The 63409-nt window shown below is 55.1% G+C and overlaps 3 protein-coding genes, 1 non-coding gene and 1 pseudogene across 13 annotated transcripts in view; all 5 read right to left on the bottom strand.

Annotated features, from left to right (window-relative positions):
* Positions 1-4738: 4738 nt before the first annotated feature.
* LOC114884129 lies at positions 4739-5459 on the bottom strand (annotated as a pseudogene).
* Positions 5460-7126: 1667 nt separating this feature from the next.
* CERCAM (cerebral endothelial cell adhesion molecule) lies at positions 7127-27354 on the bottom strand. Of its 8 annotated transcripts, none has more exons than XM_029203664.1 (14): positions 25799-27354; positions 20155-20291; positions 18206-18296; positions 15853-15963; positions 15562-15679; positions 14869-15003; positions 14510-14714; positions 12188-12307; positions 11653-11929; positions 10658-10790; positions 9016-9143; positions 8694-8897; positions 8049-8301; positions 7127-7740 (listed from the first exon to the last, which is right to left on the bottom strand). In XM_029203664.1, the coding sequence occupies exons 4-13, from the start codon at positions 15924-15926 to the stop codon at positions 8049-8051; spliced, it is 1647 nt and encodes a 548-aa protein (XP_029059497.1). In that variant the 5' UTR covers positions 15927-15963; positions 18206-18296; positions 20155-20291; positions 25799-27354; the 3' UTR covers positions 7127-7740. The 8 variants fall into 8 exon arrangements, with proteins under 8 accessions (XP_029059497.1, XP_029059498.1, XP_029059499.1 ...); XM_029203665.1 differs by lacking the exon at positions 25799-27354 and adding an exon at positions 22473-22532; XM_029203666.1 differs by lacking the exon at positions 20155-20291.
* On the bottom strand, positions 26283-26491 carry LOC114884858. The gene has a single exon (XR_003790924.1). It is a non-coding gene; the product is annotated as a small nucleolar RNA U3 (small nucleolar RNA).
* A 7742-nt stretch (positions 27355-35096) lies between the features above and the next one.
* On the bottom strand, positions 35097-52871 carry URM1 (ubiquitin related modifier 1). 2 transcript variants are annotated; one of them, XM_029203850.1, is made up of 5 exons: positions 52816-52871; positions 48689-48759; positions 40445-40526; positions 38883-38931; positions 35097-36480 (listed from the first exon to the last, which is right to left on the bottom strand). In XM_029203850.1, exons 1-5 carry the CDS (start codon positions 52848-52850, stop codon positions 36469-36471), a joined length of 249 nt encoding a protein of 82 aa, XP_029059683.1. In that variant the 5' UTR covers positions 52851-52871; the 3' UTR covers positions 35097-36468. The 2 variants fall into 2 exon arrangements, with proteins under 2 accessions (XP_029059683.1, XP_029059682.1); XM_029203849.1 differs by lacking the exon at positions 35097-36480 and adding an exon at positions 37028-38516.
* Positions 52872-59179: 6308 nt separating this feature from the next.
* SLC27A4 (solute carrier family 27 member 4) overlaps positions 59180-63409 on the bottom strand; it is a 13176-nt gene continuing 8946 nt past the window's right edge. For both annotated transcript variants that reach the window (XM_029202948.1, XM_029202949.1), the window contains exons 10-13: positions 63203-63340; positions 62919-63083; positions 62682-62828; positions 59180-60471 (exon numbers count right to left, since the gene is read on the bottom strand). In XM_029202948.1, the coding sequence (XP_029058781.1) occupies positions 60314-60471; positions 62682-62828; positions 62919-63083; positions 63203-63340 (608 nt within the window). In that variant the 3' untranslated portion in view covers positions 59180-60313. The remainder of the gene's footprint in view (positions 60472-62681; positions 62829-62918; positions 63084-63202; positions 63341-63409) is intronic.

The following is a 63409-nucleotide window of genomic DNA, read 5'->3' as shown; positions in this document are numbered from 1 at the left end:
TTTTGGCTGCATCAAGCGGCTTGCAGGAAGGACGTGCGATTGGAAAGAGAACAGGAATTTTTAAAAATATATTATTTATTTGGCTGCGCCGAGCCTTAGTTGAGGCTTGCGGGATCTTCTTTGCAGCATGCAGGATCTTTTAGTTGTGAGATCTAGTTCCCTGACCAGGGATCAAACCCGTGCCCCCTGCAGTGGAAACATGGAGTCCTAACCACTGTACCGCCAGGGAATTCCCTGATATCACTTTGGATTGCTGGACCGTGTTTTCTGAATTCAAGCCACTCCAAGCCTGGCCAGCACTGGCCACTTTTTTTTTTAAGAGCACTACCTAGCACTGATGAGGACATTGGGAAATAAGCAGCCTCACACATTGCTGGTAGGTTTAAAAATTGATGTAACCGGACTTCCCTGGTGGCGCAGTGGTTCAGAATCCGCCTGCCAATGCAGGGGACACGGGTTCGAGCCCTGGTCCAGGAAGATCCCACATGCCGCGGAGCAACTAAGCCCGTGCACCACAACTGCTGAGCCTACACTCTAGAGCCTGCGGGCCACAACTAGTGAGGCTGCGTGCTGCAACTACTGAAGCCTACGCGTCTAGAGCCCGTGCTCCGTAACAAGAGAAGCCACCACAGTAAGAAGTCCGCGCACCGCAATGAAGACCCAATGCAGCCAAAAAATAATAATAAAATAGATAATAATACAGATCAATTGTTGAATGTGGAAAGGTTTCCAAAACATATAGCTGAGAAAAGTAAAAGGCAAGGTGCAAAGCTGTAAGTCGACCATGATGATGTAGATATATATTCACAGAGAAAAAAACTACAAATTTAGGGTGGAGGATACATGGGTGTTTCTTGTATTACACTTATATATCCTCTTTTTAAAACTGTGAACAGGGACTTCCCCGGTGGTCCAGTGGTTAAGACTCTGCGCTTCCACTGCACAGGGTATGGGTTCGATCCCTGGTTGGGTAACTAAGATCCCTCATATCGTGAGAGGCGGCCAAAAATTTAAAAATAAATAAATGAAATAAAAAATAAAACTGTGAACAAAAGAGGGTATGTAATGTGTATTAGTTTCCTAGGGCTGCCTTGACAAAGTACCACAAACTGGGTGAATGAAACAACAGAAACTAAACAGAACTAAACAGTTCTGGAGGCCAGGACTCTGAGATCAAGGTGTTGGCAGGGTCATGCTCCCTCTGAAGGTGCTTGGGAAGGATCTGGTCCAGGCCTTGGTCCTAGCTTTTGGTAGTTCCTTGGTAGCGGAACTCCAGTTTACCAATGGCCTTCTCCACGTGTGTGTGTCTGCATCCAAATTTCCCCTTTTTATAAGGATAACAGCTGTAGTGGATATTAGGGACCCATACTTCTCCAGTATGACCTCATCCTAACTAATTACAACTATAACAAATCTATTTCCAAATAAAGTTGCATTCTGAGGTACTGGTGTTAGGACTTCAACATATTAACTTTTGGGGGACACAATTCAACCGAAACATAATGCATATGTTCCATTTAAAGACGTATAATAAAATCGGGACTTCCCTGGCGGTCCAGTGGTTAGGACTCTGTGCTTCTACTGCACGGGACATGGGTTCCATCCCTGGTCAGGGAAGTAGGATTCCTGCATGCTGCACGGTGCGGCCAAAAATAATAATAATATTAATAACAATAAAATAAACACTAATGGAGCACTACCCAGCCACCCAGCTTAAGTAATAAAAGATTTTTTTTAAAATTTTTAACCGGAAGACACTATCTCAGAATGTTAACACTAACGATTTTAGTTTCCTCATTCTGTTTCTCTAAATTTCAACAATGAACCTGGGCTTTTCTTGTTCGTTGGAAATAAACACAGGTGAAGGAGGAGTTGTTAGCTCCAGCGCTGGACCCCAGCCCTGCGTGCAGCTCCTGGCAGGGGGATGGCCCGAGTCCTTAGGCTCTGGAGCAGCCTCTCCATTTGCCCTAGGGCCTGATTACCAGTTGTTTCCATCTTAGAGCACTTCCTCCAGGGCCCTGATGCAATGGCCACAGCATAACCCTGGGGAGAAGGAATCCGTGCTCCAAACAGGGTCTAGCTTTTTCTTTCAGGTGACTTGAGAGATTTCAAGTCCTGGGTGGAGTAGGGAGAGAAAATTCTCCCAGGCCCTATCAAGGATTGGCTCCTCTTGAACCTTTAACCAGCCCCTCACTGACCCTGGGCCTCTGAGATTGGATGGACGCTGGACTCAGTGGAGAAGAGAGTCCAGGTTCTACGGTGGCCCAAAGCAGCGGTTCTCAAAGTGGGGTCCCTGTACCAGCAACATCAGCATCACCAGGGAACTTGTTAGAAATACACATTGTTTAGGCTCCACCCCAGACTTACTGAATCAGAAACTGGGGGGCGGGGGGAGCAGCAATCTGTGTTTTAACAAGTTCTCCAGGTGATTCGGATGCACTGTAAAGTTTGGACTCTAAAGTTTGAGAACCACTTCCCGGACCATCTGGGAGTGATCTTGGAGGGCAAATCTGGTCATGCCCCTTCATTTTAATGAAGGAAACACATTTTACAGAGAGGAGAAGGACCTGGCTCAAGGGGTACAGATAATTAAGTGGCAGAGGTGAAATTGGAAATTAGATTACCTGTTTACAGAGACACCCTCCTTCTCCCTGCCCCACTTTTTCCTCTGACTCAGGCAGACCACCCAAGTCCATCCTGATTCACGGTCATCGTCTGGAGGGTCACTGTGATACCAGTGACCCTCAGTGCAGCACTCCCTCTGTGCCAGGCACCGCGCTCACCTGCATTAGCTCAATGGATCCTCACAACATCCGGTGAGGTCGGCTTGAGTGTAATCCCATTTTACAGAGCAGAAAACTGAGTCTCGAGAGAGGTCAGGACACTTGCCCATGGTCATAGAGCTAGAAGGGGCTGAGACAACTCAAGCCAGTTTTCTCTGCCCGCAGGGCCTACGCTGTTACTAGTAGGTTTGCAGGGAGGGCTCTTCTCCAGTATCCCTTCATTTTTTTTTTTTTTTTTTTGGCCGCCCTGCTGTTTAAGGGATCTTAGTTCCCCCACCAGGGATTGAGCAAGGGCCCTCAGCAATGAAAGTGCGGAGTCCTAACCACTGGACCGCCAGGGAATTCTCCAGCATTTACAATTCGGCTAAGAAACCGGAAGGAAAAAAAGAGCTCCCCAAGCAGGCGAAACAGTTGGCAAACAGCCAATGCCCAAAAGCTGCCATTTACTCATAGCAAAGCCCCTTGTCTCTTGGTTTGCACACTGTTGTGGCAGTAGCGGGGTGGGGGGAAGAGCAGATTAGAAGTGGTCCAGCAGGAGTGAGAAGGAGACCTGGTTCTTGCCCCGACCCATCCCCACTCTCACTTTCTCACAGTTCCCCGTGCCTTCCCCAAGCAGTGGGTATGCCTTGGAGAAAGACTTCCCAGCCTTTTTTCAGAGCAGGGCACCCACAGAAAACCAAAATATTTACACAGCATCTAAGTAGTCTGGTGGGTATTGGGGGACGTTTGGAAGTCTTGATGAAAATTTCATACTTCATTCTTCATAATATATATTAGGATTAGAAACTGTGGTATAAAATATTAGGGAAGACTTTAAAGCTCAGTTTTGTATAAAACTTCCAAATAAAACATACTGGATAAAAGAAGACAGACACAAAAGGCCAGGTACTACATGACTCCATACAGGTGACAGTTTGGAAAAGGCAAACAGATCAGTGGTTTCCAGGGACTGGGGTGGGAAAAGGGAATCGACTGCAGAGAGGCAGAGGAGAACTTTTGGGGGGGATGTATATATTCCATATCTTCACTGTAGTACTGGTGGCATGACTTTACATCTGTCAAAAATCATCAAAGTACAGAGAAAGACAAATACTGTATGATATCACTTATATACGGGATCTAAAAAAAAAAAAATACAACAAACTGGTGAATAAAACAAAAAAGAATGAAGAGTGGCCCCCGCTCGCCGCAACTAGAGAAAGCCCTCACACAGAAACGAAGACACAACACAGCAAAAATAAATAAGTAAATTAATAAACTCCTACCCCCAACATAAAAAAATAAAATAAAATAAATGTCCATAATTAAAAAAAAAAAAAGAAACAGACTCCTAGATACAGAGAACAAACTAGGTGTTACCAGTGGGGACAGGGAAGGGGGAGGTGCAGTAGAGGGTTAGGGGAAAAACAGGGTTATTATGGAATTATATGAAATCATGTGTGTGAAACTTTTGAAAATTGTAAAGCACTATAGAATTTAAAGAATCATTCATTCCAAAAAAAAATCAAAGTAAATTTTACCGTATGTAGATTTAGCTACAGTTCCCAAACCTGTCAGCTCCTCAGGATCACCTGCGATAGTTTTGTTCAAAAACAGTCAGGCCTCACCCACAACCTACTGAATCAGAACCCTGGGCAGGAGAATTAGGAGGGGGCAGGAATCTGCATTTCAACCAGCTCCCCAGGTAACAGGTGGTGGAGTGTGTGGTTTGGGGCCAGGACTTCTGGGTCAGGACAGGGGATGCCAAGCTTCTATCTCCAGCCCAGACCCGACCCCTGAATCCCAGGCTCGTGTATCTAACTCATTGACACCTGCACCTGAATCTCAAATGTAGCACATCTGAAAATGATCTCCTGACCCACCCCAAGCCAGCCCCCTGCCCCACACTCTGTAGTTTTCTCCATTTCTGTTGATGGCAGTTCCATTCTTCTAGTAATTTGGGTCCAAAACTTTGACATTATCCTCAATCTGTCTAGGTCTCTCTCTCTGTTGTTGTTTAGCTTTTATTTCATAATCATAAACTTAACTCTGCAATTCAGCTAGACTTGGAGCGGGGAATGGAAAATGTGAAACCCAAAGCACTGCAGCAAAAGCACAAAGATTATAGGATGTCACGAGCAGATGAGGGTGAGGGATGCTCTACTGAGCTACGGAAGGAATGGGCTGTTTAAGATAAGGCACGAGTCAGATTTACTAGATTTGTCCACAGACAGCAATGGTGAGCTTCTTGCTGGTCTTGCCGTTGCTGGATCCAGAGTGGTCCACGGCTGCCACACCGTTCGTGACCTTTTCTACCTTGCCAAAGACCACACACCTGCCATCCGGCCACTCAGTCTTGACAGTGCAGATGAGAAACTGGGAACCACTTGTATTGGGTCCAGCATTTGCCACGGACAAGGTGCCAGGACCTGTGTGTTTCAGGGTGAAATTCTCATCATCAAATTTCTCATTGTAGCTGGATGCCACCAGTGCCATGATGGCACCACCCTGGCACATAAATCCCGGAATACTTCTGTGAAAGGAGGACCCTCATAACCAAATCCTTTCTCCCCAGTGCTCAGAGCACGCAAGTTTTCTGCTGTCTTTGGAACTTTGTCTGCAAACAGCCTGAAGGAGATGCAGCCCAAGGGCTCGCTGACAATGTGGAAGAACACAGAGGGGTTGACCATTGCTAGGCAGCGCAGGGAGCAGCTCCCAACGGTGGTGTATCAGTGTCTCCTCCTGAAATTCTGCTGCTGCCTCTCACCGACCCCACTGTTAACATCCTGGTCTGGGGCACCATCATGTCTCACCTGGATTATTACAATGGGTTCCTAACCCATCTACCTACTGCTACCCTGGATCCAACTACAGTTCATTACAGCAGCCAGGGCAATCATGTTAAAATAAAAATTAAATTGTGTCATTTGTCTGCCTCAAACCCTCCAGGGGCTCCCTGTCTCAGAGTAAAAGCCAAAATGACCTCCAAGGCCCTCCGTGCTCTGGCCCTGACCTTGGCTCCCTCACCTCCAGAACTTGGCTCCTCCTTGCTTGTTCTGCTCCAGCCACAGTGGCATCTTCCCTGTCTTTTGAACCTGCCAGTCCTGTTCCTGCCTCAGGACCTTTGCATATGCTGCCCCCTTGGCCTAGAATGGTCTTCTTTCCCATATCCCCATAGCTTGTCCCCTCACTTCCTTAAAGTCTTTGTTCATGTGTTAACTTCTCAGCTCATACTTGATATTTCCTCCCTCATTTTGTTCTGTAGGACTTAACAACCTCCAATATTTGCTTCTCTGTTTTTGTCTGTCTCCCTCACTAGAATATCAGCTCTATGAGGTCAGGGATTTTTGAGGGACAGTTTTATTCACCGCTGTATCCCTAGTATCTAAACATGGCCCATAGAGGGTGCTCAATAAATGTTCATTTTAATGAATGAAAGGGACACCTGGAGCCTGGAAGGGAGAAGTGACTTACTCAAGGTCATAGCCATCCAGAATCAATGGCTTTTGGTCTTGGAATGAACAAAGCACCAATTCCACAGCTCTGGCCCAAAGTCCTTCTCAGAGCCATGCCAAGCTCTGGAACCAAAGCCAGGCCAGCAGGACCTCATCCCTGGTACGGAAGGAGGGAAAGCCCAGCCCCAGGGGGTGCCTGACTGACTCTGCCAGGACCCAGGGGCTTACAAGACCAAGTCAAGGGGCTGCATGGGGGAGGGGCTCCTCTGAAGGAGGAAACCTGGAGATGGCAGGTCCTGCGCAGGTGGAACCACAGCAGCTACGGGCAAGATAAGGAGTCGCCTCCCCATCCCCTCCGGCTGCCTGAGCGCAGGCAGTGGAGACAGTTGCTGGGCCTTCCAGGGGTGGGGAGAGAGGAAGGCCGGCAGTTCCCAAGCAGGAGAGCATTAGAAGGTGAAGCTGCTGCAAGTAGCCCAGAGCACAGGGGGCAGATTCCAAATACCCCAGGCTCCCTTCCCATTGCTGGCCCCAAACCAGCAGAGGGCGCCCTGGCCCACAAGGTCCAGGTTCTGCCACCTTGCGCCCTCTGGCTGCCACACTAGTTAGGGCAGGAGGGGAGCCCTGGATCTCCCCAGCCACTTCCAGGGGAGGGGTTCCAACCGTACAAGTGAAGATCCAAAGGCAAGGAGGCCTCAGCAGCCCTCGGTCTGGCCTGGGCCCACCCTGGCCAGCAAGGTGAGGCCAGTGATGACCACGACAGCCGCAGTGGGTAAGCACTCACTGTGGGCTGGGCTCCAGGCCTGGCTACTTTATACCCACCTGGCCCGTGAGATACTTCTCCTCCCACCTCCACTTTACCAATGAGCAGACTGAGGACGTGATGCCAGATCGATCGCCTGACTCCTTCTCTAGGCTGCCCTCCCCCTCTGTCTCTCCACCTGCTCATTCACAGATCAGGAACGCCTCCCTCCCAGCCCTCAGGACACACAAAGAGGCTCAACCATGAGTTAAAAAGTATAAAGTGCAATACCAGCCAGCTTTTATTGAGGGCCTACTGTGTGCTGGGTCCTCCTCCCACCTCCCTGCACTTCCCACTGGCCAGGGAAGAGGGTGGCAGGTGAGACCCATGTGTCAAGCTGGATAGGGAACTGAGGTGGAGGTAGAAGGTGGCAGAGGGGCCCCAGCAGCTGGGTCCTCAGCTGGGGGCAGGGCTCCTGTGTCCGCCCAGCTTGAAACTGAAGGCTGGGGGCCCTCCCTTCTTCCCTCCACCCCAGGCCCGGAATCAGGCTGGCAAAGTAAGAGGGCCTGCGAGCCCTGCCCTTGTGCTACGTGACCTTTGGGGAAGGGGACCCGTCTCTGAGTGGTTTCTCCCAATGGAAGACGAGTCCAGAGGGCAGAGTGGCCATGCCCAAGGTGGCAGCCAGGTCTCTACTGGGTCTATGGTTCCTGGTGGCGGCTCTTGCTCTGCTCCCTGGACAGCTATGGCCTATTCCCTGGTACTTCTCTGGAGTCACCACCCTGACCTGGTGGGACAAGAGAGGTAAGAGGAGAGAAGTAGAAAGAACTAGAGTTGGACAGTGAGAGACAGAGACAGAAACATACAGAGATAGTGAGAGACACAAAGAGATAGAGATGGGCAGAGAGAAAGAGAGCGAGAGAGAGGGAGTTAGAGGTGGACAGAGAAATGCAGACACAGTCAAAGATACAAACAGAGACAGAGAGAGAGAAAGCCCGAGACAGAGAGAGGGAGAGAGAGAAGACAGCTGAGAAGAGGAAAGGGAGACCCAAACACAGAGTCAGTCGTTGAAGGCGAGAGAAAACCAAGGCCCACCTAGAGCTCATCCTGGGGGTGGGGATGGAGGCTGTGCCCACTGCTGCCGGCCAGGTCCAGGCGGGGGTCCCGCAGGGTCTTATAAGAGCCACTCCAGCTGACGAGGCGGCCGCTGTCATCGTCCCAGGGCGAGGACGTCTCTGTGTCGCTGAGCCACTCAGCGTCCCCCGCGTAGTGGGTGGGAGCAGCAAGCAGGGGCCGGGCTGAGAAGGCCCGCAGGTCCCGCGGCCAGAAGTGTGCCTTGTACTGCTCACTGAGAGGTGGGAGGCTGGCTCAGGGGGGCTGGGGTAGGCCCCTCCACCCAGACCCATGTCAGCCCGGAGCCAGGCACCTCACCCCCAGAGCACCTGACCGCCCTCCCCATCTAATCCTGAGGCAGGATTTCTCTTATCCCCATTTTCCAGATGGGGAAACTGAGGCACAGAACAGGAAAATCGCTTGACTGAAAACCACAGGGCATCACAGAATTCACACATAGATTGATCTGACTCCAAGGCTAAGTTGGGCTATTCCTTGGTGACCAGAAGGAAGTGACTCAGCCCTGCCAGCCTCAGTCTCTCCACCTGCCCAGTGAGGGGACTTACTACTTGCTGAGGTGGGCTCTCGAGACAGGCTGACCCTGCCCTGCCCCCATCTGAGGCTCACTTGGGGTGCTGGTCAAACATGATGGGCAGGAACTCATCCACGGGCAGCATTCGGCGCAGGGGCTGGGAGGCCAGCAGCTTGCGGGCGCCAGCCAGGCTCAGGACGTACGCCAGTGTCCAGTACGAGTAGCCAGCTACCACCAGGTGCGGCAGCCCCTCCACGGCTGCCTCCTCCTCAGGGTTCACCTGCTTCCGGCCGAGGTAGCTGCAGGTGACACCAGGGGTCCCAGGAGTCACTGTAGATGTCCCAGGACCCCTCAGGAGGAGGCAGACCCCTGGAGGCCCACCCCTCTCCCTGGCCCCTGGGGGCACAGGCTGCCTACATCAGGTCCCAAGGAAGTTTCTCCGCCTCCACCTCCTTCATCAGCAGCTCCAGCCGCATCTTGAAATTGCTTTCAAAACGCACGTCGTCCTCAAACACCACGACCTGGGCCAGGCCCCGGGCAACCACCTGTGGTACACGGTGGGGGAGGCTCTTTAGACCCCTCCCACCTGGCTGACTCTGACAGACACTCCTGGCCTCAGTTTCAGGCCAAATGCTCAGCCCTGGCTGCGTCGCTCAGCTGCTAAAGGCTGGGCGGGGCGGGGGGGGGGGGGCCTCCCTTCTTCCCTCCACCCCTGGCCCTGAATCAGGCCGGCAAAGTAAGGGGGCCTGTGAGCCCTGCCCTCGCGCTACGTGACCTTCGGGGAAGGGGACCCGTCTCTGAGTGGTTTCTCCCGATGGAAGATGGGTCCAGAGGGTAGTCTTGCTCTCCAAGCAGATCACAATGGCAATCAGAACCCTTGCTGCAGTCACTGAGCACTGGGGCCACAGTGCTCATCTCCAGGGACCCTCAGGAGGCACGATGTCCCCGTACTGCGGCAAGGAGATGGAGACACAGGGAGATGAACCCACTCGTCCAAGGACACACAGCCAGGAAGTGGCAGAACTGGGATCTGAACCACATCTGCTGGACTCCAGGGCCTGGCTCCTCACTTCCGCCTCTTGGGCTTTCCTCGAGGAAGCTAGGCTGGGGGGTGGGGGGCTGGGGGGGTGGAGGAAGGCCCTAGCCCCACACATCCCTGAGAAAAAATACTTTTTGTAACTGTTGGAAATGTGAAAAGAGCATGAGATCAGCTCAGTCAGTGGTGAAACGTACATCATCCTTCAATCTGTTCAGAGGTAGCAGAAAAGCAGAAATATAAGCTCACATGCCCATATTCTGGCTACAGTAGAAAATAAAAACAAGGAGTGAGTCTGTGCTCCACCTCCTGGAGGGGGCGCCCCTTGGAGGGCCAGGCCCGGGTCCTCTCCTGCCGTGTCCAGGCAGTGACCTCTCCCAGGCACTCACACCCCAGCCCTGGGCTAAGGCTGCTTGGCCAAGCCCTAGGCCTTTCTTCTTCCCACACAGAACACACCCAACTCCTTCAGCCCCAGGGCCTGTGCACGCACTGCCTTCCTCTGCTGCGAAGCCTCCTCTCCCTGCCCCTCAATGGCGAGGCCCACCCTGACCCCACAGGAGGCCAGGAGGCCGCTCCGGACGCACAGGCTCAGCGGCCATGACTCACGGGCCCAGCCGCTTCGCGGCATGTGGGATCTTCCCGGACCGGGGCACGAACCTGTGTCCCCTGCATCGGCAGGCGGACTCTCAACCACTGCGCCACCAGGGAAGCCCAAGTCCGCACTCTTGAACAGCCTGTATATCCCCGCTCCGTGGCAAGCTTAGTTCTTTCTTGATTTCTGCGCCTTGCTCTGGTCCCTTTGCCCCAGGAGGGACCGGCTGCATTCTTCTTGTTCACCTCTGTGTTCTCAGAGCAGAAGCTCTCCTAGCACACAGCAGGTGCTCAGTGGAGACCGCAGGGTGAATAAGGTATAGGGTTGGGCCCTTAGGAGGCTGAAAGCTGCTGGCCGGGTCATTGTTAGTGTGCACGGTCAACCCCCGGTCACACGAGTGCTGGTACAGAGCAGTGGATGGGGGTCCTCACCTCCTCCCAGATGGAGTAGTGGCTGAGGAAGCAGCCCACCTCGCCCTTGGTCAGTGTGCGGCCCGAGTAGGGGTCCTGGTAGCCGGGAAGCAGGTCCACGCCGAGGCTCCTCATGACACTGCTGTTGAGTGTCCTGAGGCAGATGGTATAAGGGGGTCAGGGGTGCCCGCCAGGGACCTGTCCAGGGGGAACTGGCCTGTGCAAGTTGGGGACAGTCACACTGGAGTCTGGTTGGAAGGAGGCTTCAGTCTTGTTACTGCTTTGTGTGGCCTGAAGCCATCAGTGACTGGACCTGGAAAGCCACTGCCACCTCGGGCGGGGGGGATCCTAAGGGGAGGGGGCAGCAGTCTGAGGGGGACACACCCCAGGATGAATGCGGGGAGCGCGGCAGATACTTCTTAGGCAGCGGCCCAAGCGAAGGATGGACATCCTGCAGTCCACAGGGCCGGGGCGTATGCAGCAAACAGCAGTGGGCACATGGGGCCGTGGGACCCCTGGTTGCCGGGGGAACACGACTGGCCTGCTCCCACCCCCGCCCCGCCCATCAGGGACCTAAGTTCAGGATGGAAAAGAATAACCCTGATAATCGTAATGAAGACATTATTAACCTTTGGGATACTTACTACATTTCAGGCCCTGGCTAAACCTTCACTGAACCCTTACAAGCCCCTAAGAGGAAGGCAGTTACTCGCCGTTTACACAGTAGGGCTGAGAGATGGAGGTCACGCAGCTGGTGACCACGCCCAGAAGCTCCAGACCCTGGGCCTTAACCACTGTACTCTCCTCCCTCAGGTGGGCTGAGGGAGGGCACCCTGTCCTGTTCTGTCTGCCCTGGGACTCCCCGAGACAGAATTACTCAGGCCCTGTTTGAATACCTCCTAGAACGGCAAACTCATTCAGCTCACTGTCTGCTTTTCCCATCCCCATGGAGCTGTGATGGACCACCCGGTCCCCACCGGCTGCCCAGGGTCCTGTCCCCACCCAGGAAGCCTCACCGGCCATCCACGGCATCCACCAAACGCCCAGAGATCTCCATCTCCCAGAGCGAACTCAGCATGCGCTCTCGGCGGTTGGGCCGGCGGGCCAGGCTGATGACAAACACCTGGAAGAGGAGGGGAGGCAGGGGAGTGGGTGCAGGGGGAGGGGAGAGCCCACCCACCTCCTGGCCCCAATCCTGCAGGCCCGGAGGACTTACCTCATCAAACCCCATCTTGCTGGGCCTCTTTGGGGGCCGGGACACATGAGCTGAGGCCCACATGGGGGGCCCATCCACTGCAGAGGAAAGCACCCCCCCATCATGAGTCCCTACTGGCTCTAGTCAGCGGCAGCCCTGGAGTCCTAGCCCCCCTCGTTCCTGCCCCCTGGCAGAATACCCAGCAGGAGATCACAGAATCCACCTGCCTCCATTGTACGGATGGGCAGACTGAGGCCCAGCGGGAAAAGGGACTTGCCCAGAGTCAGGGAATGAGTTGGGGAGAGGCTTCAACCCCAGCGGTGGGGAGGGGGGACACACCGGCTCACAGCCCTCACCCAGCGCTTCCAAGATCAGGTGGATGAAGTTGACTCTCTCATCCTCCAGCCCCTGGTGGGATTTCACAGGTACGTTCATGTACCCATAACGGTGCTCGTTGCACACGTGGGCCGAGACCCCTGCGGAGAGAGGCCGAGTGAGCACTGGAGTGCAGGGTGGGGCTCTCAGAACCCAGATGGCAGGTCCTAGGCCCAGTCCTGCCAGTGACCCACCACGTGAGTCCTGTCTGGAACCCGGCGTCCCCACCTGGGCTTGGAGGGAGAAACGGCTTGGCTCAAACAATATCTAAGGGATCTTCCTGCCGAAATGGTTTATTCACGCGATAGACGCATCTAGAGCACCAGCTGGCTGCTGGTGGTGAGAAAGACAGACAGTCCCTGCCCTCGGGGGATCAAGGTGAGGAAGGAGCAGGCAAACTCACACCTGGCTACAGCCAACTGATGCCACCGGGCGTTGCTCCACCCCCTAAATCTTTCCCACCTCTGCCCAACCCCCCTCGCCAATCCAGCACCATCACCTCTTGCCCCGAACCCTACACTTAACCCCACCCCCTCGCCTGCCCCCACCATGCTGTCCTCCACCTGGCAACCAGAGTGGCCTTTTTTATTCCTTCAATGTTTATCATCTTTATTATAATTATATATTTAGCCTTTGTCTTCTATAGACTGTGAGTCCTCCAGGGCAGGCACATGGTATCTATTAAAAAGTTAACCCCAGGCCCAGCATTGAGCACAGAGCCTGGCCCAGTGCAGGTGGTGGAAGCATGAATGATGGAGACAGAACCCCTGTTCACGAAATTCCTACAAACCGCTGACCAATAAAGAGCAGCTGATACTCAAAGTAGAGGTAAGAATGAAAAAATAAGGAAATAGGGAATTCCCTGGTGGCCTGGTGGTTAGGATTCTGAGCCTGGGTTCAATCCCTGGTTGAGGAACTGAGATCCCACAAGCCGCCCGGTGTGGCCAAAAAAAAAAAGGAAATACCTTTGCTTCTTCTCATTTTTTTCTCCATGTATTTGTTTCACCTTCACTCTCTTTCTGCACTTGATTTTTTTTCTTCCTGCATCTCTGCACTGCAGACGTTGCTAGTACCTCATGCACACACACAAAAAAGATGACACTCAAAAAAAAAGATGACACTCTTCTCCCTGGACACTTCTCACACACTGCTTGCCCAAGTGCAACACTTCTTGATTAAATCATCACTTCTAATTCACCTTGACCATGAGCAGAGTTCTCCACCCACCAGACAGCCTTCACGTCCTTGCCACCCGTGAGTGCACGTGAAATACATTCTCTGTAGCCTTCTCAAGATCTTTATTCCAACAGCAGTATCTCTGTCTCACTCTCAACTTCGACTCTTCCTCAGAACTGGGTTTATCCCATCCAAACCCAAACACTTTTTTTTTCTTTTTGGTTTTTTTTTGGCTGCGCTACACAGCTTGCGGGAGCTTCGTTCCCTGACCAGGGATCAAACCTGAGTCCTCAGCAGAGAAAGCACAGAGTCCTAACCACTGGACCGCCAGGGAATTCCCCAAACCCAAACACTTTCTAGTAACCTTCATCTTAAAAATAACCACCGACAACAGAATGATATTTTCCAGTGTTCAGATCCAATCACGTGATCCTCTGATGGCTGCCCGACACCCACAGGCTAAAGACCAGATGCTTGCCCATCAGGTCCACACAAGCTGGCCCCTGCCTACCTTTCCTGACTCAGCCTGCACCATGCCCCCTTTGCTTACTGTGCTCCAGCTGCCTGCCTTCTTGCATCCCCTGCCACCACAGGACCTTTGCACCTGCTGGTCCCATTGCTTAAAATGCTCTGTCCTGCTCTGTCTACCTTGTTAATGTCTGCCCATACTTTAGATCTCAGCCCCAAAGTTTACATCCTCCAAGAAGCCTTCCCTGACAGGTTAACTCTAGTCTAAGCTCCCAAAACACCTATAATCAAAAAGCTCTTCTTCCGGTCATTGTGATTGGACATTGATTTGTGTGATCCTTTGAGTGACTGGACTGGAGGATCCAGGAGGTCAGAGACTGCCTGATTTTACTCACCACTGTCTCCCCAGTGCCTGGCACCTGGTAGGTGTCCCAAAAATATTTGCCTAATGAAGGAATACGTGAAAGGGCCATGGTGGGGACGGCCAGAAGGACATCTAACCTACCGGGGCAGTGGGCCCAAGAAAGCCTACGACCTGGAGGACACACAGGAATTAAAAAGATGAATTGCAGAGTGGGGAAGAGCACGCCAAGCAGAGGGAATAGCATGTGCAAAGGCCTAGAGGCCTGGGAGAAAGGCTCAAGGAGAGCTGTCCTCACCAGCAGCCTGACAGGCGTAGGCGAAGATGATGATGTCGTCGAAGGGCCAGGTATAGTTGGGGTGAGGGGGGTAGAAGCCCAGCTGTTCTGTCCCCTCCGCCCGCAGGGATACCAGGAAGGTGGAGTGGACCATGGGGACACGGAAGCAGCCCCGGCGCTGGCGGTTCTTGGTAGGGAAGTAGTCGGCTGTGCGGCGGTAGTAGCCCTGGGGAAGGGGTGGCTCCGGGCTGTGAGAGGGCGCCCCTCCATCCCCAGCACACTGCTCCCCTGCCAGGGCCCACAGACCCTAAGGCCTTCAGTCTCTCCACGTCCCTCCTCTCAGACCTCAAGCCTCCTGAGGCCCCCGAACGCGGCCTTACCTGGGGGGTGATCCCACACCAGAAATTGGAGTAGTAGGTCTGAGAGTCCAGCATCGGGGCCACCACGGGCAGCCGCTGCTCGATCAGAAGCCGCAGTGTCTGGTTGTTGGTCAGAATGTTGTCCGTGTCTGCAAACTGTGGGGAGGGGGATGTCACAGGCCCCAGCCTTGTCTGGGCTGCAGTCCCCCAAGGATTCACTGAGTGGGATCCCTCCAGATTTCCAGAAACCCAGAAAGTCTCCCAGGATCCAATGGGGTTCCCTCAGAGAGGTCTAACCTATAAACCAGTAGATCCGTTTCTGGACCAAGAATCTAGTCTGGGGCACTGGCTCGGGGATTGGGTCCAGAGATTATACCCGAGTTGCTGATCTAAGAACTTTATCTGAAGTTTTAGGAAGTAAATCCAAAGACCTACTCTGAGCTCTAGTCCAGGGAACTAGGCTCAGTTTATACTCTGGGCTCTAGCCCAGGGATCGAGTCTCAGTATATACCCTGAGCTCTGACTCAGGGATCCAGGTTTAGTACCAAGTCTGAGCTCAAGCATAGGGATCCAAGCTCAATATCTGATCTGGGTTCTGACCCACGTTGCTAGCTGAAGGAGCCAGCCTACAGGTGGTTAAGTCACACCAAGATTTCTGTCAAGGGCAGGTGCCACCACCTGTGGGAAGCCCAATTGTAGGCCAGGCTTTCTTACCAGGATATAGTCGGCCCCCCAGTCCCTGGCAAAGGTCAGGGCTTCCTGTTTCAGCTCCATCAGAAACTGGTGCCGTTCTTTGGTCCAGTGCTTAGGGCCCTCCTCGTCTGGGTAGGACCTGAGGGGGTAAAACGATGAGACGTTCCCATGCGGTAGGGGCATGTGGTGTCCCTCTCTGCAGGGCAGTGGACAGAGCCCTGGCCTGGAGGCTGTGGCTCGGGGTTGTCCCTTTCCTTCTCTGGGCTGCAGCTGTTGTCCATCTTCCCCAGAACGTTCCCCTCAGGTCACCACCTGGGCTCCCCCTCAGGCCTCCAGACCACAGCGGCATAGTCATCGCCCACAGCAGCCAGCCACTCCTGCAGCATCTCTGTGGTGTTGTCCACGTTGTGGTCTGTGGCACACCTGAGGACACAGGAGGAAGAAGGGTGAGGAGGCACAGCCACCGAAGGACCAAACCCCGAGGCAGCCTTGACCCCCGGAGCACCAACACTTGCAGGGCTGGCCTCTCCTGGGAGCAGAGGAGGCAGGTGTGCTCCAGAGGAAGGCAGGAAGCCAGGTCCCAATCATAGGTCTGTGATCCACTGTGTGACCTCAGGCAGGTTCTGACCCTCTCTGGGCTTCACTTTCTCCCTGTAACTTTAAGCTGTCCTGGCATGCTCAGGGGCTGAGATGACAGAACTTGAATGCATTTTGAAGGATGAAAAGTACCTCAACTTTGAGGAACATACCTGCCACATTCTCTGGTTACCTTCCTTCCCTGCTGTTTGACCACAGGTCAGCCCCCTCCCCTCTCTGAGTCAGGACTGGACAGAGGAGCTGCTGCTTCCCTCCACCAGATAGTTGTAATAACGACCAAACCACACTCTGAGCGTCCCTGAGAAATGCTGATGGGCCCGAGCTCCGTTGCCACCACGAGTAGCCTCTCTGAAGGGGCTCTCATGACAGAGGGGGGTGCAGGGGGCTTAGCCAAGAGCCCAGGTTTTAGGTGATACTGCCCCTTTAAGTCAATTCCCCAGAAGTGAACATTAACTACGTGTCAAGTCTTCTATGGGTGGGAACTAACTAACTCCCAAACTGGTAATTGTGGGCAGCCTCCCCAGGCCACTGGCTCCAACCCCAGCCCAACTTTGGTGTGTTGGGGAGGGAGGGTAGTTTGGTCATTTCTCTCAGTTTATCCCCAACCTCAGCTTGGGACTCCTCCCTGCTCTGGCTTCTACAGACTGTGGCCTCTGATTCCAGTGCCCTGCAGGGACGCCTAGGGGGAGAGACTGCAGGAAGGGGGCTTTGCCCTTGGCCGCAGGACCCAGCCCCTCTCCTGAGAGAGGCTGGAACCAGCCCAGGGGAAGGGGGAACGGGTGTGAATCCCCCATAGGGCAGCATGGAGCCCAGGGCTGACAGCACCCTAACGGGCTCCCCAGGAACCCGGAGGCCTGCTGGGCTGTGCCACATCGGGCCCCAGGGGACGCCAGCTACTCCTGTCTGCTCCGCTCCAAATCAGGCCAACCACAGGTCCCACGGGTTCAGTTTCAGCTCTGAGGGCTAGGGCAAGAGGGACTGGGCCCAACTTACACCCAGAGGAGGTCCCAAGAGGAGGAATAGGGGCCAGAATTAGGGAATGGTGTCCCTCTGTCAACCTAAGGCCTCAGAGGTCAGTCTGCAGGGCCAGGGGGATAAGGGGTCCTGTCCGGGGACACAGGTTGCGGAGGGCCTATCTGCGAGGGAGGGGCCTGTCTGGGTAGTGTCTGGGCAGCGAGCAGATGGGGCCATCTGGAGCCCGGACTGTCCGTGGGGTTGGGGGATAGATGCCCGGTGGATGCCGATGCCCGGGTCTCTCTCACCAGAGGGCCAGCCTGGCCCGGGGGTAGTCCAGCCGCTCCAGAGCGCCCAGGTAGTGGGGCAGAGAGTGCTCGGCATTGCGGGCCAGGATGGCAAGGACCACGGCGGGCAGCGGCGGCTCTGCGACGCCCGCAGCCTCGAGCCGCGGCCCCAGCAGGAGCAGCAGCTGGAGCAGCGGGGCGGCGGGGGTAGCGCGCATGGCGGGCGCTCTGGCGGCTGCGGCGGCCCCCGGGGCTCCCAGCCCAGCCGAGGGTAGTGGGCGGTGCGGTGCGGCCCGGCCGGGGCGGGGCCTGGAGCCGGGGCGGGGCCGAGGCGGGCCCGGAAGGGGTTGTGGGGGGCGCACCCCCCAAAGAGTGGACTCCCACTCCCAACCCCTATTCGTGGATTCTCAAGTGTCCTCTCCTCGACCAGGGGCATCGCAAGGCCAGGGCCCGGACACCCGCCCCGGACGCGATCCAGGAGCAGCTCCCTCCCTGCTGGAGGGTCGTGGAGGACGGCATCCGAGCCGCCCGGGCATCTCAGAATGCTCGACTACGAATCCCTGGGCGTGCAATAGCCAGAATCCGGCTCCACTGAGCGCCCCTGAATCCGGATTCCCTGGCCATCCATCTGACCCTCTGACCTGAGCCGCAGACCCCGTGGGACGGGACCCACTGGGCCGCGGCCTTTCCGGGTTCCCCCGCTCCAGCCCGCTCCACCACCCCCGGGCGCCCTCTGGCGGGCCCAGACGGAACTTCTCAGACCAGCCAGCCGACGCGTGGGCGGACAGAAAGACCGGCTTGGGGGGCGGGGAGGGGGTCCCCCTGACCTGCAGGCGTCATCCCGCCGCGGTCCGAGCCTGGCGTCCCCAGCGCGTCATCGTCCTCGCCTCCGTCGCCAGCACCGGCACTACTCCGGCCCTTTAGGAGAGCAAGGCCTACTCTTAGATTGAGTGTAGAACATGGGGCACCACTCAGCCTCTCATGGTGACCCAGCCCCCTCCAAAGCAGGGTGACTCCTGTGTCTGGTCAGAGTCGGGGTCCTAAGGCCCCTGCTGAGATGGAAGAGGGTCCCCAGACTCTCTTAGGGCAGGGGAGGGGAGGGGTCTGGAGGCACCAGTATGGGTTCTAGCTCCTCTCTACCACCAACCTCAGGCAGGCCGCTTTCCCGGAGCCTCAGGGCCTCCTGGGTAGAAGGGCTGCTAACAGCACCCACCTAGGAAGGTTTGCAAGGATTCCTTGAGAGCGTGAATGCACTTAATTCTATGCATGGGGCCTGGCAGGCGGGAAGAGTTCCTGGGTCTGGAAGACAGAACTGGAGAAGCCAGCCTCTCCTTCCATTCAGCCCCTCACCCATGGGAACCTACTCTCCTATGGCACCTTTGGGTCTCCCTTCAGGTTCTTCCCAGGGTCAGGGAGGGGGGCTAAGCCTGTGCACACTATCTCCACTGCAAGAAAAGGGGTGGGGGCCCAGCAAGTAACAGCCTGGTGATGGGGCAGCATGTGGAGGCATCAGACCCCAGAGTCCTGGTCTCCAGCCCAGCTCCAAAGCCTCCAACAGCTTCCAGGTGGGGCTGCTTCACAGCCAGTGCCCTGCAATGGAAGGCCTGAGGCCCCCTGAAGCATCCTGGGGAAATATTGAGTCCCTTCCCTTGCATGGCTGCCTCTGCTGGAAGGCACTCCCAGCCCCAGAAAGGGGATACCCTTTTTTTTTTTTTTGTCATGCTGAGCAACATGCAGGATCTTAGTTCCCTGACCAGGGATTGAACCTGTGCCCCCTGAAGTGGAAGCGTGTAGGCTCAACCACTGGACCGCCAGGGAAGCCCTGGGGATACCAAAGCAATATCCCCCACCTCACCCATCCCAGGATCATCCCAGAGCCTCTGCCCATGCTATTAGTCATGGGGCTTCCAGATTCTTCTCTCACCTCAGTCATCGTCCTCCTCCCAATGCACTGACCCCTCCCATCTTCACCTCTCTCCCTCCCCAGTCCACCCAGTGGTCTAGCCTGTCACTGACTCCCTTGCCCCAGGGTTCTCCCATCATTCCTGCCTGAAAAAACCCTACAGCCATCTTGCTTTGGGGCACGTTAAGACAGCCGCACACTCCTGATCTCCACTCTCCACTGGACTTTCACTGAGCCCAACAATCCAGTTTCCCTGTGCTGCTGCCCCCGCTCCTCTGTGGCATTTCACACGCCCGGGTCTTCTGAAGCCCTCACTCCACTCCCTCTCCCCCAGTGAAAATCTTCCTGCCTTCTTTGGAAAAAGAGAAGCCATCACCTGAGAACTCTTATTTCCAGCCTCCAAACCTTCCACGCCCTGCGACCAAGCTGGCCTCTGCTCTCACGGCCTATTACCATGGAAGAGGCACCCCTTCCTCATAACAGAACCATCCTTGGACTCCAAAAGCCATTCTCTTGCCCTTCCTGGATCACCAACATCCGTCTCTTCTGGATCCTTCCTTCAACATTCCAAAGGACTTAAACCTCCCCCAACTTAAAATGTGAATACAGGGACTTCCCTGGTGGTCCAGTGGTTAAGACTCCATGCTCCTAATGCAGGGGGCCCTGGTTCAATCCCTGGTCAGGGAACTAAATCCCACATGCCGCAACTAAAATCCCTCATGCCGCAACAAAAGATCCTGCATGCTGCAACGAAGATCCCACATGCCGCAGCTAAGACCTGGTGCAGCCAAATAAATAAATAAATATTTTTTAAAAATATATGAATACAGTCAGCTGCCTGCCTGTGCTTTGCTCCCGGTCTCACTTCCTCACCTTCATTCGCTGATTGACACACACCAAGGCTGCTCCAGCCAAACTGCTCCCGTCAAGACCGGCATCCTCCTGGCCCCTCATCCAAGAGGGCTCCCTCCAGCAGCTGACTTCATGGACCACTCCCTCTTTCTGCAAAACTGACATGTGTCTCTGCTTCTCACCTGGACCCACATTCCATCTGTCTAAAACAGAACCCCAGTCTTTCCTCCAAACCTGCTCCCACTCCGGTGGCCTCCCTCAAGCTGATGACAAGTGCCTCTCTCTCAGCCCACTCCTCATCCTGGCAGGAGACCTCAATGTCTCCTGCACGTGGCCACTTGCGCGGCTCAGGGCATCAGCACCACTCACCTGGGCTACAGCACCTGCCAGTACTCACCCCCGCGCCCGAGGCTTTCTCCCTGGAAACTGTTCTTCACACAGTGGTGCTTTCTCAACTGCATGGTGTTACACCCTTTGGGGGCTGCCATTGCCCTCAGCATAGAGCTCAAACCCCTCAAGCGACAAGGAGGCCCTTCGTGGCCTGCCTGCTGCTTCTCCAACTCCTCTGACCTCCCCTCCCCTATCTCCTGCTCCAGCCAAATTGGACTATGTACAGTTTCCACAACACTTCATGCTTGAAGACCTTCCCACATCCTTTTTCTTTTTTTTAATTCCTCTGCTTGAACTGGGCCAACTTCTACAGGCCCTCTGGAAAGCCTTCCCTGATGTCATGTCAGGGGGACCTACTCCTACAGGGAATCCTATATAATCCCATTCATTCAGCAAATATTTATTGAGCACATGCTATGTGCAGGAAGAATTCTAGGTACTGGGGATACAGAGGTACAGACTGTCTCTGTTCCTAAGGTGCTCACATTCTGATGAGGGAAGACAAACAGGAAACAAAAAAATTGATAAATTAATAGATAACTTCGAAGAACAGTAAATGCTATGAACAAAATAAAACAAGGTAATGAGAACAGAGAGTAGCTGAGGGTGGGAGGCAACATTGAATAGAGGGGTCAGTGAAGACATTTCAGAGCAAAGGGGAGCCAGCCAAGAGCAGATCTGGGGAAGAGTGTTCCAGATGGAGGGAACAGGTGGGAACAAGCAAGGAGGCCAGGGTAGCTGGAGCAAAGTGAGCAAGGGGAGTGTGGTAAGAGGTGAGGACCACTTAGGGCCTTAAAACTATGGCAGGATTTTGGATTCTTTTGAAAAGTGCAACAGGAAGACACTGGAGGGGGTAAGCAGAGGAGTGACAGGATTCCTCTTAAAAAGATCGCTCTGGGGACTTCCCTGGTGGTGCAGTGGTTAAGAATCTGCCTGCCAATGCAGGGGACACGGGTTCGAGCCCTGGTCCGGGAAAATCCCACATGCCACGGAGCAACTAAGCCCGTGCGCCACAACTGCTGAGCCTGTGCTCTAGAGCCCGCGAGTCTCAACTACTGAGCCCACGTGCCTAGAGCCTGTGCTCCGCAACAAAGAGAAGCCACCACAGTGAGAAGCCCACGCAACGCAATGAAGAGTAGCCCCTGCTCACTGCAACTAGAGAAGGCCTGCACGCAGCAACGAAGACCCAACACAGCCAAAAATAAATAAATAAATAAATAAATTAGAAAAAAAAAAAAAAGGTTGTGAGATTTAAAAAAAAAAAAAAAAAAAAGATCGCTCTGGCTGCAGCTCAGAGGGTGGACCACGGGGGCAAGGATGAAAGCCCAGGAGAGCCTGGTACTGGGAGAGATGACGGTGGGCAGGGCTGAGATGTAATGGAGGCAGAGCCCACAGCCTTATGGGATTAGATGTGAGAGATGGAGCGAGGAGTCAGGATGACTCACAGGGTTTGAAGTGGGCTGGGTGGTGGGATAGGTTCTGAATGGGGAAGACCTGAGAAGCAGCAGGTAGAATGTGAAATCAGGTTCTGTGTTGGACCTTATTCTGAGCTACCTTTTAGACTCGCAAGTGGAAAGATCACATGCCACGCCTGCCCAGCTGTGAGTTCTGAGGCAGGGGCCCGTCCGCCACCTTCACCATTTTATACCAGCCCTAGAGCAGGGCCAGCCGGGCACTGGGTGGGCTCTCAATAGAAACATGATGAGGTCATAAGAACCTACTGTATGGCACAGGGAACTCCACTCAATGCTCTGTAATGACCTATATGGGAACAGAATCTAAAAAAGAGTGGATATATATATATATGTATAGCTGAATCACTTTGCTGCACAGCAGAAACTAACAACATTGTAAATCAGCAATACTCCAATAAAAATTAATTTAAAAAAAGAAATATTATGGGGTTACTGACTAGGGTGGGCTGACCAAGCCCCTGTGCTCCTACTTACACTCATTTTTTTGCCTTCACATATAATAATACGGCGTATTCTGCAAAGGTAATATTGCGCCAAACCCGCCGAAATTCTAAAGCAGTGGTTCTCAAAACATGGTCCCTGGACCAGAGCCAGCAGCAGCGTCACCTGGAAATTGTTAGAAATGCAGATTCCTAAGCCCCTCCCCATATCTACTGAATCATAAACTCTGGGAGTGGAGGTTAAACCAACAAGCCTTTCAGGTGATTTTGATGCCAGCTCAAGTTTGAAGCTGCTATTCTATGGGCCTAAGGACTCATTCTAGGGGTCACGTAGGACCCCGAAAATGATTGTTTTGGGTCCATCTGGCTGAATAGGACCCAGACCACCCTGGACCAACACATAGTTGGGCTCTGGATTCCCCTCCTCACAGCATCTTCACTCCCGTCCCTCAGCCATTGTAGTTCTGGCCAAAGCCAGGTGGTGGCGCCGGTGCCTCAGGCTCCACCCTGGCTTCCGGAAACAGAGACCCTGGAAGAATTGTCCCCCTCCTCGGCACCCTTCTTCTCCCCTCTGGGAGCCTCAGCTCCAAGGTCTGCCTACAGGCCAGGACCCTGAAGAGTGACCTTCATCAGGGAGAGGGGCGCTGAGGTTGGCACACCCAAGGTGAAGGCCAACCCCCTCTTCCTGGAGATTAGGAAGGTGGGCTAGAGGAGCCCCCTAGGTCAGAGAGAAATTAGGGGTGTCTGGCCTGTGGGGCTTGGGGGTCAGGAGCCCTGGCAGGTGGCTGTGGTCCAGTGGACCCTGGTCACACCCCCATTAACCCTCCGCCTTCCCTGCCCAACCTAACGCGAGGTCTCAGGTGCTGTTTCCCTGCCAATGGGTGGGGGCAGCCTAAAAGTACCCCAGGGCCCACACAGAGCCCCAGGGTTGCGGGTCCTCACAGCCTGGCAGCCAAGCAGGATGGGAACGGGGGGCCTACGGCAGAGGGGATGCACGGATGGAGCTCTTACCAGCTGCGAGCTTCACGTCTCCTGGGTTGGGGGCTCTCTGGGCCCCTGTCCTGCTTTGTGGCCAAGGGAGCCCAGGATCCTGGCCAGAGCAGGAGCCCACACCCTGCTCCTGGTCCTGGTGCAGCTCGGCAGATGGGGGTCCAGGAGCCCCAGTAGGCTCCCTCCTACATGAAGTTCCAAGCCCGGTTCCAAGCGGACCCAGGGCTGAACGCTGAAGTCTTGCCCCCCATCTGCTCCCCTGCCCCACATCTTTCCTATTTGAGGGGAGACTGAGACCCCCAAATTCCAGATGGAGTCACCACTCTGCTTAGACATAGCATATCTTGGTCTCTGGTCGAGGAATCTGCCCATGCCCCCTCATCTTCCAGGGTCCCACCCAATGCCCACCCCACCCCCAAAGGACCACCCTCTCGCTCTTGGCCATGCCCTCCTCTCCCAGGAGCCCAGATGTGGAGCTGTCCTCCTCTGAGAATCTGCCTCTGTCCTCAGGAGGCTGGGTCCAGGCCAGCTGTTTTCCTCGTGCAGCCAGCTGTTTTGCCCATCAGGAAGCAGCCCTGGCTCCTCTGCTAAAATCGTGGCAGTCCCGCTGGGCCAGGGCCCGGGAGCTGTTAACTCCTCTGGGGCCAGGCAGCCCCTTCCCCTCCCAGCCTGACCCCTTCTGCCTTCCTCTGACCTGCAGGAGTATCGTGTCGCAACACTTCTAGAAACCCCCAAGCAGACCAAGCAATGCTATCTCCACCCCCACTCAGCAACTGCTAACCCACAGCCCCTCCCTCCTCTCAACAGAGCCTTGTCCTCAGGTGACCCCAGGTGAGAGGAAGGTTCAAAAGGATAGATGTTACCCCATTCAGAATAATAACAGTAATAGCTATCATTAACTGTCTGCTGTGTGCCAGGCATTGTGCTAAGTGCTTGAAATGTATTACCTAACTTAGTTTTCACAACAACCCTGTGAAGTAGGAAATATCTTCATCTTATAGATGAGAAAATGGAGGCATGGTGAAGCTAAATCACTTGCCCAAGCCCACTCGGAACTGGGGTTTGAAAACAAAACTGGGCTGCCTGCCTCTCTCTGGCCGACCCTGGTGGTCCTGGAATCCCAGTTGGTGTTGCTATTTAAGTTTCCCCGAGCTTCTCTCTCTCTGATCTGGGCCTCAGTAGCACCATCTGTGAAATGGGAAGCTCACGGGTGGAATTACCACCACCACCCACTCCGTGGGCTGAGTCCAGAGTAGTGCCAGGCTCTGCGCTCAGCACCTTCCAAGTATTTATTAGTGGATCATTCCTCTCGGTGGCGGCGGTCAGCCTGGGCTAAGATCCCAGCTCTGCTGCTTCCTGGCAGCCTAGTTTTGGGCAAGGGACTTTACCTCTCGGAATCTCAGTATCCAAAGTTAGAAAATGGATAGAAGAACAATATCTACTGCGTCCTTGATTTTGTTGTGAAAAGGATGAGATAATGCAGGTAAAGCGGTTAGCAGGTACCTGACACAGAGAGAGTCGGTGGGAAATGTTGCCCCTTTACTATCACGACTATAAACGACAATCCGGAAGGATCTGAGTGGCCCACCCACCACTGTGCGTCCCCATGCCCAGCACGGAGCAGGCACATAGGAGGGCTCTGTCATTTCTTGTGAATGAATGCAACCTGGTCCAGTGATACCCACGCGAGAGCAAAGGCTGCGAGAAGGGGCACAGCTTATCCAGATTACACAGTTAGCGGGGTAGAGCACTGGGAATCCCAAAGCGCCCTTAACTCTTCCTGAGCCCGGAACCTGGTCTGCCGGGAAGGGGAGGAGAGACAAGGGAACAGGGACAATCCCAGGGCTGAGACGGCCCAGAAGGTGACTGGGCTGTGGCTGGGTGGGATCTCAGGGTCTGGGAATGACCCCTCAGGATGCAGTGACCCGTGCTCTCCCCCTTTGTCCCCTCCCCCCTGCCCACCATGGGTCAGCTCCCTGGTCCCAGCCTAGACATCTGGAACTGGGGCAGACAAAGGGCTGCGAGGAGGGACAATAACCTTCTGTCCATTTTCAGATGCCGGGCCGGGTCTGGCCAGGGCTGGGGGCCGGAGCCCCGGCAAGGCGGTGCCAGGCCCCCCGTGGGCAGCGGACAATGTTGGCAGTGATGGAGAGGAGGCATTTCAAAGCGTTTTGTTCCCGCTGACCCCCTCCCCCCAACATCTCGCCCCAGCTCGGGGTGAGGCCCCAGCCCCACCCCCAGCCACCCAGGCCCCTGCTCCGGGCGGCTTGGGGACCGGCCACATTCTTGACCTCAGGGGAAAAGTTTAGACTCTTTGCGCCCTGGGCAACAATAACAGTGTCACAGAACTGATTTAGGAGCAGCACTTACCATCACAAAGCGACAGACAAAGAGCCAGGGCTGAGAACGCGCCGGGCCTCTGCGTCTACTCTTCCAACCGCTGCTCGTTTCTCTCCTGGGCACCGCCTGGGCAGGACTGGGGGCCAGGGCCCGACCCTGGGCACGGAAAGCCAGGGCAGGACTCGAGGTGGGAAGGAGTGAAGGAGGAGAGACAGGGGATCCAACAGGGAATGAGGGGACCTGAGAGCTTTCCTGCTGAGAAAGCCCTTCCCCACTCTGGGCCTCAGTTTCTCTCTCTGTAACGAGGAGGCTAAACGATAAGGCTGAAAGCAAGAGGCTCCGATCCTGCGGGCAAAAGGGTCTCAGTGACGACGACGACGATGATGATGTTGAGAGGATTTACCACTTCATTCTGCCAGGCACTGTGATCACTGACCCCTTTCTGCCTTAAGCCACCTCCCCCCACCACTTTTTCTTTTTGTCTTTCTTTTTTTTCTTTTTTTTAACGATGGCGAACACTCAGGCAGCATCCTCTGCCTCTTACTCTCCCAAGAGAAGAGCGATTATCAATGGCAAATGGCAGCTGCAGAAGCAACACCAAGAGCAGGTTTCACACTCAGGAGAGAATGCTGTGCCTCCTCCTCGCGGTTTCCGGTGCTCTACACGTTCAGAGAAACTTTTCTAGTAACAAACTACAGACATGATTCCTGAAAGTAGAGTTTTTCATCCTCTTTTGTCATTTAATCCTCACCAACCGCACAAAGCGGGTGTACCATTAACCCTAGTTTACAGTTGATAACTGAGGCTCAGAGAAGTTGAGTCACTTGTCCAGGGACACACAGCTTGGAGGTTATGGAGCCGAGACATGAGGCAAGGCTGGTTCTCTTCTGATTATAGATTATACTGCAGTGGGAAGGAGAGAGGGGCAACGAGGCAGCTGGACCCTGCTGAGTCCTGGGTGGGAAGGCCTGTCCTCCCAGCCAGAAGGCTATGAATAAATAAATGTCTGATTACCCCCAGGGGGAACTCCACCCTTGGAGCAGGTGCCTTTAAAAACTAGAATGATTCTTGTCTGTGAGCAGAGGTTGGCCTGGGCAGACACCCAGATGCGGGGACTGGACACAATGACCTCTAGTGGAGACCTCCTAGGAATTAGAGGCAGGATAGGAGAACATTTAAGGGCTCAGGGCACTGGAGCCAGGCTGTGAGTTCGAATCCCGGCTCTGACTTTTCCTGGCAGTGGGTCCACGGACAGTTACTTCTACTTTCTGTGCCTCAGTTTTCCAATCTGTAAAACTGAACCCACCTTTTAGGAGTGTGGAGACCATTCAGCGAAGTATATGCAAGGCCTTAGAACAGCATCTGACTCAGTGAGGGCTGCCTGTTTCTATTCAGGAAGGTGCCATGGCCAGGGCACCTCAAGGTGGGCACTTCGGGGACCCTGTAGCAGGCAGTCAGCTGTTGGCCTTGCTTTCCAAGGAGTGGTTGGGCTTTGATTACAGCATAAGGGACTACAGTTAGACCCTGAGATCTAAGGGGACCACATTCTCTGGGATCTGTAAGGTCGAGGCCAAACCATGCCTTCTCATCAGAAGAGATTGTGGCTTCTCTGATGCCTGGGCAGGGGTTGCTTGGCCCTGGGCATGGTGCCTGGAGAGAGGATAGAAAGGGAAGGATGCCCTGGGAGGTGCTATCCAGAGTCTGCCCTCCCCCAACTGCCCCTGAAAGCCAGAGGGACCAAACTGTATGTGGAGGGCGAAGGCAAGGTGGCCGAGCACAGCGCCCAGAGCACAAACAGTACTGCCCTTGGCGTCATAAGGGGGCCTGGTGGGTTTGAGTTCCAGTTCCACCAACTCGCTGTGTCACCCAGGATGAGTTGCTACCCCTCTCTGAGCTCATTCCAAAAGTCTTTTAGGATCCAAAGTGTTCAAAGGAGACCATCACAGGAGCTTCTGTGATTCCATAGGTCTTAAGCAAAAGGTTGGCTTGGAATCTAGAAGTCCCGCTCCCCAGACTCCAGCCCCTTCTGTCTCCCTTCATCCCCATATCACCTCCAGCTCTTCTAATCATCCTTTTGGTTCCTCTCACCAAACTACAAGTGCCACACGCACCGCAGACAGAGGGTGAGACAGTCCGACAGAAAATGTCACAGATTTCTGGGGACGCATAGGGAGCCCCGACAAAGCCTCCCGCTCCCTCACTGCCCGGCTGTGGGGCCAGAGGAGCACTCACCTGGGCAGAGCATCTTGGGGTCCCCTCGGCCCGGGAGGCGGATGGCACTGCTGGGGCCATCTCTGGTGACTTCCCTACCCAGTTCCCGCTGCTGAGAAGGGCTGGTCAGGCAGGCCCTCAGGTGCTAGCCCGCCCTTCCTGGGCACAGATTTTCCTGGCATCTGCTGGGCAGGAAGGGCACTGGCTGGGGGTTGGGCAGGGGGGGCAGGGAAAGATTGGGGCGAAGGTGTCTCCGGGAAGGCTTGTCCCCAGTCCCTAAACCCACTCCTTTTCTGGACACTGTGGGCTGAGGGTCCAGGAAGCCATGGGCCCTCGGGAACCAGGGGAGGGTTGACGGGGTGAGGTTGAGACGAGCCCAGTCCCCTGCCCCATCCTGCCCCCCGCCCCAGCAGGCCAGTACAGCCCAGGCTGAGGTGTTTGCTTTTCCTGTCTCCACACTGACTCCATTCAGAGAGGCCTTTTTCCACCCCGGGCCAGTAGCCAGGGAGCCGGGGCACCAGGGAGAGAGATCACCACCCCACCCTCCCGCCTTTGCAACCCCTTCTGCCATCTTCACTTCAGGAACCTCAGCCTCAAGAGCTTCCTGGTTTGGGGAGGACTACGGCAGGGGGGCCCACCCTGGAGAAGAGGGAAACCAAATGGAAACAAGGGTGGTGGGGGAAGAGGGGTGTGAAGTGAGGTCAGGAAAGACGAGGAAGAGGGACAGGGCTGTAGGAGGGCCAGTGGGGAGAGCAGGGCTCCTAATGCAGGGAGCCCAGGCAGAGGTGGGCGGGACGGGGGGCACAGAGCCCGAGCCACGGGGCAGGGGGCTGGCACGGGAGGCAGGGAGCACCTTTACAGGCTGCCCCAGGGCCGCCCGCCTGGGCTCTGTGCCGTCGAGGCTGGGAGCTCCTGACTGGCCCCTGAAGAGCAGCCTCCTCCTATCTCTGGGACCTGGGCCCAGGCGGGGCTGTGACCTGGTCTGGGGCCTGGGGAAGGAGGAGGGTGAAAAGTTTCCCCAAGTCAGAAGGCCACGGGGGAGGCATCTCAGGGGGTCCTGCTCTTTGCTCTCTCTGACTGTCATGTTGGTACATAAAGGGGGTAGAAAGGTCAGATGTGGTCTTTCAGGCCCGTGGGAAAAACTCTGCCCATTTCCCTAATCCATATTTATTGGTGTGAGACAGTGGGGTGAGAGGAAGCCCCCTGCCCCCACCCGTCGCCCCGGCCAGGCCAGGTTAGCACTAAGAACAGGCTCCATGTCACCCAAATCCTACTCTTTGTCTCCAGATTGGCTCCAGAGTTCTCCCCCTTTCCTCCTCCCCTTTGCTCCCCCCACCCCCCTTTGGGGTTGCCAAGCAACTGTGGAAGGGTAGCTGAGATATTTTCTTTATTACAAGCAAAGGAAAGACAGCATCATGGCTCCAGGAGGGGAGCAGGGTAGGGGCTGGGGGAGAGGGCATCTTGTGCTCTGGGGGAATCTCGCTACCTCAGTCTGCTCATGGGCGTGGGCAGCGGGGAGACAGGGCCTCAGAGCCCAAGAGAAGGGGGAAGATGGGGAAGATGGAAGGGAGTGGTGGTGGTGGGCTGGGTGGGTGCACAAATGTTGACCCAGTCTACATCATGCTAGAAGAAGCAGCGGTGCTCAGAGACCCAGGCCAGAGCCCCTCACCTGTCACCCACCAGCTGTGCATCCTAGGCCAAGTCACTTCCCTTTTCTGGGCCTAAGGCTCCCCTTCGATAAAATGAGGATAGTAACATGTATTATCTTAGTTAGTGCTTACATTAACCCCATGAGACGTTTATTTTCCCCATTTTACGGGTTTAGGAACCTGAGGCTCAGAGATGCGACATGATGTGCCTCGCAGGTAAGCGACAGAGGTGAGATTCTTGAGCCCCGACCATTTTCTTAATACCAGTTTTACTGAGATGTAATCCACATACCATACAATTCGCCCATTTAAAATGTACAATCTAATGGTTTTTAGTGTATCCAGAGTTGCACAACCATCGCCACAATCAACTTTCGAACCTTTACGTCACCCCCAAAAGAAACCCCATACCCATTAGTTTTCACTCCCTGTTCCCCCCAAAACGTCTCCTCCCTTCATCCCTAAGCTACCATTTTTTGCTTTCTGTTTCTATAGATTTACCTATTCTGAATATTTCCATAACTGGAATCAGACAATATGTCTGAATCCCAGTTCTTAACTTCCAATGGCTCCAACATCCCCGGGTGCTGGGAAAATAGACGTGTCAGATGGTGGCTTGGGTACGAACATGGCCTTTGCTGATAGACAGACTTGGATGTAAAACCTGGGCTCTCCTGGAGCCCGCGCGTTGCAACTACTGAGCCCACGTGCTGCAACTACTGAAGCCCGCATGCCCAGAGCCCGTGCTCTGCAACAAGAGAAGCCACCGCAATGAGAAGCCCACACACTGCAACGAAGAGTAGGCCCCGCTCGCCACAACTAGAGAAAGCCCGCGTGCAGCAACGAAGACCCAACACAGCCAAAAATTTTTTACAAATATAAATAACCTGGGCTCTGCACCTGGGGGCAGTTACTTCCTCTCTCTGGGCCTCGGGTTCTTGGTCTGTACAATGGGAACAGTAACAGCGTTCCTCACAAAGCTGTCATAATCCACGAGAAGTGCTTAGCCCAGTGCCCAGGACTTAATATATGGTCGTTCTGAACTGGATTACAATGACCCATGCATCCGCCCATCTATCTATCCCTTTACCCAGGCATTTAATAAAAGTTAGCACCTTCTAAGGGTCTGGCATTCTTCTAGGTGCTGGGGATGTAGCAATGAATAGGACATGATCCCTGTCCACGGAGGGCTTACATTCTAGTGGAGAGACAAATTCGACAGTGGGTAAATATCAGGCTTTCAGAGAGGGATACGTGTAATAAAGACAATAGCACAGCATGATGGGATGAAGCATCCCAGGTTGGGGAGGAAGGCTTCCCTGCCCTTCCTTCACTCATCTCATGGAGAGGAACATCTTTTGTAAACGGAAATATACTATGCAGGGTGTAGGGGTTCTTAGGATCCCCTCTGAGTGGGGTCAGTGGCCTGGCTTTGTCATCTTCTGAGATTGGGGATGTATCAGGTTGTCAATTCATTTCCAAGGCAGGTTGCTCAGCTCGTCACCATGTAAGAGCACTGGCTGCTCTTAGAGAACTCTGCACGGATGGGGCAGTGGGAGCCACGAGCAGGCAAGGGCCTGGCCTGGGGAGACACACTGAGTCATAGCAGGGCTCTTTCCTCTCTCCCGGGCCACGGTGAAACTGGATGAACGGGAGCGTTTGGGGACAGGACTCCAGGGTTGGATATATCTGGATCAGAGATGCAGCCTGACCGACCTGTTGCCACAGCTGTTTCCTGTGCACCTGCCTGCCAAGCTTTGGTCATGAGCCTGCCTCTGAAGCACAGAATCGAGGTTGCAGCATGAAGGAAGCCCCCTTTAGTGAGCACCTCACAGCGATGTGTCCAGCTCCATACCTAGAACCTCATCTGAGTGGCTACATTAGGCACCCACAGTCAATTCTTCATTCATTTTCTCTTCTATTCAGCTGTCCCAATGTCTGCTTTTTCATCCATCTGTCTATCCATCCACCCATTCATTGAATTATGACTCCTATACAGCATTCATTCATTCATTCAACAGACAATTACTGAGCATATCCTTTGTGCCGGGCAGTGTTTGGACTAGTTCCTGGTCAGATGCCAGTCCTGGTAGGAACGGCATGCCTAACTGGCAGTGTGGGAGACTTTGCCACCTTCTTCCTGAGAGCTAGTCTTTCTTAACAAGGGAGAAGGGAGAGAGCAGAGGCTAGGAAGAGTTGAGTGCATCCCTGAGCCTGAACGTGTATATATGTGTCTGTATATGTTGGAAGATAGTGATAAAACCTGACTGCAAGCAAATGCAAGGCATGTTTGGACCTTCCCAACACCACGAGCATCTAATAATCATCTCTAGGGACTCAGGACCGGCATGATGGCCCCATTTCACAGAGGCAATAACTAAGGTTCAGTCTACTGGAATTCACACGCCTGGAAGCCCGAGGCAATGCTGTCTCTCTCAGCTGTTTTCCCACATCCTCCCTGTTGGAATGAATCACTCAGTCTTCTATAATCCCAGAGAATTTTGCTAATGCTTCAGTTAGAGGGTTTTCCCCTGGCTCCGCTCCTTTCACTGGGGCTGGCTCCTTTTGCTGTGTGTCTGTCTGTCCAGTGGTCCACTGGATGGATACTTCTGGACAGGCAACATCAGACTCTGTTCATCTTTCTTTCCCCCTCCCCCCAGGCTCCAGCGTACAGACAGTACACCACAGGTGCTCACTAAATGTTACTCATTAGTAACAAGACTGTCAAAAACACAGCTGGGGACTCTGCTCTGCCATCACCTAAGTCCAGGTCCCCCCACCAGCTCTCACCTGCAAACCAGCAGTAGCCTAACTGGTCTCCGTCGCTGACCAGCTTGCCCCTATCTCGCCCCCCTGCCTCCCATTTGCTACACTCCAGGGCCAGCACACCTTTAAACATGTAAATCTGAACTTGTCAAACCTCTCAGGATCCCCACTGCGTTTAGGGTAAAATCACAAATCCTTCCAGTGTCCTACAGGGCTCGGTGGGGTCAACCTCAGCTCCAACTCCACTTCCCCTTCGTGCTCCAGCCACGCCAAATCTCCTTCCTTCCCAAAACTCACCAAGTCGTTTTTTGCGTGTTAGCTTTGGAGGTGCCCTTCCCTCCTCCTGGAACAGTGCCCGCCTCGGCGCTCCGCCCGCCTTCACCTTGCTGGCAGCTCCTCGGGGCGGCTCTCCTTCCCTGGCGCTCTGTTGTGCATCTCCTTTGGGGACATCTGCCCATGCCGAGTCCCCGACTAGCACACAGTAGGCATGCTACAATATCTGTTCAGTGACTAGCAGGAGGACCCTTCTAGGCGCCTCAGTTTCCCTGAGGATGAGGGTGAGGGGAACTGACCCTTTTCTGCCGGGGGCTGATGGCTTTAAGTAGCTCTCACATACACGGAGAAGCCTTCCTCCCGACCCACTCGTGCAGAGACCACTCTCGTCCTCTCTGTCAAGGCTGTGTTTCTGCCAGGCTGGGGTGGGGCTGGAACTGGATTATAATTTATAAACAGACACGGGATGCCTCCTGGCTTTCACCGTTTGGAGTGCGCATTTACGCCAGTCCCCCTCCATATCTGCCACGTAAAGGCTGGGAATCTGTAGTGTGCGGTGGGTTCCAACTCTGGCTCCATCACCTTCCAGCTGGGGACTAGAGACTTAACTGCCACCAATCTCGGTTTCTTCATCTGTAAAATGGGGCTGATAACAGTGCCTACTTCCCAGGGTTGTTGTGAGGAGTCAAAAGGCTCCTACTTTTAAGACGCTTAGTGCTTGGTACTTACAGTACTTGTCACAGTTATTGTTGTTATTATTTTTAGCAGATGGAGCATTCACAGGAGTTAGGACCTGGTTAGCTGGGGTTCCCTCTCTATAAAACCTTGACTTCAAGTATTACTCCCCAGAAGCCTTATTTTTTCAACTTCCATAAGAAACTCCAAGAAGTTCACGCGGCTCGTTTTTAAGTCAGCAATGGCTTTTCAACGATGGGTTGGGGGGAGGGCACTGTACTAGGCTCTGGACGCACAAAGATCATCAGTAAGACCCACTTCCCGTCCCAGGGAGGAAAACAGATCAAGCAATAATCACAGTTCAGTGGGGCACGTGGCGGTGGCCCACAGACTGTGGGGAGAGGAGAGGATTTCAGGGCATGGGCAGGGACGCTTGGGGTGCCTGGGGAACCCTGGGGTAAATGGAGAGCAGAATGCATGGGAAGAACGGCCACAAAGTCCCCTCCAGGGTGTGAGATTCATTGGGAAAGATAGGCTGAGTGAGCTCTGCAGGTGAGGAATTGGGTCTGTATCTCCAGTAGACTGAGAACCTTCTTTGTGCCAGACCCGGCTGGGGTGGGCTGGGGTGGGGTGGGGGCATACCAGACCTAGACAGAGCCCCTGCCCTCCTGGACCAGTGTCGCTGTCCAGTGGAAGAGACAATGACAAGAATTAACAGATTCCATGCCCCTCTCACACCCTCCTGCTCCCCCACCCCCATCCCCACAACCCTGCTAGAGCTGAGGCATCCAGGAGCCTGCAGGAGGTATCCTGGGAATAAGCCCTTGTCCTTGGCCGCAGAGAGGGCAGTCTCCAGATCCCTAGTGGGAGTGCGGTCTCTCGAGATGGCATCTTCAGCCTGGGGGTTGGGACTGCATCCCCTCCTCCCTTATCCTGCAGCACAGCCTTTTAAGGGGGTGACCCTGACCTCTAGACTGGTCCCCCTCACCCTCCAGCTAGAAGTCCCTGGGGCAGAAGCTTAAGGCAGGAAGGCTCCAGAGGCCTCAGGTTTAGATGCAGATGGAAGGCCAGAGTTGAGCCTTAAAAGATTCTGGAGTCCCCTGGGCTCTCCTGGGGAGCTCATCCAAGGCCAGGGGCCTAAGTTGGGTCCATGGGAGTGCAGGGCCGAGATGCGGGTGCCTGGCCCAAGAGGAGGGAGGGGGCGATGTGCAAAGGGTTCAGGCGAAGGAGCTGGCGGGACACTGGGAGTCTAGGATGTTGGGTGGGGGTGGGAGGGCGAGGGGTCCGGCCGGTGCAGGGGGGGCGGCCCCCGGGGAGGGGCACGCTATGTCTTTAAGAGCTGCCTGAGCGCAGGTTGCAGCTGCCTGGCCAGCCCGAGAGACAGCGGAGATTCATTACCCGCCGACACAATGACCATTGATGGCCCCGTGGCGTTATTCAAATCCAGTACCAATTGCAGCCGAGCCCCTTTCTCCGCGCCAGGCCCGTATTGTTGGAGCGGCCCACTAAAAGCCCGCCCCGGCCCCGAGCCGCCAGAGGCGCCCGCTCGGGCTCAGCCCTGCGCCTCGCCAGCTCGCCGGCTCCCAGCCCGGCTCCCCGGGCGCTGCAGGTGACCCGGCGGCGCATTCCAGCGCTCCCCGCCGTCCCAGCCACTGCCGCCACTGCTACCGCCGGCGCCCCGGCCGCGACTCAGCCACAGGGAATCGGAGAGCGCCCGAGCCGGTGCGTGCGCGGGGCTGGGCGGGGGCGGGAGACCCACGAGTCCAGCAGCCCGGACCCCGGGTTCGGAAACGCGACCCGGCCTCGGGTCCCTGTTTTCCGGATTCCCGGCGAACCCAGGGAGCCCAGGCTGGGGGCGGGGAGAGGGGAGTCGGGGGTTCCCCGGGACTGACAGAGGAGAGTCCCCCGACCTGGGGCGGCGTAGAGACCCAACGCGGGCTACTCTAGGGACCCCGGGCCGCGATCGAAGGAGACACGCGCCAGGAGCGACCGGGATCCCCACGCAGGGTCGGGATCCGCGTGCTTGCTCGTCCACCTTACCGCGGGATGGGCCGCGACTGCCGAGCATCTGCGAGGTCCGCGAATCTCCGGAGATCTGGTCCGGCGCTTTTAAGGAGCGAGGCGGAACCCCGCAGGAGACCGGGGCCCTGAACTCAGGGGCTTCGCCACTGATTGTCCAAACGCAATTCTTGTACGAGTCTGCGGCCAACCGAGAATTGTGGCTGGACATCTGTGGCTGAGCTCCGGGCACGACAGGGGCGGGAGCCGCAGGGACCGAGCTCAACGCGGGCGAGACTCCTCGGGGTGGCGGCTGGCTGGACCCAGCGCGAGGATCGCGGCCCTGGCCAGGCGCGCGAAGGAGGGACACCGGTCCCTGTCACCAGCGCCGCCATCCTCCTCCCCTCGTCGTCGTCCTCGTTCTCCTCCTCCTCTGCGGGTGACCAGTCCTGGCTGGCGGGGTCCTCCAGGCGATAGCGTCGTTTTTCCCTTTTTCAAATTTCGGCCGGGAACGAAGCTGGCACGCCGCGGCGCGGTCCAAATGTGGTCCGGGGAGCTCGCCCTCGGCCCGAGCCGCAGAAAGTCCGGGAGAAAGAAGATGCCGGCGGACTGCGCTTGCTAACTCGTTTTGAATTGATTCTAACCCATCCTCCCCCACCAGTATGCCCTAAGCAAGCCTAAACCGACCCCTAAATCCCAAATAAACCGACCCCTCCCGCCAGCCCCTCCAGACCGACCCATGGGGCTGAGTCTCCTTCAGCCGCGGCTGGAGTGGGAGAAGCGTCGGGAATGATGCGCTCATTGCCCCAGCGGGGCAATCGCCTCGGCTTTGGAAATAGAACTTGGAGAAACGAATTCTTTTCATTAAAGATAAATTTTTGGAGATAGTGGGGTTTATTTATTTATTTCCTCAAAAGTGGGTTCAGGAGTTGCGGGGTGGGGGGGCAGTTGGGTGTCATCGGGTCTGAGCCCAGGTCATCTATCCCTGACCCCTTTCGCGCCCAAGCTGAAAATGACCCAAAATGCTTGGAGTGTGGCCCTGGCCAATTTCAGCCGTGATGCTGGCATCCCTCGTTTCGGTGGAGAGCCCGGCTTCCCCAGCACGTCCTCCTGCCCTGCTCCTCAGCATTAACTGGCACGCTGTGGAGGAAGGGATATCCCGTTTTCACCCCTCCTCTCCCCAGTGCAGGCAGGAAAGGATTCCTCTCGCCCAGTTCCCAGGACTTGGAATCCTGCGGGGGTGGATACAGGGGCACTCTGAAGCTCAGCGGGGCTGGAGGCAGGAAGGCACTTCCAGGTTACAAGAACCGGGACAGGTGGATCCTTCATGTGAGGCTGTCCCTTACCCTGTTCCCTAACATGCAGACCCTGACCTCAGCACCTAGTGCGGGCTGGTCATACAGCCTCTCCCTAGACAGCACCTGCACCCATAATGTAACCTCAACATGGCCACTCCCAAACACACACATACCCAGGGGGCCTCCACCTGCAGCGGTGCTGGAGAGCAGCTCACCAGCCCGGGGTCGTCTGCCCACAAAGCCTTGAGAATGATGTGCACACACCACCGCCAACACTGTTAGGACAACCATTTGGCACTTTCATCTCCAGAGTGAGAGAAATTCCACCTTAAATTATTAACATTTAATGGAAAGCAAAGTTTGGGGGCGGGATGATGTTAATGCCCTAATTTTTTTTTTTTTTTTTTGAGGTCTCCCTCCAGCAAACAAAGCTTTTCCTCCAGGTCATGGGAAGTGGGGCTCTGCAGTCTTATCTATGCCTCCTCCGTCCTGAGGCCGCTGGCTGCAGCTGGTGGGACAAAGCCTGGCCTCGGACAGACGGGTAGGGAAGTATCTCGGGACGCACGCTGGTCAGCACAGACCGGCTCTGCCACCCCTTCTCCAGATGGCCCGTCCTATCACCCTTTCTCGGAGTCTGGATAGTCTGGCTTGCAACCCCTGCTCTCTTCTCGGGTGAAGGGAAGTTCTGAAAGCCCTAGGCTGAAGACAGAGGTTGGACCAGAGACCACGGCTGGGGGAAGTGTGGGGTGCCACCGGTTTCTAAGGACGAAGTTCCAGGCAAGGCCAGTAAACAACCTAGTCTTTTATTTGCCCAAGGCCAGCTGTTGCAGGCACTGAGGCCCCAAGACTTCCAGAAGGGATGGAGGGAGGAGGGGTGAACCATCCTGCCTACCAGGTGCTGCCTGCCCCCATCCTGCTTCCTGCAGGAGGAGAGAGAGGAGATCAAGTGTACATTTGTGCCATCAAGTATCTCCCCAGTTTTCAGGTACTATAAAAATTCAGTTGTTGTTGAGGAGGAAACTGAGGCACATTGACCCCCCAAGCCTCTATCTGCCAGTCCAAGGTTTAGCCGACACCCTCCTTCTCTCCCCGCTCAGCAGAATGAGCTGCACGCTGGCAGCCTCTTGCCGGGAGGAGCGTCTCAGGAGCCCATCTGGTGGCCTGTGTGGGGGGAGGCCAGCCAGGGTCAAGCACTGTGGGTGGGGGAGCAGGAGGAAGGGTGCGGCTAGAAGAGCAGCTGCTGTGGGGGGGGGCAGCACTGAATAGGGGACCCCAGCTGGGGCTCCACAATGATATCAGTGGGGGACAGGCAGAGCCCTCTGCTGTCCAGATGGGGAAACTGAGGCGGAGACCCCTCCAATCTTTGAGAAGGGAGGGGCCTGCCATCAGCTATTCAGGTTCATTCATCTTCCCCCAGGAAGGCACCACGGCCCAGGAGCTGGAGTGCCTCGTCAGCGGCCACTCAGTGTTTAGACTGAGACACAGGAGTAGAGAGCTGCCGGGTCACCTGGCTGCACAGACCCCTCCACTCCTGACAAACTGAGGGGCACCCTCCCCCACCTCAGCTGCTGGGAGAGGGAGTGCCGGGCTCGGGCGCCTGCCCGCCTGCCTGCCTTCCCCTGCTCACGTGCCTGAGAAAGGCTCATTTTTAGCACCTGGCCTCTTTTCCCTGCCTGGAGGGAGCTCAGGGGACAGAGTAGGGAAGAAAGCAGCCAAGGGAGACAGGGAGATCTGGAAGCAGGGCCCAAGGGGATGTCTGATTGTTCTGTTCTCCCCACCCCAAGGGGGCCCAGGCACAGAGAAGGGCCCTTAGCCGCCGTGCAGCGTGGATATGAAGAGGATGCTGTCCTGGTCCTGAAGCTGGTAATCCAGCTCACCCTGGTCCAGAAGAGAAATAAGAAGACCGTCAAGGGCACTTTTCCAGTTTCTCCCCAGGTGTTGAGAGGGAAAGAGGGGGAGCCTGGCTGCTCTGGGAGAAAAAGATAGGATCTACCAGAAAAAAAACGGGTACCCTATACATTAACTACTAGCAAATCTCCAGGGTGGAGGAGAGCTCATCACTTCCCCCAGCTACCCATTCCTTCCTCACTTGGGGTGGGAGACTCAAGTAGCCTCAGTCTGGAGGCCAGATTGGGACAGAGGATTACGTAGCCACCCTATGTGCGTCTCATGAGAGGCCCAAGGCTTTCCTACCAAAGCAGTGAGGGGAGTGGTTGAGGGAGGGCTGTCCCCCGAGGTACTGACCAGCAGTTCCCAGTCGGCATCGTTAACCAGCACCAGAATCCCTGGCCGCCTGTGGGAAAGATGGTGGTGAGTAGCAGGGCGTGAAGGGCGGGAGCTGGCTGGGGCAGGGGCAGAGGCTTAGACATTTGGGCCGCAGGAGTGTGGTGGGAGCCTTTTCTCTCGAGGGTCCCCATTAAAGTTCTCCCAGGGAATGGAGGCGATAGGAAAGTCTGAGGGCCAGATGCAACACAGGTGCAAATTCCACTGCCACCTCCCAGACCTCGGGCAGGTCATTTTGTTGCCCTGAGCATCAGTTTCTTCATCTGAAAACAGGGTAAATCACAGGGCCTTCCTCACGAGCTCTGCGGGAGGATGAAGTGGCATGATGCGTGTGAGGTGCTTGCTTGCCAGGGTCTAGCATGGGAACCACTGGTAGCAGCCTATCTTTCCAGGGGTCTAACCTCACTGTCCTAGGCCTCCCACATGCGCGTCCTGGAGAGGAGGCTACTTTGGCTTTTCTGAATCAGGGAAACCTGCTAGTGGCCCCAAGCCCCTGAAGGCCTGAGAGCAGCCCTGCCTGGAGTAAAGCAGGGCAGGCCGATATTTGGACAGGTACCTTAGCCTGGTTCCTGCTGGCAATGACCCAAAGAGCATTGCTGTCCTTGGGGGTGACCTCCACGACTGTTGGACCATGACCTGAGCCACAGGCTGGATGGCAGCCCTAGCCCCCAGGGCCTACTGGTGAACCTCTGCTTCGAGGCACATGAACAAGTCCCACAAATGCCCTGGCCACTTCTGTGACATATCAGGCTGGCCTTGTTGTAGGAGTATAGTGATTTCATGGCACATGGAATCTGGATCTTTTCCTAGGAGGCTAAGCTGGGCCTGGGACAGATACAGAAGCTTTGGGCTGGGCTAGGGGTGTCCCCAGTGAGCATGAATGTGCATGTGTGTGCACACACATGCAGTGACTCCCTGTAATCCTAGACCTGCACTGTCCAGCCCGGTATCTACAAGCCACATTTAAATTTAAATTCCATTTAAGTAACACTGAACACTTAGTTCCTCAGTCACACTAGCCACATTTCAAGGGTTCAATATCCTCATGTGCCTAGTAGCTACCGTACTGGACAGCACAGATAGAGAACATTTCTATCATCACAGGAAGTTCCATGGGAGAACACTGTCCTAGGTTGTCAAGCGATGAGAGAGAGCTTGGGTAGCATCTTTTCCTCAGTAATGTCTGTGTGGAGAAAGTAGCTGAGGCCCAGAGAAGTGAAGTAACTTGCTCAAGGTTCCACAGCAAGTTTGTGGCAAGCAGAAGGTGGAATCTAAGTTTTTTGATAAATTTACCAGTCTCCTGACCCAGGTTTTGAAAAAAATCCCCAACAGTCCAATGTGGTAACAAGAAAACTGAAAATAAACTTCAACAGAGCTGGACAGAGGCAGCCTTTTCCTTGGAGGGCTAAGAGGAGGATAAAGGGAGAACAAGACCCAGAGAAGGCTGTGCTTGAACCAAGGACAGGGGCTCAAACCTCCTTCCCTTCACCTGCCCTCCTCAGGGAAGGGAGAAAGGGACTCACACGCTGTCTCCCCGGATGAACAACTCCGGCCGCTCTTTTAGCAAGTTCTTCTTGATCCAGACAAGGAGGTTCCGGATGTCCCCTGGAGAAGAAGGCACAAAACAAACTAATGTCAAATCCAAATGATTCCTGGCCCTCAGGGCCTTGCCTGGACCAGGAGGAAGTGAATATGGGGCTGAGAGGGCCTCTTTTAGACCGGGCTGTCATGGCCCCTGAACTAGTGGATTCCCAAGGTGAGGAAATGGACCTGGAGAGGTCTTCAGAGAAAAGTGGCATCTGGCACTGCTGAAAGCTTGAAGAAGAGGCAGTGGGGATGCAAGGCAGACAGCAAGAGGAATGGTCACGTCTGAAAGGGTTGAGAGACAGACCTCCACCCACTAGCCCTTGAAGATGATCTGAAACCGCCATGGGTAGGCTTCTGGGAGAGCCCCTCCACCTTTATCTCCCCAGCCAGTCCCAGATGGGGAGCATTCGGCTTTGCTCTTGGAAGGTCTGCATATATTTCCCTTTGTCAGGGAAGAAAAACAATTGCTGAGCCGATAACATCATTTAATTTCCTCTGACAGAAGGAGAGAAGGATCCTTCACCAGCCGGAGACGCTGACAAATCACTGCCCCTCTACTCCCCCTTCACAGAGCCCTCCAGGCCAGGGGCAGCCACCCTGAAGAGGGAAGAGGTTCAGGGTCGAAAGGGCCTCTCCTGCTCAGCTGGACACTGCGATCTGCCTCTGTGGTTCTGGGACAGCCACCAAGCTCAGTACATCATCTGGAGGCTCAGAGCCACCTGTCTCCCAGGCCTTCTCTCCTTTTCTGGGAGCCAGGTCCCAGGCCACAGCACACTGAAACCCGGCTCTATCATCTCCTCGAAGGCTATGGCTCTCAACAATCTACGGCTCAAACAGAGCATCCCTGAGGCTGCAGGAGTAGCCTTCTCAGAGACTAGCTGAGATGACAGCTAGTCTCTGAGAAGCCAGCAGAGGGCTGGAGGTTAGCCATCCCCATCCTGAGTCAGCGTCTCAGAGGGGTCTCTGTCCTAGGTCCGTGCCTGAGACAAAGCTCAGGGACTAAGCTGGAGAAGGGTCCAAGCAGTGCCTTGGTTTCCCTAACTGGAGGTGGACTCCTGGCACGCAGGCGAGGGAAAGGCTGCCAATTAAGGAGAGGCCCAGCGCGTGTCACACACAGCACCAGCCTTGGGCAGGGTTTTAAGGCACTCAGGCAGGCTGCACCCTGGATGGACTGGTTCACTCTGCTCTGTGCCAGCTTCCCTGGATCGTACGCCAGTAGAGCACAGGGCCATGGGCAAAGTGTCCACAGACTGAGACTGCGCCTTTCAATTTTAACTCCTATTTTTAAACAAAGCAGATGGGAGTCTTCACGGTCCCTGCAGCGGGCAGGGGACAGGGAGTGTTGCCTCCAACTAGCTGCAGTCCATTTAGACTCCTGGCTGGGCTCCTCCCAGAGGCCTGGGTTTCAGAGGTTTCCCCTTGGCCTCCATCTTGGCACTGTCTGGTGGGCCGCCAGCCCATACATCTTGTGGCCGCTCGATAGAGCCGCCGGGGTCTGACATCCATCAACCAGCCCCGGCAGGCGGGGTTGTGCCTGTGTGCGCAGAGGCACTGAGGGACTGGGCAGTGCCTGGCCTGAGGGCCACCAGCTGCACCTCCACAGCCCCCACTGGCCTGTTCAGAACCAGGACCCAGTTGGGTGGCAGCCCTGGCTCCCTCCGAGAGGGGATTTCTGCTCCACTCTCGTAGGCTGGGGGTGGTGGGGAGGACTAATGGTCATGTCGGGGTCATCCAAGTGATGGCACCATCATGGAGGCCCCAAGGGGTGGGCCTGGGGGGAGTCTGCTGTGGGTGCTGGCTCATTTATCATGATGCTTCTCTTTGCTGAGGTCATTCCCTCCCTCCTCTGCGCCCCCCAGGCCTGCCCACATTCTTGATAGCCTGTTACCATGGTGAGGCCACCACATCACCACCCGTATTGTTCCCCCATGCCTGGATTTGGGGGTGGGGAGAGGTGGAACTCCCGACTCCCTTCGCAGCCTGCAAGGGCCACTCTGCCTAGCCTGAAACACACCCCCAGGGACATCGTGCTAGGCTTGCCGAGGCCCAGACAATATGCAAATAGCCTCCAAGCCAGATGGTCAGCTTCCAAAGGCGCCCAGGGGAGGAGGAAGGGTTAAGCAGAGTCAGGGGCTGGTGGCTCGGGGATGGCTCTGGGGAATCTCACTTGCACCTTCCCCCTCTGTGTCCTCCTGCCTTCCCATTGCTACCGATGGTGGCTTCCCTCATGGGATCCCATGCAATCACTCACAAGACAAATATTTACTGAGCAGCTACTACATGCCAGGTGCCAGGGAGACGGCGGAGAGTAAGGCGGACACAGAGCCTACCCTCATGGAGCTAAGAGGCCAGCAGGGGAGACAGACATTACTTAATTAGTTGTGACAAACGCCCTCTCCTTTGTGTGGGATCAGGAAGGGCTCCCCTGAGGATATTAACACTGAAGCTGAGGCCTGAAGGATGAGAAGCGTGGGATGCGGGAGTGTGCCAGACAGAAGGAAGAACATATGGGAAGACCTGAGGCAGGTTGGAGTTGGCAGGTTCAAGGTAATAGAACAGAGAAGGCCAGAAGATCAGCCTGAGACAAGGCCAGAGAGGTAGCCAGGGCTGGATTATGCGGGGCATGTGTGGGCCTTGAGAAGGGGCTGCTTGGGAAGAGGCCTCTCCCTCCTCGGGAGCCCCAGGGGTATTTCCTGAGTGTGAGCCCCAGCATGCAGCAGGGAATCTCTCACACAAAACGCCCCTGAGACGTTTACTGAGCACACGGACAACTGTGGGCGGAGCGGGGGAGGAGGACTGGTTAAGAATGGGACTCAGCCCTGGGTCTGAGTTCGACTCCATCACTTCCTGGTTATATGACCTTGGGCAAGGAATTCTCTTGAGCTTCCTTCCTCGTCAAATGGGAACTGTAAGCATGCCTCATAGTGTTGCTGTGAGGCTCAAATAAGATGGTCCACATAAAGCTCTTGGCACTGTACCTGGCATAGCGATGCTGTAATTCTTCTACGAGCCGGAGGAAGAACCTGTACCCTTTAATCTCTCTTGCTGCCCTGAGCTTCCACATGCTCTGCCCAGGGGCCTGGCACCTCGAGGACATGCTTAGGAAGCTCTGGAGGGTGAGGTACAGTGAACTATTGAACAGACACTGCTGGGACTGGCTGGGGTTTTCTGTGGGATCCACTACCTTTCTATCAGACCTGGAGAGGGAATGAGAGAATGGGGGCATTGGGAGAGTGGCACTTTAGATTTTCAAACTCCTAAGATGCTCCCTGGACAACCCAGGTGGAAGGAATCACACTCTGAGGGCAGGCAGCCCAGGGCAGGGAGATGAGCACCCCAGTGTAAGGTTTCCAGTGCAGGAAGCCTTGGGACCTGGCCTGCCTACTGGGGGAAGAGCAAGTGATGGGAGCTACTGCTCCCATGGCAGAGGGGTTAAGAGCTCGGGTTCTGGAGCCGGAAGGCCCTGGGCCGTGCACTAGATGGCCCTGGGTGGGATATCACTTGACCTAAGTCTCAGGGTTATCCTCTAACAAATGGGGATAATAATCCAAACTCCTAATGCCAGCAGCAGGCCCAGCAGTGTCAAACAGACCAGACAAATGCACATTTGCCCGCAGTGACTCAGGATTGCTTATCCTGTGGGCTGCCAGAACCTTCTCCTAAAGGCTGCTGGGAAACGGGCACCACACATGCCCTTCTTAGCACCTACAAAGGGTGCCACCAGAATCCTGTGCCCCAGTGGATTTGTCCTTGTCTGGGGACAATAGCCACCCACTGTGGCAGGGCCCCCGTGGTGTCCTAGCTCTCTGGTCTCATCTGATATTGCATCCCGGCTGCGGTGGACCCTCATCCAGCCTCTTCTTGAAGGCCTCCGGGGAGAGCTTTTCTCCCAGCCAGAAATCTGGCTTCCTGTCCCTCCCACCCACCGAGCCTGGCTAGTCCTGGGGACCACGCCAACAAATGTGGCTCCGCTTCCCCACACCATGCAGACTTGGGAGAGACGGATCCCCTAGGTCTTCTCTTCCACAGGTTAAGCCGCTCCTGTCCCCACCAAGTCCACCAGGCTCCAGGACAGGGCTCTTCTGGGAGCCCACCCCAGGCCTTAGTTGAAAGGGGAGAAGAAAGAGCTGGGATGGGGGGAGTAAAAGACAAGAGAGGGTAGAGGGAACATCAGAGGGTCCATTTACAAGTGAATGGGGGTAAGAATGGAGCAGTTTGTGGGCTAAACTGGCCTCAGAAGGAGGTTTACAGATGTGCGTGGGGACGCTCCTCATTGTTTAATTAAGCAGAAAGTGGATCTTTTCAAAAGCAATTTTGCACAGGGACTGAGAGTGGTTGGGGGGAGAGGAGGGTGGTGGGGAGGGGATCAGCAAACAGGCCCCAGAGCAGAGAAAGGAACAGCTGGCCCCAGAGAGGCTGTGAAATGCATGCTAAGCAGTTTAAAGCGCCTGGGAGCTCCCTAGCCGACCCTGCCTCCCGCGCCAGCCCCCCTTTAATACAATGGCAGGGCAGAGGGGCAGGGAAAGGTGAGGCAGACGAGTCTCTTCCTGGGGGCCAAGACAGGTAATGCCCACACTGGGACGGCCGAGGTTTTGGGTTCGCTTCAGGCCACTGACCAACCATGGGCTGTGAGCCTTGTGTTGAAGGGATCCTTGAGGCATAAAAGCCAGCTCTCGGTGGCCAGTGCCCAAAGCTGGTGGGTGCCTCCCAACCCTGGCCACTCAAGGCCTATTCCATGGAGGTGGTGGTTAAGACCCACCCCGCTTTCCCCTGCACATGCAACTGCTCATTGGATCAGTGCACCCTGTTTCCCAGAACCATATACTTAGATCTGGAAGCAACTTTTCCAAACTGCAGATGTCAAACAGATAACCAGCTCACTCCAGACTAAATCCAGCCCAACTTCCCATTTTACAGGTGGAAAAAAAAGAGGCCTGCAGAAATAACTAATGTGCCATCACGCGCTGCCAGGGCTCCTCTCTTGCTATCTCACCCACTTTGGCCTTGCCCAGCCTCTTCTCCCAAGTTGGCTGGGTTGGAAGCTCTCCCCTGGCCCAGGACCCAGGGCCCTGTTTAGTCCCCTTGTTTGTGAGCCTTGTCACAATCCATGATCTTATGGCTGCTATTTTCTCTGCTGGAGTCTCCAAGACCTGCTTGGCCAAGTGGCAGCCCCTGGGCTGGGAAGGCTGCCAGATGGCAGATGTGGGCACGGGCTTGGGGGGAAGAGTGTTACTTTCCCAGTGGCACCAGGCCCCTGCCCTCCTGTTGGGCTCCGTGTGCCAGGGTGAGGCCTGGTAGCTGCCAACCAGCTCTGCGGCTGTGATGTGACTTACACCTCTGGGCACAGAAGGGCAAACATGGAAGCCAGAGGTAGAGATCCACAGCCAAGGGTCCAAAACTGAGCACATGGGCCATTTCCGCTTGCCTCTCCTGCTTCCTTTTCTTTATTCCAGAGTGGGAAGGATAGGCCCCCACCTGTCCCCTAAGCAGTAGACAGGGGACCCAAAACCTGGGTCTCAGCCCAGCCTCCCTACTTGAGTAACTCTGGACAGGTCACTCTCTTTCTCTCTCTCTGTGAGGTTTGGTTTCCTTGTCGATAGATAATATATACTGGGCTCATTATGAAAATTGAAATAAGTAGCTGTTGGAGGCATGAAAGAAAGTGTAAAAACTGGAAAATACACTGCGCGTTTGAGATGTTATGTGATTCAGAGAACCTCTTGGGATAAATGGTAATGGGTTGGGGCTTCCCTGGTGGCGCAATGCTTGAGAGTCCGCCTGCCGATGCAGGGGACACTGGTTCATGCCCCGGTCTGGGAAAATCCCACATGCCGCAGAGCGGCTGGGCCCGTGAGCCATGGCCGCTGAGCCTGCGCGTCCGGAGCCTATGCCCCGCAACGGGAGAGGCCACAACAGTGAGAGGCCCGCGTACTGCACAAAAAAAAAAAAAAAAAAAAAAAGGTAATGGGTTAGTGGTACCATGCAAGGACGGCGGCGACCCTGACATCTGCTTCTGAACCCCAGCTCTGCCATTTATATAACAGCATGACCTGGGGTAAGACTTTTGACATCTCTGGGTTTGGGTTTCCACTTTTTAAAATGGGAATAATAATGATAGCTACCACCTAAGAATTTGTGACAATTATTGGTACAACCAGCTGGGGCTTTGCCTACCATGCCACACTCAGCCTGTGCCCCTTACAACACTGGCCTTCCTTCAGGTCCTTGACCACCCCAAGGCCTTCTGCCCAGGGGCTTCACAAGTGCCGTCCTCTGTACTTGGAGTGGGCCCCCTGCATCTCTACTCTCCCTCCAATTTATTAGGGTGGCTTCTTTCCGTTCCTCAGGCCTTAGCCTCAAGGTCACCTCTGTAAAGAGGCCTTCCCTTACCACCCTGTTGTCTCATTCAAAGCACCCTTTTGTTCTCCTCATGCCAGTGATGACCACTTGTTCAGTTACGCGTTTGCGTGTTTACTTCTTCACCGCCTGGCTCCACTTCCATTACTCTGTAAGCTCCATTAGGGCAAGAACGATTATCTGGTTCGCTTACGACCAAATACCCAGCAACTAGTACAGTGCCTGGCACAAAGGAGACATTCAAAAACACGTGTGCCAATTACAGGAAAGAATAAAGTACTTACTTCCATGCCTGGCACTTGGTGCCAATGAATGAATGAAAGGGGCTGGAATGATTAAACTCGGGGACTTGCATGCCAAGCAAAAGCAGGGGGAAATAAATAATAACTTGTGATGTTTTAATAACTTCCCAGATAAGTCTTTATGGCTGAATCTTTGAGAGGCTTCTGAGAGCCCCTTGTTCTCTACCAAGGCTGCACAGCCATCTGTCAAACTAAGGAACCGTTGCCTTTATCATCTTGGGTCTTCCCCCACCAGGGACACAATCCCACGGTCTTGACATTTAACCCCAGCCTAATGCCCACACCCAGCTCCAGGGGGCAGTGCCCTCTGTCCCTTAGTGAGTGTCCCCTGGCCTCTGAATGTGGCACACAAACCCGCCCTATGCCATTGCTCTCCAACCCAAGGGAGGGTCAGAAACAGCCTTGGTAGCCAGTGAATCTGGGCAGTAACTGTCTGACTCTTGGCAGATGCACATCCAGCCCCAGAAGACTCCTGTCAAACCTCACCTGATCATTTTCTACTGCTCACCTCCAGGAACCTCATTCCCCTGCCTCCTCATAGAACTGATTTCATCTTCTTCCCAGAAGTATCTCAGCCCTAGGTGAGACGGGCTCTTGTCTCTGAACATTCTGCTCTTGCTAGGATCCACTGCTAGGGCTGCAGAGCACCTCCGCAGTTGCAATGTCCAGCCCCTGCCTCTAGGTTACACTGCTATTTACCCAGCTGGACCTCTGGAAATCAACTCCTCACTCCCTCCCCCTGTCTGAAGGCAGGGTCTGTCTCCCCAGTGCCTGGTACATGGTCTGCAGCATGGGAGGTGCTCAGTGCACATTCGCTAAAGAAAGGTGAACACGTGTTTGAATGAACACATGGAAAAACCCCCGTCTCCCTTAGTCAACCTCCCTCCTCTAACCTCCTTTCTGGCTGGATGCTTTTCTTCTCATCCAAATCCTGTTCCCACCATGTAAGCCCGTCTGCATTGTTCCATTCTTGACGAAGGTTACCTCCTTCATGAGGACATCTGTTGCCGTCCAGTGCATGGTACAGCTGGCTGACACCTTCTGACCCTGAGAGATAGGGATTACCATCCCCACTTCACAGATAAGAACACTAAAGCTCAGAAAAGTGAGGTGACTGGCCTAAGGGGCTAAGGGGATTCAAACTCAAGTCTGTCCAGGGAGTTCCCTGATGGCCTAGTGGTTAGGATTCCGGGTTTTCACTGCCATGGTCTGCATTCAATCGCTGGTTGGGGAACTGAGATCCCACAAGCTGCGTGGCTCGCCAAAAAAAACCAAACCAAAACAAACTCAAGTCTGTCTGAATAGAGAACCCGCGCTCGTAAGGACTAAGCTAGGCCATCTCCTCCCTACAAAGCTCGCTGATTGCAGAGAGGATGCGGAAACAACTTGGTGATCTCTCTTCCTTCCTCCTCACTGGCCAGGGAAATTCTACCCATTCTCACTTGAACAGGGCTGAGTGACCCTGTGGAGCAGCTCCTGCCCAGTGGCCCCCAGAGAGGGGCTCAGAAAGCCCATACTCACAGGGTTCCTCCTGTCCAGGCAAGGTGACCTGATGCTTCTTCACACCGTCAAACAGGAGCTCCGCACCGCCTCTGCAAAGGAGGGCCAGAGAAAGAGCTGGGTGAGCTCCTGCAAACGCCTCAGAGACTGAAAACTGAGGAGGAGGGTGGCTCCAGAGGCCCAAGAGATGCAGAGACCAAGGTTCAGGAACACCCTGGGTACCAGAGATCAAGTCTCAAATGTGGCTTCCTGATGTGGTAAAGCAGGAGAGAAACAATTTTTATTAGTATTTAAGTATCCAAATTTGCAGATTCTTGTTTTTATTCCTCTGCCTTAGTGCACAGGGGCAGAGCACAGGCTTTGGAGTTGTGGGCCCTGAGATGGAGACCAGGCTCTACCTGCACCTGACGGCGAGGCCCTGGGCACGTGACTTCATCTTCTGAAGCCTTAGTCTTTCCACCTGCAAAAATGCTGAGAAGCTACCACGTGGCACACTAGAGACCCTGCGTATCTAGAGGTTTCCTTTGGCTTGGCGATGCTTTTAAATTTCCCGGCCTGTGCCCCACGCCCACCCCCGCTGCTGGCCTGGTGGGCACACCACAGTGCTGGAGGGTAAGAGACCCCACTGGGCTTAGCAATAACCCTGCCATTTGCTACAACATTATTCCTCTCATTTCATCTTCAGGGAATCCCAGGGAAGGCGGGAGGGAGGCGGCTATTATTAACTCCAACCAGTGGAGAAGCAGACTGGGGCCAGCAGTGACTTGTCCAAGGCCAGACAGGCAGTGGCTGAACTAGGATTTGAATTCTAACTGGTTTCTCGCAGAAACAACCAAGACTCCCCCAAAGGTCAGGAAGCCCCTTGAGGGCAGAGTCTGGCTCACTTCTGTGTGCCAACACCTGGCCAAGGGAAGACTGGGACAGCAGAGATGCTCAGAGCCAAGTGCAGAAGCCAGGGCCCAGGATGCAGACACTTGGGCTCTTTCAGTGCCCACACTGCTCCTCCCCCTGGGTCTCTCCATTCCCGTCTCAGACTCCACATGGATCTCCACTGAGAAGGCCTTAACAGGCTTTTGACGAATGTGATGCCTCCCACCCCACCACCCTTCCCCAATTTCAGAGAACAGAGGTGTCCTGAGACAGTCCACTGGGAGGCAAAGGCAAGGCAAGCATTGTCATGGGGGAAACATGGGGCGACTGTCATCCAAACAAGGTCATGCTTTGTTGATGCAGAAATGTGGAGGGGGAGAGGAGGCCCATCTGTGGTCGTGCACAGGGCCATTTCAGCTGCAAGTCCGCACAGAGCGTCCATTTATCCCCTTCCAAGAGCCTCGTTCTCTCCTGGGTGGGGGCTGGCACATGGAGCAGCTGGGGTGGGGGAGGGTGACAGGCAAGGGGCGACAGGAGTTGGGGGTCAGAGGAGTGGGAACTGGAAGCACGGGGATCCAGGCAAACAACTCAGATTGGCCAAACCTGGTGGTGCCAGGCTCAGAGGCCAGGGCTGTTTTTCCCTTCACAAGCGGATAAAGAACCAGTCTGGCTCAGAGAGTGACCTGTCACTGCTGGGTTCACTAGCCCTCGAGGGAGGGGTTGACATTTTTGTTGTCAGCACATCTGGAGGGGAAGAAGGTGCATGCCCAGCCTCTAGAGTGATTCAGGGAGGCAGGAGGGGCCTGTTTTGGTCCCAGAAGAGAACCAAGGCCAGACTCTTATGTTCTAGAGGATTTGCTATTCAAACGCAATTAAGGCATTACAACCTAAGATACCTGTCTTTCCTCCGCTCCCCAGTTCTCGGTGGGAGGTGTCTGTTGGTACCAGTGACCGGTACAGACATTCCCAATATGGCCTTCACTTTTTCTAGTTTATCTTCATCTTTTTACCTTATATATTTTTATTTGTATTTACTTCCCCTCCACCTGCCGGCCTGGTACACAGCAGGCACTCAAGAAATATTTGATGAATGAATGAAAATGCCCATTTCCCTCACTTCTTCTCTGACCTCAATTGCATTCCCTCCCTTTGCCAATACCTCCCGGACTAAAGGAGGAGGAAAAGGGAGAAGAGGGCATCTCACATCTGTACTACATACTCTGCATCCTCTGTGACCTGAGAAAATGCTCTGTTCAGGAGGCAAGAGGAGGACGGCAGAACTGGCCAAGGACAAGAGGGAGAAAGGTGGGCGAGGCCTTCTAGAGTGTCTATCAGAGCTGGTGGGGCTGAGGGGACCATATCTGCTCAGGGGAAAGAGGCAAAGGCCTAACCCAGACTCTTCAAGGATTGGGGTGGCACTGAGGGACACAAGGGAGAGAATGATGGGCAAGGCAGCTTCTTTGCAAACCTACTTAGGTTCAGAATAAAGGATGAGGGAAGTCTGCTAAGAGACGTAGGAAATGAAAGAAAGGCCGGGGCAAAAACATGCATTGAGACAGAGACCAAGAGGGAAGGAATCTGGGCTTGGCATACATATTGGGCATTCTTGCTTCCCGAGAAGCTGCAGTTCTCAGGGGACACTGGGGTGCTGGGTGAAGGGAACGCTGTCTTGCCTTGCCAGGGTTCACTACTGCTCTTGGGGGTAAGGGAGGCTGAGAGATGCTCAAACCAGAAAACGGGTGCTCAAGCTAGTCTGTAAGCTCTGGAGGGCAAAGACCATATCTTCCTCATATGACTTCCCCACTGCTGCCAGCACAGAACCTAGCAAACGGAAGACATTTCTGAGGAACAAACACCATGTCTGACTCAGTGAGCATGACAGGTAAGCCGGCTGTAGATAAGCCTTAACACTGGCAATCTGCAGCTTCTCCCTCTTCAGCTCTGCTGAGGCCTGTCAAAGCGGCAGGGATCCTCCTAGAAGCCCCAGGCTATGGGGGTGGGCATAGCCGGACAAAGCGTCAGAAAAGCAATATAGTCAGGAGGCCAGACAAACATAGTTCTAATTGGACCCGTGGGGCCAGACAATATCATCAATTAAAATGCAGTTAACATTCATGAGACTCTACCCCCTTGCAAGGGCCAGAATCGCTGAACGCTGGAGGGCACGGACAAAGTTCTATTTATCTCTGTATCCTCTGTGCCTGGCTCACCGCCTGGCACATGGTAGGCGCTCAATAAATGACTGGTGAATGGGCTACACAATGAAGGAGAAACATGAAAGAAACTGGGGGCATCCAATGGAAGGAAATGCATTTACGGGCAGAGGTTTTAGATTCCCATCCCGGACTTTTCCTTTCACATAAGCCTTGTCTTGTTTATCTTCACACACAAAGACAAATCTAGTCCCAGCTTTTCCATGGGACTCTGGAAATTATATCACCCATCTCCTAGGGTCTCAGCTTCTTTGCCTTCTCTCTAACCTCTGCAGTTTCTCTCAGCTCCGAAATCAGATGAAAAACCTTCTGTTTATAGGAGGCAGGAGATAGTGGCTTGAGGAGACTTCCTCCCTCCTCCGTGTTTCTTCAGTTATTGGTGTGTGTGCCCCAATCCTGCACTTTCCATCCTGTGCATACTGTACTGTCATCAGGGTTAGTCTCCGCCACTGTGCTACTACCTTCCTTAGCCCCGCACCGCCACCTGACTCAGGAGCTGCAGGAGGCACTCAGTAATATGACTGGTGAATAGCAAGTTTACTGAATGTACTGAAAGGGGTTCAGGTTTGTTCAACACCCCCAAATCTTGGGAAAGGGAAGAAAGGAATCTCGTCTTGGCCACACACCCCACGAGAAACAAGGCTCCAAGAACCGTGTAAACGGAAATTGCTGCCAGAAGAAAGAAATCAGGGGCTGGAGGTGCTCCTTCGCGATCCGAGGAACTCAGATACCAGACACACGGGCCTGCTCCAAAACGGGGTTTGCAAAGAAGGTAGAGAGGCCGCCCGCTAACCATCAAGCCTTTTGAGTCTGGCAGGGCTCAGGGTACGGAGAAGTGCCGAGACCGCACCTCCACGCCCCGGCGTGCGCCTCTATTCCCGGACATACGGCCTCGTGGCCCAGGCGGACCGAACCTCTCAAGCTCTCCGAGGCGGGTGCCGTAGCTCAAGGAAGTCGCCGGGAGCCTCGGCGATTCGGTCGTGACAGGCCCCAAGGCAGAGGGAGGGGAGTTCCGAGCCCGACGACTTCATTCCAACCCCACGGCGCCCCAGCTCTGTGACTCACCCGAACTCCACCTGCACTGACAAGGGCGCTGCCATGTTGAGGAAGCCGCGCTCACAGGAAACTCTCTTCAACTTCCGACGCTACTGCCTCGTTTCCGGTTGCTGCGGACGGAAGAGGCGGTGCCAGGGAAACGCTCCTGCTCAGCTATTGGAGGGAGGCCTGAAGCAGGGAGCTGAGCTTGGAGGATAGTGGGCCCGGTTGAGGGCGTTTGACTTGGTCCTTTTCCGCAGTTTAGGGATGGGCCTCAAACAACCAGGGCGGGCAGCGACTGGCATGAGCCACAGCTAAGCGGAGGAGAGCTTTGGCATCTTGGTGCTGAGACTGTGAACCACGTTACAGTTTATCTTGCACTAGTTACCAGTTCTCTTCAGTCCGCACACCGCTTGGACGAGCCCGTCCACTCGTCTTGAATTATAAGTGACCCCCAAGTCTTTATTTCCGGCCCAGAAATCTCTCTCCTGAGCCATCGACTAGCAATCCAACCGCCCTGTCGATTTGGATCGCACTCATTCAACAGATACTTATTGCACGTCCTCCATGTGCCTGGCATTTTGGTTGGTGCTAATGGATGCGGGGTTGAACGGGATAGGCAAGGTTCCAGCCCAATTAGGGCACTCACAGTCTAGTGGGGGAAACTAATCAAATAAACATACGAGTCATGCTAATAAATGTAAAATTTCAAACTGAAAAATGATCTGGAATTGTAAGAACTTCAAAATGAAAATGGACTGGACTGGACTTGGGCTGAGCGCTAAAGCCTGAGTAGAGCTAACTAGGTGAATGTGAGGGGAGAAAAACCTCTGGGAGCATTCCAGCGAGAACAGACTGTGCAAAGACTCTGGGTGGGAGAACGTGCTGGAACACCAAGAGAAGGCGGAAATTGGGGAACAGAGGGCCTGGTAAGAGATGAGGCTAGAAAGGTGGGCAGGGGCCAAATCATGCCTTGCGAGCCAGGTAAGAATTTCAGTCTCTATTCTAAAAGCAATGGTAGACCTTGGAAGGATTTTGGGGTGGGGCGTGTGTGTGTGTGTGTGTGTGTGTGTGTGTGTGTGTGTGTGACATTATTAGAACTGTGTTTTAAAATATCCTTCCTGGGACTTCCCTAGTGGTCCAGTGGTTAAGACTCTGTGCTACCGCTACAGGGGGTGCGGTTTCAATCCCTGGTCGGGGAATTAAGATCCTGCATACTGTGAGGCGTGGCATATAAATAAATACATACAACATAAACATATTAAAAAATATCCGGGCTTCCCTGGTGGCGCAGTGGTTAAGAATCCGCCTGTCAACGCAGGGGACATGGGTTTGAGCACTGGTCTGAGATCCCACATGTGTCAGAGCAACTAAGCCCGTGCGCCACAACTACTGAGCCCACGCGCCACAACTACTGAAGCCTGTGCGCCTAGAGCCCATGCTCCACAACAAGAGAAGCCACCGCAATGAGAAGCCCACGCACCGCAACGAACAGTAGCCCCCGCTCACCACAACTAGAGAAAGCCCGCTCGCAGCAACGAAAGTAAATAAACAAACAAATAAATAAATTTATTTTTAAAAAAACAAAACTTTCCTGGCTGCAGTGTGGAGAACGTTTGGGGGGAACAGGGAAGGAGACAGGGAGACCACTGCAGCCTGTTACAAAAGCCCAGGGCACAAAACGGGTGAAGTGGATCTCCCAGGGCATCTAAACAACACTTCCAAAATAGAACCCAGCATTAGTAGAGAAGGTGGGGTAGCCTGGTGTTTAAGGGTGGATATAAGGATGTAGTCATCACTAAGAGCTGGGAGTTCAACTGCCGGCTTTACATCCAGGTCCCACCACTTCCTACTGTGTCTTTGGTTAAGTCCCTAATGTCTTTGTGTCTCAGTTTCCTCATCTGTAAAATGAAGACAGTAACAGCCCCCACAGGGTTGCAGTCAGAACTAAGTGAGTTCTTGGCACAGTGCCTCGCATCCTAAAACAGGCTCCCCGTGTTCCCCATCTCAAGGATACCACTGCCATCCACGGAAACACCCCAGCAAGACACCTTGGGCATTGTTCTTAATTCTCTTCCACACCCAGACAGTCACCACATTTGGACTCGTCTCCTTGCTAAGCTGATTTTGCAACCCCATGTTCTTCCGTTCTTCCACCACTGCCACCCCCATCACCTCTCACCTGCACCTGCTTCTCTGGCCTGCCTGCCTCCGACTCCCTCCCTCTGGCCTTGGCTTCCTTGTACAATTCGACTCCACAGACATCCCTGAGCGCCTTCAGTGTATCAGGCACGGTTCCAGGTCACTGGCAAAATGAGGGCAAATGAGACAGCCCTGGTCCTCGAAAAGCACAGAAGAATCCTGTGGTAAATGGAAAGGCCCCAGTGGAAACTGTGGAACTCAGTTTCCCCAATCTGTAAAGAAGGTTTTGGGGCCAAATGATCTCTTAAGGTCTTTTCAGCAAAAATATTCTAGGGAATTCCCTGGCGGTCCAGTGGTTAGGAGTCTGCACTTTCACTGCCAAGGGCCTGGGTTCGATCCCTGGTTGGGGAACTGAAATCCCACAAGCTGCACAGTGAGGCATTAAAAAAATACACACACACACACACACACACACACACACACATATTCTAAGATATTTCCACCGGCTCCTCCAAGGGCTGAGCACTAGAAATCTTGCCTGATTCATCCTAGAGCCTTAGCTCATAATAAAGAGCTTCATACATTGTAGAGATCTGGTAGGTGCTTGCTGAATGAGTTAATGAATGAATGCATGAGCGAACACATATCAATCCCCTGCTCAAAGCCATTTAATGTCTTCTCTTTGCTGACAAGGTAAAGCCCTCTGACTTTAGCCCACCTTTATGAGTTGAATATCCTTTAACCCTGTGAACCGCTGCCTTCTGAGGCTGGAATGGGAAAGCTAAGGAGCTTTTGAAAAGCTTCATCCATTTGACAAACATTCATTGAGCACCTATTAAGTGCCAGGTCCAATGCTGGTGCTGGGAACACAATGGTGAACAAAACCAAGGGGTCCCTGCCTTCCTAGGGCTGATGTTTTGGAAAAGACACAGATGTGAAAATAGACGACACAGTGCAATCAGTAGCATGAAGGGGGAACACGGGGGCCTGTGGGAGCTGGAGGAGGGCCCTGTCCAGCCCTGGGGTTAGGCAAGCCTTCTCAGAGGAAGTCACATCGAAGCCGAAGTCCCAAGGAATTGTGGGAGGTGGAGGTGGGCAGGAGAGGGCATGTAGGGAGGCCAGAGGAGTGGGAACCCTTCCCACATTTCAACAGGCAGGGGGGCCTCCAGCTTCTCCTGGCAAAGCCCCAGAGACTGGGAGCTCACTTCTCAGTAAGTCAGCCCACTCTGAATGCCTGGCTCTCATTCTTAGAAAGTCCTTTCTCCTGACCCCAAGCCTACCCTACTGAACCTCCTAATTAGTAACAATAACAGTTTAACATGTTATACTCATTCAGCGAGTACTGACCCCCACTCTGCCTCTGCCAGGAGCTTCGCATGCATGACCTGATTGATGCCTCACAGGGGCTGCTATTAGCACCATTTTTCAAATGTGAAAACTGAGGCTGAGAACCGGTGACTTGTTCACGGACCCCTACGTGTCAGGCCTCGACCCCAGGTTGTTGCGCCTTCAGGATCCCTGACCCTCGCTGCCTCCTGTTGGGCTTGGCTCACCCAAATGCCTTCCCCTGGGACCCACGCAGAAGAGGGGCTTGGGCCCCAACCCTGTCCCTCCAGCAGGCCGGCTAGCCGGGTGTTGGCCTCCATCCCCTCTGAAGCTCCTAGGGAGACAATGGCGGGGTCTGCAGGGGAGACGAGGGCGCGGGGGCCCCCCTGCCCGCTGCCCTTTGTCTCCCCGCCTGCTCCTCTCGTGCGCCCCGGGAGGCTGGGAGGCGCCTCTTGCAGGCTTCCACCTCCCATTCTTGTGCTAATTGGGTGTCAAGCTGAGATCAGTGAGAAAGAAATCCTCCCCGGCTCGGGTTAAACTGCCGCCAAAGATGAGGGCTGAGCCCAGAATATCATTAGGCCGGGAGGAAGCAGGGCCCCCTCCTCCAGGGGAGGGGCTGGCCACGCATTCAGGCCCCTTTGAAAGTCACTCGGTCGCCCCTTCCCTTGCCGCCAGCGCCTCAATAGGCCCCTCAGAGGTATTTAACCTTCTTCCCAGGGATTGAAAGTGATACGCCAAGCACTGGCCTGGGCAGCCACTCGCCTGTCTGAGGGCGGGAGGACCTCTGGGTGCTCGAGGCAGGCCCCTTCCAGCCTCCCCGGCCCAGCCTGCAGATGGGGACACCGAGGCTCTGGGAAGGGGGCTTGCGTCCCAGGACTGCTATCCACGGGCCCTGTGGTCTGTGGAGAGACTTAGCTTCTCTGAGCCTCAGAGTCCTCATCTGTGGAGTGCGGGTAAAAATTGTAGCTGCTCTGTGTGACGGATTTAATGAAATAACGCACGTCAAGTGCTTGGCCTCACGTCCCGCACATAGGAAGTGCTCCACACGTGGTGGCTGTCAGCAAGTCGACGGCAATGGGTTTGGCCTCATACAAGGATTTCCTAGCTGAGCCCCCAGTCCTCAAGTGTGCAAGAAACGCCCACAAAGGATTCACTCTGCATACCTTGCCTCAACTCTCCCCCCAGTCCCACCGCTGCAGACTCACTGCCCTTCTTTCATCTGCCCTGCTCGCCCTTCCCTGCCCTTCACCTCCAGGCCTTTATGTTTTGTGGCTCCTTCTGTCTGGGCCATTCTTCCCTCTCCTATTCTTGGATGACTCTTACATGAAAAGCCTCTGTGACCATGAAACGCGACTTCCTCACCTCCCCCACATGCTGACCAGGGCTCTGGGTTAGGGTGCAGCTAAGCACACACCCTTTGCTTCTTGACTGGCTAGGACCCTCTCCTCTGTCCCCAGATAGTGGGCTCCCTGAGGGCAGATCTGACCATGCCCCGCCCCCCTGCACAGAGTAGGGATTTAGTGTCTGCTCCATTGATGTACTTACACAGTGCTTTGTAAACTGTGAAGTGCTATGTAAATGTCAGGAAATGCCCAGTAAACAGTAGCTATCCTTAACTTCACAAGCAGGTATTGAGCATCGACTGCAGGCCCCGGGGGCGGGGGGGGGGGGGATGACTCACACAGCCGTGGTTTGGAATGACCAAAGGCAGACAGGAGAGCTGCAAGGCCCAGGGGCCCACCAGCCCCGTCCCTTCATGGAGGGGCTGGGGGCGGGTGCTGGTGCAGAAGTGGGAAACGGGCCTAGTCTGCGGTCTTAACAGCTCAACACTGCTCCTTTTTTCTTTCAACAACCACGTGCTGCTCAGCTATCAGCATCAGACCCCGAGCTGAGAGATTTCCAAGCACGACCTCATTACACGTTCACAATTGTCCCGAGGTAGGGATTCCTAAACCACCATTTATGGGAGAGGAAACTGAGGCCTAGCCTGGCAAATGGACTTGAACTCAGGCCTGACCGGCTCCTCAGCAGGAGCTTTTAACCACCACTCCTTACTGCCTCTGGGTGACTGTGTTCAACCAGGGGAAAGGAACAGGGACCACTGGGGGGCTCCTTCCCGTCGGAGAGCAGTCATTGCTGCGGGTTAAAGACACAAAGCTTCACTGTCAGCCAAGTCCAGCCCCTTGGGAGCCTGATCAAAGGCCCACCACAGAGTCCTCTGGGATGAGTACCGCTGGGGGTGAAGTGGGGACTTGCACTCCCTCCTTCCAGCTTCCCTTGGCTGAGCGCCAAAGGCTGGACTGGATTCTGCAGGACCTGTGCGCCCTCTGCTGGTCACACTAGGGCACTGCATCCATGCCTGCCACTCCCAAACCCCACCCGCATCAGCCTCGCTCTCCAGGGGCCAACTCCAGCGCTGCCTCCCTCTTCTCCCAAGAGTGGCACCAGACTCCACTATCTTTCAAAGGTCACTCCCCCAGGAGGCACCCCAGATTTCTCAACCTGGTCACCCACCACCCAGTCAGCTGCTGGCCTGGGGTGTGGCTCACAGTTGGCTCCACAAGCATGCGTGGAATGGAAGCTCATCTGGCTTTCCTGTTGCCTTCTGCACCAAGGAGCAGCGGGAAGGGCAAGGGGCTGGGGCTGGCATTCCAGTCCCCACTACTTGCTGTGTGACCTCAGTCAAGTGACAGACGGTGCTGAGGGTTAAATAGTGAAGATGACGCCCTGGGGCACACATGCTGCCTGCTGCCCTGGCTTGGGGTGGACCCCCTTTCCATTGGGCTGCGCACATTTCCAGCCTGCGTGCGACTCCAGGGTTGGGCCCTAGGGGACAGCTGGCCCTCCGCTGGCACTGCTGACAGCTCTGCAAACACTGTTCCAGGAAGCTTTCCTAGACTCTACCCAGCTGGTTAGGCAGCCCTGCTCTGCCTTGCACAGCACCCCTGCCAAACCCCCTGGGAAAATGCACCCCTGGCAGAAGGAACAGCATGGGCAAGGGTCTGGAGATGGGACCCTGTGCTGGGTTAGGGTTTCCTCCCTCAACAGCTCTGAACAGCCCTTTCCTCATACTGGCTCCCTTTAGCTCTCTGAATCTTAACTGATCATTCCCTTGTCACAGAGACGACAAAGTCACTTGCCCAACGCGCAAGCTCGTGACACAGCTGGTTTAGACTCTCAAGATCATGCTGTTAAAACACCCTGCCAGGCTCAGGTGGGAACTGCCCCCCATCTAAGATAACCTGCTATATCCCTCAGTCCAAATGAACGAATGAATGGAGGAGTGAATGGGGCAGAAGCTGGGGCCTGAGCAGGCTGGGGTGAGCTCAGGTGGCATCACACGGGCAGGGGGAGGAAGGCAGAGTTTATTGGCCCCTGAGCGCCCCCCCACCCCTTCTCCCTTCATAGCCAGGCCAGGACGGAGACGGAGGAGGGGACATGGACAGACCCACGAAGACAGAGAGGCCCTGCCTGAGGGACAGCCAGGCAGGCACCCAGAGAGAAGGGGATGAGACGGGTGCCCCCTCCAGGCTGCCTGCTACAGGTCCAGGCTGCCTGCTACAGGTCAGTCTCTCTCCTGCCCTCCTAGAGGCACCGGCAGGGCTGAGGACGCCTGAGTGGCTCCAGGGCCTGGATCCTATTCGGACACCTGATCAACGGCCACTGCTGCCCCCGCCCACTCTGCTGGCGTCCTGGGTCTGGGGGCTTCTGCCCTGGTCCCGTTTACAAGCTGCCTGTTCTCTGGAGAGTGCTTGGTGACCCTCCACCTCCCCTGTCCTGCCCTAAGACATCACCCTGAGGGGCCCAGTCTCAGTCTCAGCCTGGGGCCCAGAGGCCCCCTGAAGACACAACATGGAGATGAGGCTTTCACAGAAAGCCTCGGGGGGAGGGGGAGGCAGCAGTGAGTCCCTTGGCAGTTTTGAGGGGTGGGGGTCGGCACCTCGGGGTTGTGAGGCCAGGCCCTTCTTGCTTTGGTCTGGCTTTGCCCAGGAACCCTCTGGGGTGGGAGCTGGTGCTCTGGGTCCAGCATCCGGTGGCCCTCAGAGGGACTCGGGGCAAATCACAGCTTCTCCTCGCCTGCCTGGATGCGAGTGTAGGCCTCTTGGTCCAGAGGGACATAGCGGCCCTTCCGGACATCCAGGTAGAACAGTGGGTCTTTCACAACTGTTGGGTCAAAGCCCTCCTTCCGCAGGTCTGTCTTCTGTAGCTTGAAGGTCCCTGAGGGAGGGAGAAGACGGGGGAAGAAGGGTCAGAAGGGTGCAGGGCAGGGGCCTGAGCTCTCGGAACCCGCCCTCCCGCCAGGGTTGAGGAAGGGCAGAGGACACCGGAAAGGGGAGGAATGGGAGGAGGGGCACCGCCCTCTACAGTTTGCAAAGGCTCCATCCATTACATTACGTATCACTCCTCAGAGCAGCCCCGGCAAAGGGGAAGGGGCCGAGTTACCCACGCCTTTCTGCAGACAGGGAAACGGAGACCTGAAGAAGAGAAGCTGTTCTTTCAGGGCCACATGCTGAGTGACAGCAGAGTGAGGACCAGACCGCAGGTCTTCCCTGATGGCTCCCTTTCATCTGAGCACCTCCCAGGTACAGAGGTGATCTCATGCAATCTGCACATCAACCCCAGGGGCAGGTGCACAACCATATTCTATGGATTCTAAGACGCACAAGATTTCAGATTTCAACATCTCTGAAGTAGCTCAGTTCGTGTGTCTTCCCCTTAATAGTATGTGATATAAATTATGCATCTTTCAATCAACGGTCTTAGCCCCTCTATATAGATGAGAAAACTGATGCTCAGAGGCACATATCTCAGCCAACGTCACACAGCTCGGAGGCAGTGGAGCTGGGGTTTGAACCCAGGTGTGATAGAGATGCCAGAAATGGCTACAGCTTCTTCCCAGGTACCCCTCTGCCGCGTGGACTGGCCACTTCTCCCAGCAAGAGATGGAGTCTTTCTCAACGGCTGCTTGAATCCAGACTGGCCTTACAACTGGCTCTGACTCACAGAATGCGGAAGAGGCCATGTTGCGGGTGGTCTAGGCCTCAAGGGGCCTTGCAGCTTCCATCCCCACCCTCTCGGGGTGCCCTGAGACCAGTCTAGCCTCTGAAGGGGGAGAAACCACATGGAACAGAGCAGAACCACCCCAGGAAGGGCCGCTTAGACGGGCGCTAAGACTGGCCATATGTGGCTATGCAAATTTAATTAAAATGAAACGAAATTTAAAATTCAGTTTCCGCGTCACACTGGTACCACTTCAAGCGCTCGGGGCTGGTAGCTGCCATGTGGAGAGCGCAGAGCGCAGATAGAGCACACTGCCATCACCACCGTTCTGTGGACATCACTGCAGAGCCAACTAGACGGAAGCCCCACGTGAGGGTGGCCCTCTTACACCCGATGGCACTATTTGACCCTAGATGGGGCCAACAGAAGAACACTCAGCTGGACTTAACCCCAAACTGCTGACCCACAAATTGTGAGCAAATAAAATGGCTGTTCTGAGCCCTAAGTAAGTTTGGAGGCAGCCAGGACTGAGGAGAGTGGAGGGGAGGTCGGGGCATGAGCCTCAGAGCTTCCTGCCCAGAGAAGCTCCTGAGAGGACCGACAGACAGAAGGATGGCACCACCCCGCCGTGTGCCGGTGGACCCACCACTCGCCCCTCCTCCTGAGTCACCTGCAGCCTCCCCCAGCCTCCACACAGGACAGGAATCTGACCAGGTCACTACCTTGCTCAAACACTTCTGTGGCTCCCTACTGCCCCCGGTATAGTCCAAGCCCCCCTCCCCGGCCCACAAGGCCTCTGCTGCCCTTGCCATCCCACCTCACGCCGCTGCCCACCCCTCACTGCTCCAGCTTCAGGGGCGTCCTTTCATTCCTCTAGCAGCCAAGTGCCTCCCTGCCTCAGGGACTCCGCAGTGGCTGTTCCCAGAGCCCGGAAGGCCTCCCACCCCCACGAAGTCCTCCCTCCCTCCCTCCCTCTCACTCTTGGGTCTCCGCTGAAACCGCACCTCCTCAGGGGAGCCTCCCAGTCACCCACAATCCCCTCATTCACTTTCCTGTTAGTTTGATCTGCATTCCATTCTTTATCTTTGGAATTCCTTATCCTGTGGCTGCCTCCCCTGCTGCTCTAGAAGCTCCCAGAAGGCACAGGTCCTGCCGGAATTTGTCACCTATACCCCCAGGGCCTAGCACAGTGCCTGGAGCAGACTAGACACTCAGTCGGTATTTGTTCTCAGTTGTCCCACTGAGAATGGATGCACCCTCTCTCCCTGAAGCCTGGGTCTGCTCACAGGTAGGTCAGGTTACCAACCACTTGGCAAGGCTGTGGGTGAAGGGAAAATGACAGGCACCCCGGCCTCTCAGAAAGACCCAGGAAGGGGCCTTGGCCTGGCACCTGCGAGTTGGAGCTGGGGTCGGGGGTGGGGACAGACCTGTTTTGTGCAGCTCAGGCAGGAAGCGCAGGAAGATGGGGCGGGCGTACAGGGGCAGCTCCTTCTCCAGGAGCTGGGCTAAGCGCTCCAGGTCACAGCTGCCGGAGGGGTTGGCCACAGCGGCCATGCCGGCCCGGCCCTCGGTTCCTGGGGGTGGCAGAGCGGGCAGTGAGCGGCTGGCGATGGCCCCTGCGGCCCCTCCGCACACACGCCGGCACCTCCTGCCTCCCCGGGTACCTGGCACCTCGACGCCATACACGGCCACGTCGGCCATGGCCAGCAGGCGGCTGAGCGCGCCCTCCACCTCCGTGGTGGACACGTTCTCGCCTTTCCAGCGGAAGGTGTCCCCTGTGCGGTCCCGAAAGTACAGGTAGCCCAGCTCGTCCATCACCAGCACGTCGCCTAGAGGGGAGCTGGGTGAGCTGGGTCCCGGGGAGGTGCTCTCAGAGGGTGGCGAAAGGCCCCTTCCTCCCCCCCCAACCCGAGGGGCGGGAAAGGCCTAGGGAGAGGTGCCCACCCACCGGTGAGGTAGGCCTGGTCCCCCTTCTTGAAGACATCCTTGGCGATCTTCTTGTTGTTGGCGCCCTGGTTGAGGTAGCCGTCGAAGCGCCGCAGGGGGTCCTGCTGGACGATGGCGCCCACCAGCTGGCCCGGCTCACCTGTGGGCAGGGGAGGCAGGGTCAGACCTGCCCTGGGGTCTCTTTCACACTGAGTGCACCCTGCAGCTG

Source organism: Monodon monoceros, unplaced genomic scaffold, assembly GCF_005190385.1.
Source record: "Monodon monoceros isolate NGI ecotype Baffin Bay Population unplaced genomic scaffold, NGI_Narwhal_1 Super_Scaffold_5, whole genome shotgun sequence".
NCBI classification, from domain to species: domain Eukaryota; kingdom Metazoa; phylum Chordata; class Mammalia; order Artiodactyla; family Monodontidae; genus Monodon; species Monodon monoceros.
The sequence above is the reverse complement of the archived record's forward strand: the minus strand, read 5'-3'. Positions and strand labels throughout refer to the sequence as shown.

Coding starts and splice junctions, on each gene's coding strand:
- CERCAM (XM_029203662.1), bottom strand. CDS start 17,596: ATGCGCGCTACCCCCGCCGCCCCGCTGCTCCAGCTGCTGCTCCTGCTG. Junction 14,715..14,868: donor GGTGTGGGATCACCCCCCAG/GTAAGGCCGCGT, acceptor CCCCTTCCCCAG/GGCTACTACCGCCGCACAGC. Junction 8,898..9,015: donor AAACTTCCTTGGGACCTGAT/GTAGGCAGCCTG, acceptor TGTCACCTGCAG/CTACCTCGGCCGGAAGCAGG.
- URM1 (XM_029203849.1), bottom strand. CDS start 52,850: ATGGCAGCGCCCTTGTCAGTGCAGGTGGAGTTCGG. Junction 48,760..52,815: donor TCAGTGCAGGTGGAGTTCGG/GTGAGTCACAGA, acceptor CCTCCTTTGCAG/AGGCGGTGCGGAGCTCCTGT. Junction 38,932..40,444: donor TTCATCCGGGGAGACAGCGT/GTGAGTCCCTTT, acceptor TCTTTCCCACAG/GCGGCCAGGGATTCTGGTGC.